At 38.5% G+C, this 65,221-nt stretch overlaps 4 protein-coding genes and 1 long non-coding RNA gene across 5 annotated transcripts; 4 read left to right on the top strand and 1 right to left on the bottom strand.

Annotated features, from left to right (window-relative positions):
• The first annotated feature begins 11,210 nt into the window (after window positions 1-11,210).
• LOC146467176 (uncharacterized) lies at window positions 11,211-13,151 on the top strand. Its single transcript, XM_085126137.1, has one exon. The coding sequence runs from the start codon at window positions 11,414-11,416 to the stop codon at window positions 12,344-12,346; it is 933 nt and encodes a 310-aa protein (XP_084982263.1). The 5' UTR covers window positions 11,211-11,413; the 3' UTR covers window positions 12,347-13,151.
• A 2,909-nt stretch (window positions 13,152-16,060) lies between these two features.
• On the bottom strand, window positions 16,061-31,826 carry LOC146467174 (mitochondrial amidoxime reducing component 2-like). Its single transcript, XM_085125995.1, has 7 exons — window positions 31,545-31,826; window positions 23,352-23,525; window positions 22,648-22,810; window positions 20,133-20,276; window positions 19,336-19,403; window positions 18,029-18,100; window positions 16,061-17,267 (listed from the first exon to the last, which is right to left on the bottom strand). Exons 1-7 carry the CDS (start codon window positions 31,751-31,753, stop codon window positions 17,141-17,143), a joined length of 957 nt encoding a protein of 318 aa, XP_084982121.1. The 5' UTR covers window positions 31,754-31,826; the 3' UTR covers window positions 16,061-17,140.
• Window positions 24,579-28,020, top strand: LOC146467175 (uncharacterized). The gene is made up of 2 exons (XR_014867808.1): window positions 24,579-24,907; window positions 25,822-28,020. It is a non-coding gene; the product is annotated as an uncharacterized LOC146467175 (long non-coding RNA).
• Window positions 31,827-40,026: 8,200 nt separating the features above from the next.
• On the top strand, window positions 40,027-51,957 carry LOC146467173 (mitochondrial amidoxime reducing component 2-like). Its single transcript, XM_085126123.1, has 7 exons — window positions 40,027-40,309; window positions 43,244-43,429; window positions 44,239-44,401; window positions 49,366-49,506; window positions 50,585-50,652; window positions 50,809-50,880; window positions 51,506-51,957. The coding sequence occupies exons 1-7, from the start codon at window positions 40,083-40,085 to the stop codon at window positions 51,624-51,626; spliced, it is 978 nt and encodes a 325-aa protein (XP_084982249.1). The 5' UTR covers window positions 40,027-40,082; the 3' UTR covers window positions 51,627-51,957.
• A 4,253-nt stretch (window positions 51,958-56,210) lies between these two features.
• LOC146467172 (mitochondrial amidoxime reducing component 2-like) lies at window positions 56,211-63,953 on the top strand. The gene is made up of 7 exons (XM_085126124.1): window positions 56,211-56,562; window positions 57,636-57,818; window positions 58,671-58,833; window positions 59,010-59,150; window positions 60,005-60,072; window positions 60,439-60,510; window positions 63,674-63,953. Exons 1-7 carry the CDS (start codon window positions 56,336-56,338, stop codon window positions 63,792-63,794), a joined length of 975 nt encoding a protein of 324 aa, XP_084982250.1. The 5' UTR covers window positions 56,211-56,335; the 3' UTR covers window positions 63,795-63,953.
• Window positions 63,954-65,221: the final 1,268 nt, after the last annotated feature.

Raw genomic sequence — 65,221 nt, 5'->3', positions numbered from 1 at the left:
CGTCTTTGCACACCATGTATATTCCTTGTAGCATGGATGATGGCGAGAGGAAATACAATGCTTACATTTCCCTCATTATGGCAAGTAACATCATCCTCATTCTTTTATCTCCAGTTGCAGTGGTAGGAAATGCATTGATTTTGGCAGCGATTTGGAAAAAGACATTTGAGAGGACTTCGTTTCATATTCTTCTTAGTGGATTGGCGTTCAGTGATTTCTGCATTGGACTTGTCGCCCAACCTTTAATTGGGGTGATTTCTTTGCTGGTGATTCTGAATCCTAGTTTATTCGTCACCCAAACAGCGCTTTTTAAAACCATTTGGGGCATTAGGTTACTCAGTTGCATTTACCTGTCGGCCGTCACCTTGTTAATCATATCGCTGATGTCTGTTGAAAGATGGCTGCTCATGACTCAACGGTCCTTGATGACATCGCGTCGCCGATGCTTCATGTTTACCGCAGTGTTGCTCATCCCAATTCCACTTGTGGTTTGCAACGCAATGTACAAACGTGAGGGGAATATTGGTTCTGCAGCGTTAATTTTGGTTTGTTACTTGATCACTGCTCTTGCCTATTTTAGAGTATTTCGAATCATTCGTCAGCACCAGCAACAAGTTCAAGGAAACCAATCCTGTCAAAACTTTGGCCAGCCAGCAATAAACTTGGCTAAGTACAAGAGATCTGTTGTGTCAATCTTGTACATTCTTGCTATATTTTCTCTTTCTTTCTTGCCGATGATTGTTTCGCTCACGGTGCTTTTTTACAAGGGGGTGAGCGGAGAAACAGCGGCAGCCTATTATTTGTCTTTGCTGCTTTTATATCTTTCTTATTCAATTAACCCGTTTCTTTATCTTTGGAGAATGAATGACGTTCGTAATGGGGTAAAACAGTTATTCTGTACGAATGGCTAAAGAGGAACATTTCAAAGTATCTTGTTAGTGTGTTATCCTCATCTGAATCTTCATCATCGTCACCGTCATCATCATCATCATCATCATCATCATCATCATCATCATCATCATCCTAAACCATTAGAACCTTCTCTTGTTCATCTTCAATTATCACCGTCGTTACGAAGCTGAACCGCAGGTCAATTTTATGATGAGTTGTGAAAACGTTAGTCATCAGATTATGATGCTGATATCAAGGACGCAAGATCTAACGAAAATCGCTTAACATTAACAGTTGATAGCACTTTTGATTCCTTATGGTCTGTTTAATTTGGTCGGGTTATTTCGATTATATCAAGCGAAATAGTATCCCAAGGGGATCACCTGTGTGAGTGGTAACTTTTTCTTGTTAATGTATTACGGTTGGAATTCACCAAACGAAAACAAAACGACCGTGGATTGCTTCCCAAAAAGAATTTAACAGCAAATGAATAGAATTTAAGTCCTTTCGTCATACCAGAACACCGGGTGGGTTTCTTTGAAATGTATGTATCGAATGTGATCAAAATTCGTATTCTCCTCACTGTTGTTCAGATGTTTCGTATGCTATTTGATGGGAGAATTAGTTAAATGATCAGGACATTTTATATTAAGTGACCAGTTCCCTTTTTTTTTAGCTGAATATTTGATCACGTGATATTTTGATGCTGGTCATTGTTGAGGCTTATAGGGTACGTTTCAAACCAAAATAATACGGCCAAATTTTCTTCGTGCTACTTGTCGCGTAACAAATGTTGCGTTGCAACATGGTTACTTGAGGGAGTAGTAAGGAAACCTTGCCATGAAAACAATGGTGCTGCAATTTATGTTGGAAGGGCCGCGACCCTGCACAATCTTTTCTTTTAACGTTCACACCACAGTTGAATATCTTAACAAAAACGTTTCGATTGGTCAGTTGCTCCAATACATTCCAAATTCGGCAAACAAAAATATATAACAAAGAAGTTTGTCAGGTTTCATAACCAGTGCCTTTTTAACTATGGTTGCAAGTTTTGATTGTTTATTGCCCATCTTATTACCTCCGGGCCTAAGAAACTTTCATGTTTTAAAAAGTAGAAACAGGGTCTTCTTTCTGGTACATGAAAATGTGTCGCGCGCGTAGGTGGTTTTAGGAGCAACAACCAATCGCAACTCGTAACGCAACATTTGAGAAGCGACAAAATGCAAGAAAATGGTATCATAATATCGATTGAGTAACGACCGACATACCAACCGGTGTATCGGTCGATATGTCGAACGATGTATCCATTACGATACTTGGCCTTAAAGTGTTGCGGCGATTGTACTATGCTGAAACTTGCCTTTGTTCTCAAAATAATGAAACTTTAGAGATGTTTGGATCTTAAAGGTTAAGGGATAGCCAGCATTCTTTACAGGGGCTGCTAATTGTAAAAATAGGAAATCTGCTAACCAGTTTGCCAGATTCGTTCAGCACAAGGGTGGAAAACAGGTTTCGTCGGGGGAAACTTTGTCTGAATAAATGAACTCAGATATCTAGGATAACTTTCTGTGCAGGCGATGCTTTGAGTTACTGATCACATTATTTAAATAATGTGAGCTTATAGGAAAAGAAACGTACGGTTGTAGATATTATCAATATATTTAAAATCAAAGGCTCCTGAGAGCCAATTCGTGAACGCAGAAGTGAATTATGGTAACCGTAAAGCGGTACTCGCATCAAACTACACGCTCAAACAAATGATTCGTGGACGCCATGTGGGAATAAAATGTGACCTGAAAGGTAACATTGCTCGCGTAGACTCGAAAAATAAATCATTCTTAATTAACAAGAAAGCCATAAAGGCTTACGCTGTAACAGATTGCAAGTCGTGTGTATTCCAGGAGTTCAATAAACCTATGTGCAGTCAGAAAATACACAACGAACGAGTCATGGAAACAGCACTCCTTTGGTTCAGAATAGTTAGAATTTCTAATTAATGAATGAAATACATTAGTTCCAAACTAAAGATTTCCCCCAAAAACAAACCTGAAGATAAAACTTTCGATGAAATTTGATCCTCGCGTAACATGGGCGAATTTTCTCAGCTTGCGCCTGTGTTTGTTTACACAAGATAAGGCAGTTGTCACGTTTCACCAACAAAAATAGAATAAAACATTTCGATAAAAAATTTGACCTTCGCGTAACATCCGCTAGTTGCGAGGACCTGTGTTTGTTTACACAAGATTACGCCGAGTTGTCATGTCTCATCAATAAAAATAGAAAAACACACAAAAAGCTTTCCTAAATAAAAATAAAATTGTTCAGATAGGTGTTTTTACAGGCCTAAGGAGCCCTCCCCTCCCCTCCTTTGTCTTCCTCTCCAAACCAAAGTTTAGCTTTTGTCAACCCAACTTGGTGGGCATGAGCCCAAAAGTAGGATCTCGCGGACCTTTCATTTTTTTGTCTTGCAAAATAAATCCTTTCCATTTCTTGCATACACTTCGGTGGCTTGTTGATCTTTTTCACTAATTGATTGTTATCGTGCAACCACCGAAATTAAAATTTATTTGTCCATTGATCCTTATGGAAATTACATTTGGGATTAAACGGAAACGGAATGAGAAGTGATGGCCATTCAACGGTGAGGTATTATCAATGCTACCATAACTATTGAAGTTGTCACCAATAATGAAACTTTAGAGGGTTAAGAAATTCGAATATTGACTACACTAGGTGAAGAGTTTTTACGGTTAAAGGCTCGATTCTCTGCGCTTCAACTTTTTCAAGCCGCGCATTGTTGAGACGTCATACAGTGCCTTTAAAATCAATAATTTCGTTAGATTGTATTTGCACCAGAAAACCGGACGAGGATTTCTATTAAAAATACAATTAAGACTACGCAGTAGATTAAACGATCAATAATTAATGTATACTAAATTCTAATAAAACAAACACATCACTTGCATGAATCTAACGCCCCTGTGTGAAGTTTGAACTTACGTGGTTCTGAATCTGTTGATGAGGTGTAAAGCGAGGACCATTGGGTTGAACGCTGAAGGGTGTTATCTCGCCGTTGTTTGATTTTTTCCAAGAGGAAAAATTAAAGAGGAAAGTTAACTTGTACTTTAACTTCAGGGAAAGGATTCCTTAGTGAATATTAGAGTAGTTTCAGGCTGAGGGTTGATCTCATTTTGTTGTTGAAATTGTTGTTTAAACCAGCGAAATCATGTCTGACAGCACAACTTGTTCGTCTTTGCACACCTTGTATATTCCTTGTAGCATGGATGATGGCGAGAGGAAATACAATGCTTACATTTCCCTCATTATTTCAAGTAACATCATCCTCGTTCTTTTATCTCCCGTTGCAGTGGTAGGAAATGCATTGATTTTGGCAGCGATTTGGAAAAAGACATTTGAGAGGACTTCTTTTCATATTCTACTAAGTGGATTGGCGTTAAGTGATTTCTGCACCGGACTTGTCGCCCAACCCTTACATGGCGTGATTTGTTTGCTGGTAATTCTGAATCCTAGTTTATTCATCACTCGAACAGTGCAAGTCACATGGACCATTGCATTCTTCAGTGGCGTTTACTTTGTGACCGTCACGTTGTTCATCATAACGCTGATGTCCGTTGAAAGATGGCTGCTCATGACTCAACGATCCTTGATGACATCGCGTCGCCGATGCTTCATGTTTACCGCATTGTTGTTCATCCCAATTCCACTTGTGGTTTGCACCTTAATGTACAACAGACGTGAGGTTGATATTACTTTTGCAGCGTTAATTTTGGTTTGTTACATGATCACTTTTGTTGCCTATTTTAGAGTATTTCGAATCATTCGTCAGCACCAGCAACAAGTTCACGGAAGCCAATCCTCTCAAAACTTTGGCCAGCCAGCAATAGACTTGGCTAAGTACAAGAGATCTGTTGTGTCAATCTTGTACATTCTTGCTATATTTTCTCTTTCTTTCTTGCCAATGATTGTTTCGCTCACGTTGCTTTTTTCCAAAGAGGTGAACGCAGAAATAGCTGCCGCCTATCATTTGTCTTTGCTGCTTTTATTTCTAGCTTCTTCAATTAACCCGTGTCTTTATCTTTGGAGAATGAATGACGTTCGTAATAGGGTAAAACACTTATTCTGTACGAATGGCTAAATAAGAAAATTTCAAAGTATCTTTCTCGACCGATCGTCAAATTTACCAGTCTTTACAATGTCATTTGTATTTCATTTTCACACCCTTCCATAATCCTTAATATAAGTTTGTCCGGTTCAAGTTATTACTTTTCAGTTAGTGTTGTAATTAGTTACAATTTTAGTTATTAGTAATATATTTTTCTTCTTTTCCTGCCTCGATTAGCTAGTTACATGCGGGTGGAAGAATTTTTGTACAAAATTATCTAGTGTGTTGTAATAAAGTTTTGTTGTTGTTTGTTTTTAGTGTATTTTTCTTCTTCTCATCATCATCATTATCATCATCATCATCATCATCATCATCATCATCACCATCCCAAACCATAAGAACCTGTCTTTTTCCCCTGCCCAATTATCACCATCGTTACCAATTTGAGCTGAAGTTCAATTTTAGGATGAAGTGAAAACGTTAGTGATAAGATTACGATGCTGATGTTCTGGACACAAAAATGTCTCAATAAACCGCTTAACAGTAACAGTTGATATCGTCACTCTTTAGTCCTTCATGGTAAGTCTTTTTAGGTCGGGCTATTGCGATTTTATCTAACAGTATAATATCCTGACCAACTGTTGTACGGTTAACTGTTTTTCGTTAATATATGAAGCTTGAAACTTACGAAACGAAAACAAAAGGAACATGGATTGTTCCCCAACAGTAAATTAAGAGGACATTTCTAGAATTTATTATATGTAAGTCATACCAGAACACTGGGTGCGTTTCTCTTTTATTTCTGCGATGAGATGGATGAGTTGAATGCTGTCAAAGTGCACATTTTGCTCGCTGTTCTCAAGATGTTTCTAATCGTACCAGATGGAGAGAGTTAGTTAAAATTTCAACTGAACTGAACTGACATTTTATAAAGGGTGATCATGGCCTGTATTCACATGGCCTAAATATTTGATCAAGTGATTTTGTGAGGAAGAAGTAAATGCTGGTTATTGTTGAGCCTTTAAGGGTACGTTAAATAATTGTTTCTTGAGAGTTTTTTGTTGATTTTTATCGTCGACAAACTGAAATGAAAATGTAAATCCTTTTGTCCTTGGGATAAAACGAAAACTCAATGAAAAATGACGGCAATTCAAATGCAGGGTGTCATTGCTTTCCCCTTTTTCTTTTTTTCAAGATTTTATAATTAAAATGTTTAGAAAGTTGAATTATGTAGGTGGGTTGAGAGCTTTCGCTGGCAAAGGCTTAATTTTCTGTGTTTTAAGCCGCGCGTCATTCAGACTTCATTACTTACTTGCACGCGTTCTCTTTCAAAAGCAATAACCCTCTTTCAGATTGTATTTGCATTAAAAAGCAAACCGGATGAAAATTTCAATTAAAATTGCAATTGACACGCACAGTTGGTGAAGCAATCTTTATTTAATATGTACTATATTCTAAGAAAAGAAAAGAACTCTATTCTTCATTTTGACACTCCTGTGTGAAGTCACTGCTAAGTTTTCAGCAATGTGATTCTAATTGTGTTGTTTATACCTCAAGGCCGATGACCATTTCGTTGAAGGCTGCGTTTCTCAATTTCTCCTAAACGCAACGTTAAGAAAACTTACACTTTGGCTTCGGGCAACGGATTAAAGTTTTGTACTATTATCAGTATTATCAAACTTATTAAGATTGATTGCTACGTGTGGGTTAAATTCACCGTGTGATTTCCGAGGTCTTCCATCATCAGAGGGAAGCCATGTTTAACATCACAACTTGTTCCACTTCAGACAATTGCAGCATGGACAACGGCGAAAGGAAATACAATTCTTCTTCCCTCTCAAGTATAAACTTGATCATCTTCGTCTTGGCTCCAGTTGCAGTGGTGGCAAATGCATTGATTTTGGCAGCGATTTGGAAGAAGACATTTGAGAGAACTTCGTTTCATATTCTGCTAGGTGGATTGGCGTTCACGGACTTGTGTAGCGGACTCGTCGCCCAACCTTTAGTTGCTTTGCCTTACGTCCTGCTCGTTGTCAATCCTAGTGCGTATGTCAACCAAAAAGTGATTTTTCAAATCATGTCGACCATTGGATTCCTCAGTGGCGTTTACTTTGGGGCCGTCACAATGTTCATTATAACACTTATGTCCGTTGAACGATGGCTGCTCATGACTCAACGATCCTTGATGTCATCGCGCTGCCGATGCTTCATGTTTATCGTGATGTGGCTCATACCAATTCCACTGGTGGTTTTCACCGCAATGGACTTCATGATACCGGAATGGAAGGGGCACGAGGTAAAACTGACTATTGCAACGTCAATGCTGATTTGTTACTTGATCACGTCCGTTGCCTACTTTATGGTATTTCGAATCATTCGTCACCACCAGCAACAAGTTCAAGGAAACCAGTCCTCTCAAAACTTTGGCCAGCCAGCAATAAACTTGGCTAAGTACAAGAGATCTGTGGTGTCAATCTTGTACATTCTTGCTTTATTTTCTCTTTCTTTTTTGCCAATGACTGTTTCGCTCACGGTGCATGCTTTCAAAGGGACGAGCTTCAAATCACAGGTGGCATATTACGTGTCTCTCTTGCTTATATTTTTATCATCTTCTCTTAATCCGTGCCTTTATCTCTGGAGAATGAATGACGTTCGTGTTGGGGTAAAGAAGTTATTTTGTACGAATGACTGAATACGAAATTCAAAGATCTTTGACTACCATAATCGTCATCATTCTCATCTTTGAGAGACTACTCTTGCAGGCCCTCAACTGTTTGTCTCTACCAACCTGAGCAGGGTGCAGTATAAACCTTAGTCATCAAACTACGTACGGTGCTGTGTTCAGTGAACTCTTGATGTTGAAGAACCAAAAGGCAATTAAATTTTCACGTGACAGTTGATATCACTGTACAGTCCATTTTGGTAAGTCTAATTTGGTTGGGTTACTGCGATTATATCAAGTAACATAGAATGGCTTACCGTTTTGCCAATATGTCAAGCTTAAAACTAACCAAAACGAGAACTAAAGCAATGCCAATCGCTTCTGAACAAGTAAATTCCAACAAGTAACAATAATTATAGAATTTAAGCGGCGTAATTTAATCCCAATACCAGACCTAGAACGCTGGTGGCGCATCTGCCTTATTTCCACGATTGAGCGAATATGGTTTAATATCTTCCATAATATTAAACAGAGTTGGACACATGTTCTGTTCCTTGTAGGCACACAATGGTGCTATAGATGGGTACACAATGTTTGAGAAAGTGTCTCCCCCTATTAAGCGCCGCTTTGGAATAAGTGCCAATGACAGTGGTTGTACAATAGTCCATAGGCATTGCCTATACTTTAGGACTCGTCCCTTAGTTCGTCCAAATGACTCTATAAAGTTCATCAAACGATCTGACAAAACAAAGAACCGTATTAGAGAAAAATTGGTGTCCTTTGGTATATAAACTTATAACAATCGGCGATAAATTAGTTTCGAATGTAAAATGCTAAAACTGTTGTCATAAGTTGTAATATACTTTTTATAACACTTTGACTTTGACTTGTTAGGGCCAAAAGTTTGTTCCTCGACATCGCCTTCATGAATCTTTGTAAACTTTAATTCGGTCCATAACGTTGTTCTAAAGCCAGAAATCCAGCGTTAGGCCTTTTAACGAAGTGTTTTAATAAAGTTTCTCGTTTTGAGTGTATGTCACTGAACAGGAAGTAATTTTGACTTCTGTTGCAACCCAAATATCTGAAACATGACATCGTGCTGCCAGTGGTGAGATGCTGTTTGAGCAAAAAAATACGATACAAAGCCGATTGAAAACAGCTCATCGCACATAAAAGTAATTTGATTACAACAGAAAAACGAAGCTGAAAATTACTGCTCGAATGTAAATAAGATTCTATTTCATGGGAGTAAAAAAAATTAATTCACGTTTGAAAGAACCAAAGGTTCTTGTCATGAGAATAGAAAATTACTTTGTTTGAAAACCTACGTTTTGATATAACAAATTCTATTAAAAGAATTAACAAAATTGAAAGCTGTTCATCCCAGAACAAACAAACGAACTTTGTTATTACAGGAAAACATACACCTGAAAGACAAGGTTGGATGTTCGTTCGAATAATGTAAATTAGCTTCTATTTCACGGGAGTAAAATATTAATTATGTTTAAAAATGTGCTTTCGATTACATCAGTAGTATTTAATGCTGTTGTCATCCCGGATGTGGTATCTATATAATAACGGGCCAACGAAAATGAGATTCTAGAGAAGTTGTGACTCACTGCAGAGCATAATGAACTGTATTATTACAGAAAAACATGGGATCTCTGAAGAAAAAGCTTTCCGACTGAGAATAGGGTTCGATGTTATGGGAATAAAAAATTAATTACGTCTAAAAATATATCTTACAATACAGAATATGAATATTCTTAAATCTTAAATACACAATATTGAAAGCTGTCATCCCAGCACATATACGAACCAGCTTTAAACATAAAACAAAAAACATAAAGCTGAATGTCAAACAATGTAAATATACTTGTATTTCGAATGTAAATATACTTCGAATGTACATATTTCGAATGTAAATATACTTCTATTTCATGTGAGTAAAAAGTTCTGTGAAGGTTAGGTACGAGCTTTATTATTACAGAAAAACATAGCATCTCTGAAATAAAAGCCGTTCTGGTGTGAATAGCGTTCTATGCCCTTTGAGTAAAAAATTAATTAAAGACTCCTTAATATTGGAACTTTAAAACTTATTATTATTATTATTATTATTATTATTATTATTATTATTAAAAAAATTATCTTAAAGGAAAACACATTATCATAAGCCATTACTTCCAGAGCACAGTCACAGACGAATTTTATTGTTAATTACAGAAAACATAAATCTGACAGAGCGGCTACTCCGATGCAAATAAGGTTTTAAAAAAAATACCACGAAGAGGAACTTTTAAAACTATATATAACATTTGGGTTTTAAGGTTGTAAATATAATGCCACATTTTAAGCTGCCAGTTTAATCCCCCTTCGTGGTAAAAGTCTGGGCGGACTACTTAAATTTAGGAGAAAACATTTACACTTGCTGAATCACTGTGCAATCGTGGTTACGTTGATGTCTTTTTATGAGAAGCCCTGCAAATTTCATTGCAATATTAGTTGCGTTTGAAAACGTATGTTGCGATAAAAAAATTATCTTAAAGAAAAACACATTATCAAAAGCTATTACTTCCAGAGCACAGTCACAGACGAATTTTATTGTTAATGACAGAAAGCATAAATCTGACAGAGCAGCTGCTACAATGCAAATAAAGTTTTATTTCACGGGAGTAAAAATTAATTATAAAAGACAAACGTTTGAAAATACATTTTGCAATAACAAATGTTCTCTTCAAAGAATTGACAGTATGTAATACCATCCTTCCTAATGCAGTGTTAAAAACGGAATAATAAAACTAGAGGTGCAAGAACCGAGGAAGGGACTACCGGCAGAGCACGCATTAGCTTTATTATTACAACCGGAAAACATGGGATCTCTGAAATGAAAGTGGCTTCAATCTATATAGGGCTCTTTGTCACAACACCGAAACTAAATTGTGTCTGAAAATGTATCTTTAAAAACAAAACCAAAATTATCTTAAAAGTTTGACAAGACAGATGGCGAAAATACGAAATAACTGTAAAACTACTCAAGCAGGTTAAACAATCTCTTTTCGTGTGGTAGCGTTTTTATCACTTTTGCAACGGTGTGTAAATATCGTGTTAATGCGGTATTTACAATCTTTGACATATACCCAAATCTCGTTCAAACATGAAGTTTGGTTTTGAGCAAATATGACCAAATTTGATCAAATATGGTATTTTCTTCACATTTGCTACCGTTTTGCTACTTTTTTAAATCCGTTTTTTAGTGCAGCGTAACTAGTTCAAAGAACGCATTAGCTTTAATGTATTATTACATCCGGAACAGAGGATCTCTAAAATGAAAGCCGTTTGAATCTTAATAGGGTCCTTTGTCATAAGACCAAAAACATAATCATGTCTAAAAATGTATGAAATGTATCTTGCAAAACCAAAAAAAAAAAAAAAATAAATAAATAAATAAATAAACAAATGTCAAGACTGATGATGTAAACACGACTGAAATAACTATAAAACTGCCTAGCGGGTGAAACAACTGGCATACGCAAAACAAAAAATAAATGCTAATTTTTGATCAGCAGATGTTTCTCTCTGAAGTCACGTGTGAGAACATTTAAGTGAAATTTGTGAACAGCTTTACCTTGCACGAGAAGAAAATTCACTTCGAAGCGTCATTTTACTAGCTAACTCTTCAGATTGTGTTTAATCTCAGTTCTCTGATTATTCAATAACGTTTGTTAAAAAGCAAGGCAATGATAAACGACACAGTTTGTGTCCCTACAAATGTCTGTAGCCCTTGTAGCACGGAAAGTGACAAGAAGGAATATGATGCAAATATTAACGCCATCTTTGCAAGTTACATCGTCGTCCTCATTTTGTCCCCCGTTGCAGTGGCTGGAAATTCACTGATTTTGGCAGCCATTTGGAAAAAGAGGACTCCGTTTCATCGTCTTCTGAGTGGATTGGCGTTTGCTGACTTGTGTACTGGGCTTATAACCCAACCTTGTCTTGCTGCCTCGTTTTTAATGTGCTTTACCAATCCCGGAATATCCCTCGCTCAACCAATACTTGTTATGGCCACATCGATAATTGGAACTGCCAGTATGGTATACTTTGGAGCCGTCACCTTGTTCACCATAACACTGATGTCTGTTGAACGATGGTTGTACATGACTCGGCGATCCCTAGTCACATCGCGTCGTGGATTTCTCGTGGCTCGGGCCATCTTATTCCTTATCCCAATTCCCATGGCAGTTATTAGTGCATTGAACATAATAACTGGGGCAAGCGGAACGCCGCTTAACATTGTAATCGTGACATTTATTTTTTTCTGTTACTTGACCACTTTTGTTACTTCTTTTAAAGTATTTCGAATTATTCGTCAGCACCAGCAACGAGTTCGCACAAGTCAATCCTCTCAACACTTTGGCCAACCGGCAATTAACATAGCGAAGTACAAGAAATCTGTCTTGTCAATCTTATACGTTTTAGCTTTATTTTCTTTCTGCTTCTTGCCTCTAATTGCTTCCGTTGTGGCATATGCTCTTTTAGGCAATCTTCGAAAAGTGGAAGCTGCGTTTAGAGTGTCTTTGGTGCCTCTATTTTTATCCTCTTCTCTTAACCCAGTCCTCTATCTTTGGAGACTGGATAGCATACGAAATGGAGTGAAACAGTTGCTCCGCTAAACATTATTGACGATTAGATTTTGTGTATCATGAGTGGGAAGGAAGACACCATGATCTTCTCAGTCGTTCTCGTCGTCTTCGTGGTCGTCATCAGCGTCATGGTGATTGCTATACTGAATCTGGAACTGTGACCAGTAACAACAAACCTCGTCTTTAGGATTTGACGATCTACTGAAATCAATCGTTTAAATTTCGTCATTTTGCCAAATTTCGTCAAATTTGATACTTTTGTGGTACCGTTCTATTTAGCTCACTCGCTGTAATTCGACTTTTGGCGAAATTTCGTCATTGTAAATGTGCCACGTTCGTCATACGGAAACACTCGTCCTCTTGTTTAATATATTGTTTGATTCACCAGAAAAATGAATTTTCTTTGGGATGAGAAACAAAACTTCTAACATTCAGTGATAAATTTAAGTGTCAATTAGTAAATAATGAAATCTCAGTAGGAAACATCCGTAATTGAAATACATTTAAAAAGAGATTGACATTGGCCTACGAAAACATTAGGGCCAACGTTTATTGATCGAAAAGTTTGGAAAATCTTGATTAAACTTTGTCTTTGATGCTTTTGAGAAGGACTTTCTTTGAAGTTTCAGTCTTACAACATGCTTTAGAAGCTGACAAAGTAAGCACGCCACGCAAGCACGCCGCGTGTAGGGTTAAAAACTGTTTAAGGCAGTTGGTATGTTTTAGGTAGTGTACTGCCATGCTACCTTATCAGCCTGATACACTTAGCTACACTTATAGTTTGATCCAAGCAGGATGCCATTCAAAATTGTGATAATCCTTTGAAAATAATCTATTGTTTTATTTATCAAGATAGCACCCCGCACCTTATGCGGGCAATTAAAAAATTAATTGTTCTGCATCCACGTTGTTTGCATTTCACGAATAACTACTTTATTCACCGACGGCTAACTAACGAAAGTGGTGTAACTGAAGTTTAACCATTAACAAGTATAGTTGAACACGTAGGTTTGACCGCATGCAATATTCTAGAAAACTTTTTAGTGTTTGCACTCTGAAGGGAATATGCCGATTTCACTGTCACAGTTCGAATCAATTTATTGTTTTCCACTGTGATAACAAACGTAGCAATCATCACCAAAGTAGTGAATGTTTATCTTCAGTTTTATTATACTCGCAGTTTCTTGACTTTATTTTTTTATTATGGCGTTCATCGGAAATCATTTTATTATACCTTTGTTTAAACAGTGACATAAAATAATAGCCTTTGAGAGCACGCACCTTGGGCACAAATGGCGATCTGATATTGCAGGCAAACATAATGAAAGCATTGAACAATCGCACTTCTAGCATTAACAACAGCATATCTGAGAGACAATGCGCTGTTTCCTTGACTGAGAAAATTTAGTTTCGGAGAAAAATAACTGCTTACAATTAAACGAGATGGAAAGTTTCATAAGAAAAATAATTAAAACTACACATCAGGTGAAATGATCAATATTTAATTTATTTATATTACATATTTTAAGAAAGCAAAGAGATAAGGTTTTCAATCAAACACAAAGTCTGAATTTGTAGAAGATTCAGGCAAACCGTCGGGAACCAGCTTTCCATCGCGGTTGCCGCGCTGTTCGTTATTCGATTTTGATTTTTCATCAGTGAAACTTTGGAAAATACTTTGGCTTCAGACAAAGCAATAACGTAGAGTGTTTCACAATCTGAGGAAGGCTGATCTTTTGTCTTTCAAATCACTGTGATTATTTTAAGACTCAAAAGCCTATTTTTTAACAAAGCGAGGCCATGCTTAACAACACTACGTCCCCCTCTTCTGATAATCTTTCCATCCCTTGGCGTTGCACATCGACTGATGGAGAAAAGGATTACAAATTTTTCTTTTATTTCAACTATTCAATTTATATCATCATCGTTATTTTGTCCCCATTGACGGTGGTAGGCAATGCATTCATCTTGGCGGCAATTTGGAGCAGAACGTTTCAGAGAACACAGTTTCATTTTCTTCTAAGTGGCTTGGCGTTCACCGATCTGTGCACTGGACTCATTCTACAACCCTTTTTAGGTGCATACGGTTTGCTGCACTTGGTTAACCCTATAATTTTTTTCAGGCGACCCGTTCTTGTCATGATTATATCCATAATTGGAACAGTTAGTACGGGATATTTTGTCATTTTGTCGCTTATAATTATGGCTGTCATGTCTGTAGAACGATGGCTGTACATGTCTCGTCGATCGCTGGTGACAAGCCGTCGTGGACGAATCATTTTTGCCGTGTTGTTATTCATCCCAATTGCTCCAGCTGTTTTAAAAACATGGAACAAAATAGATTCAACAAGTCAAGATAAGGTGAACATTTCAATCGCATCAATAATGCTGTTTTGTTACTTCACAACCTCTGCTGCTTATTTTAACGTGTTTCGGATCATTCGTCAACATCAGCAACAAGTTCAAGAAAATCAAACGTCTCAAAACTTTGGCCAGCCAGCAATAAACTTAGCAAAGTACAAGAAATCGGTAGTGTCAATCTTGTATATTCTTGCTTTATTTTCGTTCTGTTTCTTGCCAATGATCGTGTCCCTTGTGATAAGTGCTCATGTAGGTGATAGTCAAGAAATGGAGGCAGCATTTAGTGTGTCCTTTGTGCTTCTAATTCTGTCTTCCTTACTCAACCCCGTTCTTTATCTTTGGAGGATGAATGACATACGTAATCGAGTGAAGCAGTTACTATGTTCAAGTGTGTAGAGATTTAAGAATAAGTCTGGCTGTGTCTAGGTGTATAATAACAGCTCTCGATTGATTGGATCTAATCAAATGGCGCACACGGATTCAACCAATTGTAATTCAGCAGTTCTTTACGTCCAGAAACGTACGCTAATGAGAGGCATGAACGTTGATAGACATCACAAGGTGTTCCCCACCCTAAATTCTTACTAAAACACAAATAATTCTGTCAAACATGAAGTGATTTGAAAATGAACAGAAGGTCTGTCTTATATAAAGTACCCAAATTCAGGGTTAGGTGCATTTCTGGATACAATTGTACAACGATCTGTCCTTTTAGCATTCAAGACTCTACTGTGCATGCGCTTATTGGGCGTCACCACAAGGTGAATCGCAGATGACGTACATCCAGCATCTCCTTGAGGCAGTGCATTATTTATTCGTTACAGATATCAATCCCCTGACCTTACGTATACTACTCTAACCAATGGTATTGAATATACCCACCTTGTTCCCAGGGTCTCTCTTTTTCAGGTCCCTGAGAGACCCTAGGAATGAGGTTGGATATACCTCTGGGGATCGACGAATCCAGGACCACGTTACTTATTGTGTTGAAATCTATTAACAATATCTTTCGCCTGAATATTTAAGAAACTTTTTCGCGGTCGCAAACAATACAAAGAACCTTATGGGTATTAATAAGCTGAAGTTGCCAAAAGTCATGATCACTACAACTCGTTTCGGCTTGAGGTCTGTAAGATACTTGGTAGCTGTTACGTACGTGGAACGATATTCCTGTCACGTTGCGACCTTTTAGAAACTTATCGTCTTTCGCTAATTAAGATTTTAAATTGTATAACTAAAGATTATCTCCATTTTACGGTTACTGGATGTAATTTCCATTTTATTTCTCGGCATATTAACCAACGTTGTATTTCTAGAGGGTAAGCAAGCCTAATCAACCAAAGGGTACAAAAAGTTATCAATCAAATGTGACTACCCGTGATCTACTTTTATTTCTTTTTATTTATTTCACCACACACGTTACAAAAACAAAATACAAGCGGAAGAAAAAACATTACAGAAATTTGGTGAGGAAGTCTTGCGAGAAATTATAGAGCTTATAGAATAAGGCTTGTTCATTGCAGTGCTGTTACATAGAGACTGTGAGACGGTTGACAGAATTGCAGTTGAAACAATCATAAAATTGATCAACAGGCATTTTAAAAATATATTACAGTCGACTCCCGGTAACTCGAACCCTCGCTATCTCGAACCTTGCGTTAACTCGAAACAATTTTCTTTTCCTTTCAGGTCATTTTCTATACAGTCATTTCGACTAACGTTGTCGGTTCAAAGCATGAAGCTAAAAGACAAGACCGAAAGTTTACGTGGGATTTTTATGAATAAATTCATCAAAATCAGTCATGCCTGGAGAAAACAATAGGTTGTAATTAGCAGCACAATGACCTGCACGTGCAGGGATGATTTTGATGAAATTATTCATAAAAAATAATCCAACAAAACATTGCGGTCTTGCCTTTTAGCTTGATTTTAATCCGACAACGTTAATTGAAATAGCTGTATACATTTTATACTCGATAACTCGAACTCCCGATAACTCGAACCTTTTTCAATTTCCCTTGAAGGTTCGAGTTATCGGGAGTCAACTGTAATTCTGATGCTAATAATTCTAATTCAATACTTTTTGAAATTGTGTAACTATAACCAACACATTCACCACCATTAGCTACATTATAAAAGCGTATTAATTGTTTACAATTAATATCGCCACTGACTCTGGTCTGTTACCGAAGTATTAGCGACTGTTCAAAAAACATTATTAAGCTTCCTGATTAAAATTAGCATTATTAGTATAGCAATGACAGAATAAATATGCATAACAGACTTTAATTCAAGTAAATGACGGTATGGTGTATTGAGTTAATATAGTCACAAAGATGTGTTTAGCGGCTTTGATTGTTATGGTGGCTGTGAAATCTAGTCAGCGTTAACTCTTGGCATTCAAAGAAGTAAAGAACAGCTATGTTAGACAATTCCATCCCTGGGTCCTTTTCCTTCACAGTACTACTGTTCCACCATTACACTATCCCCTACCCTTAGAACCCCCACCCCATCCCTGACGGGAACCACATAAACTCCAAAGAGAGGGGATTTGCCATGTTTTGGGGCTCTGTTATCTGTCAGCCTCATTCTGAAAATAAAACAAACATCAAAACTATTTAGCTTCCTTTAAAATATAACGATGCTAGGCCACAAAGGGAACATTTGTGAGGTTTAACTGGATGTTCCGAGCAAGGTTGTAGTGTTAACGAAAGTTTGGTTTATCAACAGAGTTGATAACTACAGGTAAATTGGCCACTGTAAAGAGATTCGAGTGCCAATTTACCTTTAGTTGTCGACTCTGTTGATAAACCAAACATTCGTTTCTACTCCCTACCAACGCACCACCACAGTTTCTTAAGAAACTAACGAATAGGCGCTTTATTTGAAGGAATTAACTAAACGTAACAGAGAAATTTCATTTTCATTTTCATTTCATTTCATTCAAAAGCCCAAACACATTCTCTTGGGGGCGTTAGAGCGGTTTTGGATTGATTGTCGTAAAACCAAAGTAATTACTCTGACCAATCACAACAGACCTAGACAGCCCAATGAACCAATCAGAATTCGAAGCAAATCATGTAACCGGTGCCAAGCGCAGGAAAACTCGTGCGACCCACAATTCCATTGGTTTGAATTAGGCTTCCTATTGGTTGAGAAAATGGCGCGAACTTTGCCAACCAATCAGCACAGCGAAGTAAAGCAAACGCGAAACTTCTTTCCACACTCAAATGAAAACCGCTGCTGTGAGAAATAAAATTGATGGAATACAGAACTTAACTGATTTGTGTTATATAAGAGAGGCAATAAATCTGTGGATCGTTCTTCATAAAACTTTACATATGAAGTTACCTTTTCAAAGTATCCAAGGGTTCATTCCCTTTCTTTTCTCCAGTCTCAGGGTTGACTGTTGTCATAGTACACCTTGCAGAACAAAAAGTACTTAATGAGTTAATGTCATGGTTGTCTTTCCTATTATGCTGGAAAAATGTGCTCAAACCATATCAACTTGCTTCTGAGCAGCGAAGGCGATAATACCTCAAACGTAGTCAGTCCAAAAAAGAAAAACCCGATTTAAGTTTTTTTCCAATTCTATCTGAGAGACGAAGGAAGACCTTGCCCAAATATTTCAAGTACCAAGAGAACAGGAAAATATGTTCGGTATAAAGGTGGTTCGTTATATCGGGTTCTGGTACATACACTTAACAATTATCCTGTGAAATCGCAGGGAATATCGCCTAATACTTTGCCGACGAGGCCGTAGACCGAGTTGGCTAAAATAAGGAGGATGTCCCCAAGATTGAGCGGGATAATTGTTTTATTATTCAACACATTGAAAACAAAGCACAGTTTTATTGCAGAAAAGCTGGAGGCGATCTTTATTTTGCCATTTTTCTCCTCGTCACACGAAATTACGTATATTGCAGGATATAAGTTGACTACTGTAATTTTTTTTGTCTTGTCCCGCCTCGACTAGCTTTGTGGCTATTTGCGGGACAAGCCCTTTATAAAATCTGTATCTGTAAATAAATTGTTGTTGTTGTTGTTGTTGACTACGGGCGACGAATACTCCCAGTGCAGCATGACCATAGTTGGGCAGTGTTACAATGTGTTGAATAATAATGTATGATGTCGACTGGGCTAAAGAATATCGTTCGTTATGTTCGGGTCTTCGCTATATAGGAGTCCTCTGTCGCACTTTTTGCAGAGCTCCTAAACTGTAGAGGGGTTATTTTTAAGTTTTTGAATCTGAGTAAAATCCCGAAGCATGCCCATTCTTTTAAGCCTGGTTTTCGATTGCGACGCAAGCACAAACGCAAACATCAGAGCTTTATGTCAAATGAAAACGAACGCGACGCAAGCACAAGCAGAAGCGCAAGAAAAGGAAAAATTTTGATCATTGTGCTTATGCTTGCGTCGAGGCCGTTTTCACGGGCTTTAACGAAAGCTTCTTAGCAGTCCTTTAACATGGATCTGTTTCTTAAATTTAAAACCTTTTCTACAGAAGATGCCATGAAATCTTTTGTGATGGTTTTAAATGAGTTTTGTGTACTGATTTACGCAATAAGGTCAGTCCTAATTATTAATAGTGACTTTCACAGTCAATACTAACTTTAACATTGCATATTACAAAATAATGATCAGCTTAGAATCCTTACCTTTCACAAATCGTTAGAAATCGAAATTCCATCTGCCCTATTTTTATTCTCTTGGATTCCCATCCGTACTGTTAACATGAAAATTGAAACGTACAGCCATGAGAAAAACGTTGAGATTGGTTACCAATTCTATTTATTTCTTTGAACGGCTGCCAATAAGACGCGACCTTCCCACATGAAAAGAGTCGGATAAAGTTGCATTTTGGTAGAAATTAATTTGAATTCTTATTTCAACACTGATTCATCCCCTATAACCCCTTGCGTTATTTTACTCCATGAAAGAAACCAGTGTTTTCATTCTTATAAACAAAATGAAGACTTAATGTGGGCACGTTTTGCATTTGCCTCAACCAGTGTTTTCCAGCATTGCAGATGACATGCACATAAGGGAACTCCCTGCTGTACAAGTTCTTCAAAGATAGAACGGTAAGCTCGGCGTGAAATAAATGTGATGGTATATTTCAAGCCTGGTGAATGAATGAGAATGATGTATTATGCTAGAGAGTGACAAAGGCATACTCGGAAAAAAGAAATCCGAGTGCTCCTATCAGGAGTCGAACCTAAGACCTTCCGATTACTAGTTTGGATGCTCTACCACTGAGCTACAGGAGACTCGTAGGAGCTAAGGCCATTAAAAGGTGCTTGAGAAGGTTATGCAGTGGTAGTTTGTAGATTCTCACCCTGCTTAGCAGCCCTTGGAGGATAGCAGTTTCACGATCGCATTAGTTCAGACATACCAACTATGGTTCAAAACATTAAACATTGAACTCAGTTACTACAAAAAATGAACAACTGACCTCTTCAAATGCCTTAAGGCCGCCAGTAATCACAATATTTGGGCGGAATCTTTTCATTGTGACCAGTGACTGCAGTTCTTTATTCACTGCTGCTAACGATGCCTCATTAACAATAAAGTAGGGACCAACATCACCAAATGACACCTTAAAAAGGCAATTAGAAACGGAAGTAAGATCGAGTTAATAATTCAATGAATAGCTTGTTTAAGTTTTGTTGCAAAGAGCGGTTTTCAATCGAGTTTGCTTTGGTTTTAGTTTACTGCCCACTCTGATTGGTTAGCAAATCTTGGCGCCAATTTCTCAACCAATGACAAGCAAACCCAATCATGACTTGCTCCGAGCATTTTCTTCGGGTTCTGATTAGTTCACTGCGGTATTTGCACCTGTTGTGATTGGACAGGGTACTCCGACTTTGGTTTTGCGTTTTCAACACTCGACTGAAAATCATTGTGTGCTTTTACATGGAAAAAATTGCCTGCAGCATGTTGCACAGTTTGTAATAGTTTTAGATTATTTAATAATTTTTGTGATCGGTAAATTCGAGATTTCTTTTAGAGCTAAAAAGTCTAGAAAGGTCAGTCGAATTCACAGCCAAAAACACTATGGTGCAACCAGTGAATCAGCTAAGTAGCCATCTACTTTGCCCGTCTACTGACAAAACGCGATTGATTTTCACCCTCGAGATCAGTAACTTTAGCTCAGATTTTCGAAACACCAGTTATATCAGCAATGTCCTTTTCAAGGCTTCTCTCAACGAGGAAGTTATACCAGGCTGAGAACGGGCAATTAAAATCACCCCAAGGTACAAAACTGAGTAGCGAGATTTGGGATTGAAGATGTGGTCGGGATACGCTATTTAACTAATTTTAAATCTCAGATTCAGGTTTTGTTTTGTTTTGTAGCCGGCCATGCAGATCGGACAAACTACAAACGCCTTTAAAGGGAACCTCTTCTCTGACAACAAAATTTGACGTTACATTGTTGGAAACGTCTAAATTCTAAATTTTAGTTTAAAAAGTAGAAATAACATTCAAGTGTGCTAAAAATTTGACATGATTATCGTCTATTTTCGCTTATAAATTTCCCGCGCGCCGCCATTTTGGATTTTGTGACATCATACAATTGCTGCTATTGTCAGTGAGCTGTAGTTCTTTTGTGTGAAACAGTTGAACAACCTTATTACGTCATGGAATCCAAAATGGCGGCGCGCGGGAAATTTAAAAGCGAAAATGAGCGATTATCAAATTCTGTTTTGCCCGACACAGAGATATTATTACCATGTTTTCCAACAAAATGTATAATAGATGGTTTTCACCTCACACATCGTCACGCAAGTGAAAAAATAAAATCCTCAACCATTCAATAGATAAAGTCAAGAAATTGATATGTTGTAGAAGAGTGATATATAAACAACGTGTGAAAGCCACAGGGGTGTGCGATATCTCCTAATCGAGTTATTCGAGAAAATGTACCACGAAAAATTACAGAGTTTAGTATGGGACGCCATGTTGGTGCCCCGTCTGATGGGCACCAACATGGCGGCCGGAAACCAGCAAAAACATCTGGAGTTTACCTTGGCTATTCCAAAGCCTTTCTTCTCTCTGCTGAACTTTCACCAATTGACATTAACGCTTCTATTACATGTTAGCTGATCAGACCTAAAAAAATACGAGGCGAATCGATGTTTTCATGTACGTGACATGTTTAGGGCAGTAATCCTTCTGTCACGCACGGCGCAAAAATCTAAAATTCAAACTGCTCTATTTTCAAAACAAAGAATGCTATCCTGCTGAAACCAAGCAAGCCGATGGAAATTTCGATTTTCTAATATGTGATGAAGATAAAAACCCAAAATTGTGTTTAGTTATGAATTTCAGTTTTTTATGACGTCATGTGAAAACCAAGAATAAGATTGTAATTTCAACAATTTAATATATGGCGTTTTTTTCCACATTGAAACTTCATTATCTCTGAAAGCATGGTTACTCCAAATTTTCTTTTTGGATACCAAGAGCACTTGCTAAGTTCTGCTTTCTCTGCATATTTTTAAGCCGCGCAAAAATATCCCTGTATTAGTAGGCACCACCCATAGGAAACCCGAGTATCTCCAGATGGGCAGAACGTATGCGCAGTAACAAAAGTACGTAACGTCCTTAAACGCATCCGTTTTTTTTGAAAACACAAACGTTTTTTATTTCAGTTTGAAAATATTTTTCTGTCCACACGTAGCATTTTTGAATCGTACTTGCATTGCCTGTCCATAACTATCCTTTTTCGTTAAAATTTTTTTCCTGTTTTTGCCTGCCTTCCACTTGTATCCGAAGAAAAAGGTCACCAAAAACAGAACTTTTGACGTCATCGTTTTCGAAACGTTTCCAAACGAGAACACGAAAAAATGGCGTTTAAAACTTTCCACTGTGGAGAGCGTACAAACAACTTGATCACGTGACTCAATAAAGGCGCCAATGACACAGGGCACCCAGACGCAACATACATGTAAACTTTCTTCACCTACCTTGTCATCTGGGCGAGCACAATCAGCGCCATCTTTACTTTCAATTACCAGCCTTGGCTTTGAGAGCTTGTACAGTCTGAAGCCTGGTTTATTCAAATAGTTTGCGAACCACTCCGAGGCTTCATCTCCAACATACTGGCCTTCACCGTATGTTCCAAAGATCCTGTTAAAAAGGAAACTCATTTGGTAGGTCTGAAACATTGTCGGATTGAAGGGAGTAATTGAAGGGGAGATTATAGAGCAGTTTTCGATTGAGTGTCGTAAGGCCAAATCAAAAGTAATAGGCCATTTCCGAGTTGCTTTGAACCTCAATACGAAGTGCAGAGCTTTTCTTGTGAAGATTAGCTTTGTTTGAATATGAATGAAAACTATTTTTCATAATAAAAACTATGCAAGAAGCCTCACTTTTAAAATGAGGTTGAAAGCAAGTCAAAATCGCTCATCACTCCGGTCAATCACAACTAATGTAAACAACGCAATGAACCAATCAGAATTCGAGCAAACGCACGTAATCAGCGTCAAGCGCGGGAGAACGCGTGCAAGCAGGACATCAATTGCTTTTGGTTTGGTATCCCATTGGTTGAGAAAATGGCACGAACTTTGCGAATTAATCATGAAACGTTGTAAAGTAAAACCAAAGTAAACTTGATACTCATTCAAAAACCGCTCAAAACAAACAAACTTGTGATTTACTGTCAGCTCACTTAATCCTCTTGAATTCTGTTCCACCTGGTTGTTTGTCCATTTTTAATGTTGTCATCCCAGGGGCATCAAGGCAAAGATATCTGTCATCCTCAAAGTGTGGAGTCACCAGAGCTAGCTTTGGGTAAATCCGCATATGGACAAAGGCATCTTTTTCATCCAAAATAACCCAGCGCCTAAAAGAAACAAACGTCATGTGTGTATAGTTCAGTCAAAGTTTTGATACATCTAAGACTTTTTATGAGTATTTGACCATGTCAGTAGTTTCCACGCCCAAAAAATTGCTATTTGACTTTAGGCTACGAGAAGTCCGTAAGTAAAGCGCGCGAAAGACGTGAGCGCGAGCGAAAATTGTGTCCCTTCGCGGGAGGCAATTTTCGCGCGCGCGTGCGCGTTCGATCACTTTTTATACAATTGTTAGTGTAAAACTCGCGTCGTGATTGGTGGAGCGGAGTTTGTGATTAGAGTAAAGACACACGATTGACGTCATCGAGTGGTGTGACCAGCGCACGTGATCAGAGTCTAGAGTTCAGCCAGAGTGACTGGTCAACAAAGTTTTGCAAACTGTTTCCGGAGTAGTGGACAAACATAGGCAAATTTACGCAAGAAAGAAAAACTGTCCGATGAAAAATTGGACAAAGACCGTTGAGACTGACCTCAACCAGGTTAAAAAAAACTAGAACTTTGTTGTGACGTCAAAAGGAAAGAAACATTTGCCCAAATTTGTTGCCGATAGAAATCCGGCAATGGCGAGTAATCGATCACAAATCACAGTGAAGCGACTGGCATGCTGTAATATTTTGGAGTCAGAAATTCCTACTGGAGAAAGGGTTAGTTTTGAAAATATTGTTACTGAAAATATTTTGGATAATACTTATTTAGGGGATCACAGTTGCGTATGTATAGCCTGAAAGTTTCCTGGAGAGTTTATGACGCAGCTCCGGTCAACGCGATTCTCGCTCACGAAATATGTTGAAATGTCTCGGTTATTGTATAAAACAAATAGATTCCATTTTCCCGTGGTTCTGTACTCTGACAACGCGCAGAGGACGTCAAAACGTGGTAAGAACATCAGTCACGCTACTCGCCTCGGCTCGTAGCGTACTTCTTTGTTCTCACCACGTTTTGACGTCATCGATATCTGTGCGTTATCAGAGTAATCTCGTACCCCGATCTCAGTCGTCGGCTCGGGAATGTCGAAATGTGAGATCTGGTAAAGTTCGATATAACGCCATTTCTGGTTGGTTACCAGAATTAGGCAATGCCTTATTCTAATCTGCTCTGTGATTGGCTCTTTCCTTCTGTGTTTGGTTTTCGCTCAGTTCGGGGAAGAAACAAAACACGGAAAAGTTTTCGCTCCGATTAAGATTGTCATGCGACGTTTTAATACATACATGCCCTTTGTGTGGGGAGAGAACAGTGAGAAATTGTTTATTCGGAAGACAACAGCGACTTTAACCGAAAAGAGTTTGCAGTAAGGTTCAAACGGCCTTGCCAAATTACACAAGTTTCCAACACGATGGATATAAGCTTGCTTACTTTTGGGGATAAAATGGAGGTAGGTCATATATTTTTTTTTTGGTATTTCTTGACAAAAAATGATTTTTTTAAAAATGATTATTTATTTAGTAAACGCAAATTAATTTCCCCAAAATACTTTACCTTGAGTTCCTGAACACGCGCGCCGCATTTGCTAGCATATTTTCAGTTTTTGTCTTCTGCTAAAAGACTATTTGCCTTCTATAAATTGAACTGGACTTTGAGTAAGAGACTTCATAATATAATATTAGTCCTTTCAGACCAGTGTGCTTATTCCTTCAAGATCCATACAACATCTCTCATAGGACTTTGGAGAAATTGATAGAGTGTCCACACAATATTATTATCCATCTGCTGGTGAGATCAATATCTCTCCCACCCCTCAGCTAAGAGAAATGAAAAATGTCCGACTTATGACCGCCAAAATAATAGTAATGAAACCCGTACTACAACAGAGAACACCTTGTCTGAACCGATTAGGGCTCTTTATGTAAGTGTAGTTAGTTTAATTTTATCCCCTCTCTCCCACCTACTGAGTTAAAAAAAATTTGGATCCAAAATATAGAACTAGCCTTCCTCTAAAATAAAAATGGGGACATTGGTTTACATGTCTGCACCACCTACTGTTTTGCAGGTCTATGCTTGTGATAGGCTTTAGAAAAGAAGTAGTTTTAAAAGGAGGACATGCCTCTTTGGATTTGACATCACTTATAGTTTTTAGAATCTTTTTGCCATTGTTCTTTTCTTTAAGATAGGGGAATTTCTCCATTGTTTTATCATTAGTATGGAGTCCTTGAAGTACTAAACACATTTCATTTACTACTTCCATTGTTAATCCTTAGCACATTCTCTGATACAAATAGTTATCACTGGCCTCAGTTTCTCCTTTATTTCTTGTTAACTCTGCCTTAATTTCTTCCACCTGATTTCTAGGGAGAAGCAAGTTCCTAAAGTTCCTATCAGTGATGTGAATATCTTCAAGGGCTAAAACAGCTGGACACAGCTCAACACATAATTAAGAGCAATGACAGTCATTTCGGACAACAGATATCACAACAGCTGCATTTCTCACACAAAAGCCAAAACCAAAGTGGTTATAAGCAAAAATTTTCCCCTGCACAGATTTCTGGGGTATTTACACTAATCTGTCATGATGGGTTGCATTTCTTCAATATTTGCACCAATATGATTGTTGTTAAAGTAAAGTTTTGATGTAGCAGGCTTCCCATCTCTTCCACTTTCTTGGAAAAAACTTTCCATGGTTTGCGGAAGACCAAAATGAATAAATTATTATCCTTCCAACACAATGAGAATCAAACCCCATTCCCAAAGATTGTGGCAAATAATATTCATTGTCAGTCTGTAGAGAATGAGACTGAGCCAAAAGTGCATTTTGAGGAATTTGGGGAGTAAGGTAGAACTGGTGATCCCCAAGCTTTCCACCCAAAAAGGCACCCCCAAATCCACACAGTACTAATGATGAGTAAATAATAGGCTGACAGGCTTAATTTTTGACATTGGTGGTGATAAGTTCATCTGCTATGGGCGAAAATATGTAATCAAACTGGTCAACATTACTTTGTGTTAAGATAGGAGGGCCTTTGTAGTACTCCATAAATCTTTCATATTCAAACTTTGTATGATTGTAGTTTGGTTGTTTTTCTGTTGCTGTTGTTGTCATGACAACAATCTTCGCTGTAGGGAATACTGAGGAAAGTGTTCCTCGTTTGCTGTACTCTGAAGTTGTGCCCCCTGAACAAAGATGCAATTAATTAAGAAAAAACTGTAGTCATTCACTGGGATGTTGTTATTCTTTCCATTAGAATAAGACAATATAATTACCAGAAAATGGATAATGAGAAGGCTGAATAAAAAGGGATTCTCAAGTAACTAAGCCCTTTTTGACGCATGGGGTGGTGGAAGGACGAAGCATAAAAGAAGCTGCGATAATCACCAACAATATGGCTCTGTATTTATTAGCTTTTAACCTTTAAGCCTCGGTGTCAACATACAGTTTCTCCTTACTGGTCTCTACATGTCCATTTTTCATAGTAGCATTATAGGGAAGTTGTTGAAATATCAAGAAATTTCACCACTGGTGATCTCATGACCTCTCCTTGATTGTGTATTGATAAATATTAGGAGAAATTTTGATACTGATCACTACTGGGGCTTAAAGGTTCAAGGTTCACTGTTCTGATATTTTTTGTGTACTTGTGTGAAAAGTCCTTGAACATAATTTTGTGTTGCTGGTCTTAATATCAAGAAAAGTTAGGACCTGACATGGGTGCAAATATCAATACAAGAAAATTTTTTTTGCTCAAGGAATTGGCATCAACAAGGAATTTTCATCCAAGACAGACACTGTTTTCAAAGTTTCTTTTCCCCACCACTTCTCTGCAGTGGGTTTGTGTCTGACAGTTTGATTAAATGTTGTTTCCTGGCTATGGAAGGCCATGGTTAAGGAATACTTAGGAATTCATGGTTACTGAAGATCAGCTTACTGTGAAAGCTGTTGTTTTGCTGCAGAAATGGGTGACAGTTCATTAGAACACACAGACATGCACAGGAAAACAAATAGTGGAAATATTTTTTATTTCTTTTCTATTTATCTGCCATTTGCTATTTTTATGAGCCCAAAAGACCTTCACACCTTCCCTATTATTATTGTTATTATTTTTTTTTTTTGCTGAAATCAAGGATCCCATCAGAGGTGAGTGCCCAAGCACCAAGATAGCTGCTTTGGACATAAAGAACCTTGTATTATTCTTAGTGTATCATCCTCTATGCATGTACAAATAATGCAATGCTCAGTACAACAATGATTATTTAAGCAGCTCATTGTGCCTTGCAAATCAAATGCAGATAATGACCTTTGTTCTTCATATCAAGAGTCAAATATTATTGGACTTGTGTATTATGTGGTTCTAATTTTCGAGTCTGTGGACTCCTATGTGTAAAATTATAACCTTTATTAACTTGTCATCAAAGAAGCAGTCGAGGGGGCATGTCCCCTAAACTTAACATAAATTTCAGGTGAAAACTTTTCAAGTGTTATGTGATAAAGGTGAATCAAGAACCACTGAAATGGAAAGCTCATCACTACCAAATAAAACTCTAATGGGAAACTCATAGGGACTTGCTCCGTTTGCTCACATGTTGCAAGTAACCAAACATTCTTCAGATCTCAAATCCAGATGTGGTACCTCCATTTCCCAAAAGAAATTCAAACTTCCATTTTTGAGAAAAAAAAAAAACCCTTTAAAACAGCAAGGTTGTACTCGGTATTTTAATGTTGGACATAATTGGGCGCCTACTATTTACACGGACAGGTCTTTCTGGTTTGCTGGTATATAACCAAGACAGCAGCATGGTGTTAGGGCTAGGATGGTTCATGGTTCATTTATTTCACACTATTTACACAACATTAACATAGAAAGAAAAGTATTACAACAAATGATTACAAGATAAAAATAAATACAGTACAAATTATAAAATGTGTGTGGTGGTCAAAGTAGCAAAGGCTTTCTAGCTGACCACCACCTACTTTTAAGTAAACAAAGAAATGACACTGAGCTTTATTGAGATATTAGAAAATGCAGGAAATGTTTGTAGAGCCTAGGATGTACGAGAGAATTACATTTGTGTAAATTAAGGTATGTTCGAGATATACTGAACCGAGCAAGAAATCTAAACAGGACAAGCTTAAGAAGAAGAACAAAACAATAAATAAATAAAAACAAAAAAAAGCAAAAAAACAACATACAAACAAACAAACAACAACAACAACAAACAAAAAGAAAGGAAAAGGACAACACATCAGCAGCAACAGCAGCGACAACAAAGATCAAAATATAAGCAGACAATTATTATTATTATTATTATTATTATTTTTAACTCTATTATTATTATTAGATAGTTACATACTATTATATTTGATCATTAATAATAAACAGAACATATATTATTTGATTGACAAGAGATCAGGTGGGCCTTATAAAGTTTCTTAAACCTGTTAAAAGTTCTTGTTTTTTTCAATGCCGTGGGGACAGTTTCCCATATGACAGAAGCAGAGTACTTAAAAGTAAATTTGCCTATGTTAGTTCTAACTTATGGTCGGTGGAAATTAAGCTTGGCAGAATTTCTGGTGTTATAGGAGTGGACAGTTGTTGTAGGTAGGAGGAGGCCCTGTTTAGCTGGTTCATATAAAATTATATTATTACAGTGACCTTGAGTTGTGTCCTTTGGCCTGTAAAAGAAACCTGCCGCATTTACACAATCCATTTGGTTTGGAAATTTAAACCATTAACTTATGGAAGAAGGAGAATTTGTGTGACCAAATCAGCTGAAAGACTACAAAGAGAAGAAATAATTTTTACGTATCACTGGTAGACCACAATTTCTGAAACTTTGCAAATGAAAATATGACATGAACCATTTGACTTTCCAATGCGAAATTTAACACCAAGATGCCAATCAGTAACTCTATTGTGCCTCATCTACAACAACGACCACAAAATTTTTCTGATAAAGCTTCGACAACAAAAACTCTCTGCACTGTCTGTTGCTACCTTTACCTTGGGGTGCACAAAAATGATGTGACATTTCCCTGCCTGTAAATTACAGTATCTTCAATACAGTTACCATCAAAGGCGAAAACTGGTACAGCTTACTCCGGTTGACTTAAGTGTTTTTAATTGATCGTCGATAAGCACGTTGATCTTGAGTGGAGAAAGCACAATTACGATGGATTTGTTCTTGGAACAGTTTTCATTACAAAGATGGTCTAGATGGTCACAAAGGGTAGGAACTAATCTTAGTAAAAAAGTGATTTACCGCGCTTGTTGATTGCAATCTCTCCTGTTGCCTTTTTCGTTTTGGTTTAAGTTTCAAGTTTTGTTGTCCTCTCGACCCAAGAACGTTTCGAAGAGCACCCTCGAAAGCGAAAACCTCACCAGGAATGATCACAGTTACGAGCAGCACGGTGGACAAAGGATGATGGGCAGGCCCGTATTCCGGGCCTCAAATCGAACTTTACCAGATCTCCCCTCCGCCTGACCGTGGGAGATCTGGGTACGAGATTATTATCAGAGTACAGACGCACGGCAAAATGGAAGCTATACTATACTATCCCCGAGGTCCCTTCCCCACTAATGCTATTTCAAAAGTGTCCGTTTTCAGTTCAACGAAAACGAAGCGAAATATTTCCTTCCACATAAGCGTTTTCGTATCGTTTTCACCTATACACCCTAAAACGTTCGAAAACGATGAAAACTGCGCAAACAAGACTATCCGCCATCTTGGATAGATGCTCTGATTTGGACTGGAACCGATGGCACGTGACCCTTTTTACGTCACCGCGTCTCCATTTTCTCCTGTCCACACTAGTACTAGAAACGAAGCGTTTTCAAAACCATGCGTTTTCAAAAGTCTCCACTTTTGAAACCGTCGTCGAAAGTCTCCGTTTTTCATCGGCGTTTTCGGGCGTTTTAGCGTGGACGATAAGCAAAGCCGTATGCGTTTTTAAACGAAACGAATTAGTGTGGATTGGGCCGAAGAAAAATAAGGAACTTTTTCTTTTAAATATTAACGGTATTGCAATTTAGGTGGTAGTCAGAGTAAAATTGCGTGACATTCAGTATGAGTGTATTTCCGTATACATGTATATGCTAATGACCGACCAATTTTAAGCTACAAAGGGTCAATTTAAAATGCAGACTGAGACCAAAACCCATCGTCATTTCGCCGAGTACGCGAACGTTTCCTCGAATAACCAGTAAAATGATTAAAAAGTTGGTAAAAAGTCGCTGAAATAGATTAAAATGTTCTCATAATAACGTCCGGATTTCGTTAGTTTATCTTCGAGTGAGACCGCGAGTTCTGTCAGCTCTGCTTCTGGTAAATATTGCACTTTCAAAACAAGATAATAGTTCATGATGTTTTGAAGTACATGTATTTCGCTTCAAAGAAAAGGGTTAAGTATTTTATATTTGATAAAACAACTGAGGCGGAAAATCCCGATATTTTCGTGCTAACATAGGGTAAATATGCGCAACATGACCCGTGAGGCCAGAGGCCAAAATGTGTACTCGTCTTGATACGCAAGAGATCGGTCTCCCATAGTTTCCCTTCGGTTTTTCATTTGCTTTTTTTGGTTCCTGAAGATACTGCGATGGATTTAGAAGTGACTGACTGTTAATTCTGAGCTGCTTGAGTTTTTACATGATAAGATAAGTTATTGCCCGTAAACAGATATCTGTGGTGACAGCAATTTGACTTCAATTTATTAACTTCTTGTTGCAAACATTAATTCACGTTGTCGAGATTTTCTACCCCGTATTTTTGTCCTAATAAATACTCAACCTATTTCTGGGAGGCAAAATAAGACAAAAGAAGAGAAGTTACCCCATTAAGCGAAATGTCAGTTACGTTTTTGGCCTCGATTTGCATTTTGTACCCAATCAATATATGTAGGCTGCATTTTTAATGAACCTTGTCTGCATATCAGTTCTGCAGTCTACAGATCATGACAGATCGAATTGTGATGAGAATTTTTGCCATGTCTTTGACAAAAACTCTCTGGCGATAGCTAGCACCACTTCCCTTCCAATCTAAGCTACCCTTTTCAAAATATTACAGTTTTTCTCAAATCTCACCGGTCGAACTCCATTCCTTCCTTGTAGCATTTTATTTCGTCCACGGGTATTCCTTTACACGACTTTACCGGGTAGGTAAACAGCTCAGTTACGCGTCCCACCTCGTTGTAAGTTACTTCTCTTTCTCTCCTGCTCCACCACAATGCAGCTATACCGGCCAGGGTGAGAACAGGCAAACCAATTAAGAGATACTTGGAGTAAGACGCCATGCTAAGTCACACTTTGACCCGTTCGTGCAATTCCTATGACCACATGAAAGCGAGGGCTATCAAAGGATGCTTTCAGGCAAGCGTTTCATGGGTAAACGAGGGGAGGAAACATTGCGTGACGAGCCAAAGGAGCGTTTGCAAGGGAGGCTATTTCATGCGAGACTCTTGGAATATATTGAAATGGTGATCCTTGTTTTGTAGATTAACCTTTATAGCAAAGCTAAACTAACAAAAGAAAATGTCACTCTGTATTTTCCTCAGTCCCCGACAGAGTGACAGCTTCTCTTCCATCCGAGATATTCCTTCAATTTAGAGGGTGGTAAAATCGATTTTCAGAAAGATCTTTTCGATGTGGGATTTTGTGTAGTTGCTTTTCTTATCATTACAATGACCTGGACAAATTTTACCTAGAAATACTATTTGTACGTCTTTGCTCGCTTGTTATGTTCAGTACAAACAATCCCACTTTTAAATTGCTGCTATATAACGCCAAAATCTCCGGGCAATTTCTCGTTTGTCGGGTGCCATTGCCACCATATTGAATTCTCGATTAGATAATCGCTGTTCAAAGTGCTCCTGTTTTAATTCGAGCAACACCGAGAATTCACGATCCCATGTACTGCCACGGGAAAGTTAAATATAGCATCGTAAAAAAACGGGGAAGCAACGCGAATATTTATCAAATATGAAACTCACCTCCTGATCGTGCTGTAGTAGATTCGCGCTCGATTGCCAAGTACAGAGCCTATTCACTTGGACATCAAGACAATGAAACACTGATTAGTCAGATCACCACGTCAAATTATGCATGGTCATCCAGATAGCTTTAAGGTGTGTTACATCATCAACAACCCGTATTAAAACTGGGCTAAATTGGACTTTGGTTTATAACAAAGCGATCATAAGGAATTTCAAAAAGGCTGAAAAGTGATTTTTAAAAGTGAATAATTTAAAGGTGATCTGATGCGCGTGTTGCAAACTCTTTTCACCACTGAAAAATAATTGAAAACAAATGGACTGCTGATGGAGTGACTAATATTTCGACATGTTTTTGCTTCGAGTTCGACTGGCTGTCACGAATTGTAGAGAACGTTATCTGGGAAATTTTTATGCATTTAGACGTTAAAATGGTCTAAAGTAAACCGTTTGGGAGTTAAATAGCCTTGATAATTGAGGAAAGAGTACTTTTGGACCATTTATATACTTGCTAGTAAGTTCGCTTGCCACGCTTCAATGATTCCGACATAAGCTGCAAATCAGTTCATAGGTAATTGCGCGCTGTGGCAGTGTTCTTGGTACCCGCCTTCCACGTAAAAAGAACCTTAAAGCTTACATTTTCCGTGTCTGTAAACCACCAGGGACTCATACCCTCCCTACCTACATCAGTCTCATCCTTCTGCCTCTCAAAAAAAACAACAACACCAACAACAACAACAACAACAACAACAACAACGACAAAAAGAAAAAGACAAGGACGCCTGTTCGCAGGTTACATCTGTTCGCAAAGACATTACCCGCCTCAGAATTTTGGAACTGTGGAGAAATAAGAATGGCTAGCGCTTTCTTTGAGTTAGCGAAACAAAGGTCACCTCAAATTTTCGTAACGCTGGAAAACTCAACTCCCCTTGTTTTCTGAGGGGCTATACGTCGTAAAAGTGCGAACAAAGGCCGGGCTAACTAAGCAAGCATTTTCGGAAAGCCAACAGCCGACTTCGTAAATTCGGGAAATAAGATTCCTTTAGTTTAACGGCTTTAACTCCCACGAGTCTCCTGTAGCTCAGTGGTAGAGCATCCGAACTAGTAATCGGAAGGTCTTATGTTCGACTCCTGATAGGAGCACTCGGATTTCTTTTTTCCGAGTATGCCTTTGTCACTTTCCAGAATAATCATCACTCTCATTCACTCACTAGGCTTGAAATATACCATTACATTTATTTTAAGATTCCTTTCCTTAAAAATTTCGGCGATTTAAATTTTCAGCTGAGGAATCAGAACAAATCAAACTGTGTTAAGCATACATAAATTTGCCAAAAAAATGATGTGGGAGTGGATGAAAGAACATTTTCACTACATATTTTGTTTTCATGTTCTCGTTGGGTGGCCCAGAACTGGATTGCCGGATACAGGGCCAATATGAGCTAGCAATAACCGTCTTTATTAGTTTTACATATGCAAAGCAAAATAAACACGCCTTATGATCTATTAAACTGTTTCAGTGCCACAAAATCGACATGAGTTTCATCTTTTCCAAAACACCTATTATAAACTGAAACAACTTAACATTCTCACTCTTTTGCAACTCCCCTTAACGCCATCAACTCCTCGTCCCTATCTCAATTCCGTGCAAAGCACCTTTGACGTCTCTGTAGTCGGTCATGATAGAAGGAAATTTTAATACCGCTGTGATGCAAATATGTAAATAGAAGACGTGAATTTGATTATAGATGTTGTTTGGCTTTACAGCGGAGTTGCCTATTTGCCTGACTTTAGCAAGATATCAGCTAACAACAAACGTAGTGGTTAGTCAGTACCGAAAATGAAAAGGAAACTAAACTGGCCTCACCTAGAAGATGTAAGTACTACAATATCAACATAATTTTTTTATTGTGCGAAAATCCTACCGGAATTACAAACCAAAATCTGTAAATGGTTTGAACTAGGAGTCAGGCCATAAATGCAAAACCAAGAGTCAACTGTAGCCTATCTGTCCGCCCCGCCAATCTACACTTGTTAGGTTCATAGAAATAATTGGGCGCGTCAGTACAGTATACTTTGTTGCCATGACGTTACAAATTATGACACTTATGTCTGTGGAATGATGGCTGTTCAGGTCCAGACGATTCCTGATGACAAAACGCCGTGGATATACAGTCAACTCTCTCATAGCGACCACTTCTCGTAAGCGACCACCTCCCGTAAGCGACCACTTCGTAAACAACCGTTTTGTTTCTCAGTTAAATACTGTTACAAGAGCTCTCTCGTAAGCGACCACCACTCAAATTTCTAAGGGACCGCGACCACTTTTTAGGCCAGATATTTGACATATTCTTTTGTTTTCTGTTTCCGGTAAGCGACCACCCAACATATTCGCGTATGATCTGAGTAAATAATCACTCAGAAGCAACAAAAGTTCAATTTTTAATGACGCTGCCCCGGACAACTGACAGTTTACAGACAGAGAAGATTACTATAATTAGATCTGTAGGTAAATGGGAATTGTTACAGTGATCTGTTCCAAAATGTTACACAAAGTTTCGTCAGAAGAATGAATAGATGTGAAAAAATCAAATAAATTAGTTTCTATTTGCCTAATTTAGCTGCTAGGATAATATTTTAAGGTAATTAATTTATCAGTTTAGCATTAGGCTTATTTTATTGATCTTTCCCGTAAGCGACCACCTCCCGTAAGCGACCACTTTGTCGTGCACAAAGGGTGGTCGCTTACGAGAGAGTTGACTGTATCACTTTTACTGTGTTATTGTTCATCCCAATTTCCCCGAGTGTTTTCAAAGCACGGAGCATCGAAGATGGAAGAAGTGAAGACAGTATCAACACTGCACTTGCAGCATGTATGCTGTTTTGCTTCCTTATCACTTCTGTTGCCTATTATAAAGTATTCCGCATCATTCGTCAGCACCAGCAACAAGTTCAAGGAAACCAATCCTCTCAAAACTTTGGCCAGCCAACAATAAACTTAGCAAAGTACAAGAAATCAGTAGTGTCAATCTTGTATATTCTTGCAGTATTTTCGTTCTGTTTCTTGCCAATGACTGTGGCCCTTGGGATGATGAGTGTTAAAGAAAGTGATTTTCAAGAAATGGAAGCGGTATTTAGTGTGACCCTTGTTCTTGTATTTCTGTCTTCTTCACTCAACCCTGTCCTTTATCTTTGGAGATTGAATGATATTCGTATTGGAGTGAAGCATTTATTATGTTGGAACACGTAAGTTCGCGGCAGAATACGTCTGGTTGTATCAAGGGGTATCGCACTTAACGAAAGCCGCGTCCCCGGGACGGGGCATGACCAGAGGAACCCTCACATGCAGGAAGACGTTCGATCTGATGATTCTCCAAAACTGATACCCTTTATTTCGTAATACCATCACTATCATTAGAAAATGGTATTTATGTAATTTAATGTTGTCTTTATGTTACTTTTGTGATGTATTGTAATTTCTTTATTTCGTAAACTTTTGAAATAGTGCATTAATACAAAGATCTAAAAATCGAAATCGAAATGGAAATGGAGTGCGAGTAATACTATTCAAAAGTGTTCCTTCTGAGATTCTTCTTTTGGCAACTTAGGCCCCGTTCAGACTAGGTGCCGGTTCCCGGTTCCCGGGCACGGGCACGGGCACGGGCACTAGTCTGAATAGAGCTTTTTGTCGGTGCCCGAGCAAAAATTCGGGGCACCGTGCCCGGGCACGGGCACTACCTCCAAAGGTAGTACTCGCGCACCGTTCCTGTGCACGGGCACTGGTCTGAACAGGATTTTGTCAGTTCCTACGTTTTTTCCTCACGCCTCCTTACGATACAGCAAACAAAATAGCGGGCGCTTAATTGACGAAGGAGAACACAATTGCTCCTTGGGCACCAAGGAGTCTGAACAAAGTTCTTTTTAGTGCCCGAGCACAGAGCTCTGGCACGGGCACCTAGTCTGAACAGGGCCTTACTCGAAACGGTTCATTACCAATTTTTCCTTTCCCTTTTTAGATCCCAAATAAATGAACAAATGAACATTTTACAGCCTAACACTGTGTGACAAGAAAAGAAAAGAAAAGCATGTTGTCCTGAGCAGGAATCGAATCCACCATCGAGGCAACCACGCTGGCAACGCGGCCACTTTTCGAACTGAGTAAAATCATCCGCAGGCCATTCTACGTTTCTTTTCGAGCTACACGTGTGTTTCATGGTTTCTTAATCCCTAGTCTAAACGGTATTAGATACTGCTACCGATGTTATTTAGATTCCGCATCAGTAGTATAGACGGGTACAATAACCTGAAAACTACGAAAACTACAAGACGTTGGCGCCTCAACTAGTGTGCTACAATGGTTTAACAGCTATCTCACAAATAGATATCAAGTTGTACGAATTCACTCCACTGTTTCCAATCCAATACCGATTGAATATGGAGTACCTCAGGGCAGCATCCTGGGCCCCTTATTATTTAGTATATACGTTAATGATCTACCAGAAGCTCCACGGAATTGCTCTACTGAATGCTACGTAGACGATACAAAATTGTTTGTTTCTTTTCATTCACAAGACACCCAACGGATTGTTGAGGAGATGAACGAAAACCTCCTCGGGGTGCGCAACTGGTGCTTCAGAAATCGGCTATTACTAAATCCAGACAAGACGAAATTAATTGTTTTCGGGAGCCGACAGATGACTTCGAAGCTCCATGAGTTTCGTTTGTCTTTGTTGGGAAAGGACATCTTCCCTGTACAATCAGCCAAAGATCTCGGCGTGATTTTGGATTCGAACTTAACATTTGATGATCATATTAAGACCACAGTATCGGAATGTATCGCACGCCTTGCGCAAATTAATCGTGTCAAACACTGTCTTGACAGAACGTCGTTGTTAACCGTGATAAACGCCTTAGTTTTCAGTAAGTTGTACTACTGCCCGAACGTCTGGGCAAATACCACAGAGAAAAATATACGGAAATTGCAGGCTGTGCAGAACTTCGCTTGTCGAATCGTTAGTGGCGCGAGAAAGTACGATCATGTGACTCCCCACTTGAAAAATTTGTCTTGGTTACCCGTTAAGGACGAACTATACCACCGCCAAGCTACCATGGCTTTTAAATGCATTTCCGGACACGCCCCCGAATATCTGACGTCCCAATTCATTACCCGCGAGCAAGTTACCAAGCGTACAACTAGGAGTGGCCAAAAGCTTAATGTACCTCTTTTTAAAACAGCCTCAGGTCAAAGAACATTTTATTACAGAACTGTTGGACTTTGGAACAATTTAGACCCCCTTTTTAAATCAAGCCGTTCTGTTCAAGTTTTTAAACGTACCTTAAAGAATAAGCTTTTAGACAATTTTGTAAATACTTCCTGAACTTCATTTATTTTTAGTATTTTTCTCGATTAGTAAGTTTAGATAATGTTGTAATTGTTTTTTAAATTTGATTAATTTTAATTGTGTAGTTATTAGTAACTTAAGTATTTAAATAATTGTTCCTGAAAAGCCCCATTGGGGAGGTAACAATAAAGTATGTATGTATGTATGTATGTATGTATGTATGTATGTATGTATGTATGTATGTATGTATGTATGTATGTAACCTGTCTTTGTGGTCACGTGGAGTCTGCATGCACGGCACTTCCCGCCATCAGCTGGAACCCATGCCTCCTTTCGGGAAGCAGCAAGGTGTCACAAAAAGGGTACTTACAAGGTTTCCCGGCTAGTGTTTGTTACATTACTGATGTATGTATAATTGACTTTTACTTCAAACAATTAACCGCGAAAACAATTGGCTCAGTTCTACACTACACTAAATATGTTGCCAGGTTTCCGAGCTTTGATTTTTGTGTATTTCAAAATTATTGTTTTTAAAACCACCAAATTAACATATGGAGTCGAAAATGGAAGGACAGGCAGTAGACTTGCACCTTTTAAAAGCTCTGTTTTCACTGGACTCTGATAACCTGCGACTGCATTGTCTTTTAGGGATGGGAGCATTGTTCTGTTGTCCTCTCAACCAACCATGTAAGACGTTGCAAACGGTACAGATCGCCCTAAGACAGGGCAGTAGAAGTGAGGCAAGTATTGCGATTGCCGAAGACGCTCGCGTCTAAGGGGTTCGGGGGCATGCTCACAGTTTGAAATCTTGGTAATTTAAGGGGAGATATTTCGGCATTTCTTGACTCGACCGATTATTCGTTATTTTACTAATTTATCATTTTTTTCATCTTCGGGTTAGCTTTAATACGGTTTAATAAAAGACTCTTTTATTACTGTTTTTGCTGTAAAATATTCTCATAGAAAAGCCGACAGGCGTTATTCCAGTAAACAACGTATTTGTTTCTGTTATTCTGTTTTTTTTTTGTTAATTATCCACTGTGAGTTAATTTATCTTTCCTTAAAGAGCGTCATTTAACAGCAAGAGCCGCTCATTAACCCACAAGTAGCCTTATAGCTGTAACCTGTTAGTTTTCAGACACTGACATAGTTGTATATTACCGTTTTGTCATTCCTTTCCTTCCTAACGTATTTCATGATTTCCTTGCCTTTTCGCCTGTGTTGCCTTTAAAGAAGCTCAAAAAAGTTTTTCATTATTTTAGTCCTCCCAAAAACCTTTCCTTATTCTTGTATCTTTGATATCATAGGTGAGTCTGCATTCTTACTTAGAGTCGTTCCGTTTCTTTTTGTCATTCTGGTCCGCCAAGATTAGCTTTGCTAACTGCGGCGCCAAGAAATTGTACATGTAATTAAAGCTAATTGAAGTTGAAGTTGAGGCTTTTTACTGGACTTAATTTTAGTCGGTACTTTTCTGGCTAGTTAAAAAGCACCTGCATTGACAAACTTGAGAGTCTTTTTAGAACTTTTGAGGTTTCTCTCTCCATCTTCAAAGTAAAAGTTTGTACCAGTAGCTCTAGTAACTGCAAATTTTAGTACTTCTCCACTAACATTTTTTAAAATTTCAGTTTAGCTCAAGTGTAACTGATGGTAGCCTTTTTATCAGTTACGAGTCAGTATTATTTACACTCGCCCCAAAGGCCGTTGTGATACTTGCACTAAGTATTACACTTCCTTCCTGCTCCCTGCCGTTGCTATAGCAATTGTGAACGCCAGTTGGCTGGAATTATTTTTCAACTAACAAAATATATTTTTTAATTTCGGCCATAAAACTTAGACGAGGCAAGTGCCTCGACTTGCCTGAAGAAGCTTGTTATGATCTGCTCAGACTGTTGAAGCATCAGTTGATATCTAACCGACACATTCCTTTTCAAGGCTTCTCTCAGTCGAGCAACTAAAATAGAGTTTCCCCGGGCGGTTGTAACATTAATTCACTACTGAGTTTGTGTGTAGAAGACCATCCCTTTAATTCGACTGGGGAGGCACCTGCACCGTATTATACTAGGTTTGGGTACACGTCAATAGTGTTTCATTTGAAGATGTGTGTAGCTTGTCTCTTTTTTCGTCTCTCTCATAATATGAGCGGCAGCCATTTTGAATAATTTATGCTCGGTCGTCTATTGCGAGGAATGGGAGCAAGTTGTACTCGAAGTGGATAACGCGATAGCGTGACACAGATCCTTTTACCTCGAGCACGGGTAAAATCTCTGGTGCTGGTATTTCTGTATGCATTCATGGGAGCCTCTCATTCCAGATTCTGGACAATTTGTCTCCCCGCTTCGTTGCATTTTATTGCATTTGCTTATCTTTGGCGGAAACAGAGAAATCAGAAAAAACTAGAGCATCTTGTTTTTGAGAAAATAGGTCACGTAACTGGGATTTTTATTTATCCGGTGAAATCTTGCAAAGGAATTTCTTTGGAATCATCAAACTGCTGCATTGAAGGATTGGAATTAGACAGGTTTGTCTCCGACAAATATTATTTTGTTATTGTAATGTTAATTAATAACGGCAATGTTTATTTTGCTTTTAGATTATTACTTTTAATTAAGCTTATAGATTAGCTGATATGAGTCGATGTTAGACCGGTTCGTAATTCATCGATGCATCAACCGCAGACGAATTTGTTTGCCTGCAAATGAATGCTTTCAACTAATGAAAGAAAAAGGCGCGCAGGAGCTGAGCTGCGCGCTGGCATATTCAAACATACAGTCGTCGAATCTCCCTGCTTATTACTCGGAATGCCCACAGGGCAGGCCGTGTCTAGGTTTGGGTCGAATATCTTCTTCGTCGTAGCCACAAATCTGCACATTAATTTATGCATTAAAATATACCTCCCCTAGTAGGGATGTATTGTTCTGATTGTCTTCGACAGAAGCGGCCCCATCAAAATCTACTATTTAGGCATATATCACGAGAGAGGGGACCCACTCATCCCTTCCTGTGTGACGTCAAATCATCATTTGATTTATTCATTAAACCTACATTAAATTCTGCCCTCTCCCAGAAAGGATCTATTGTTCTGATTGTCTTCAACAAAAACGGCCCAATCAAAATTCATTATCGGCGCGTATATTACGACTGAGGGGACCCACTCATCTCTACCTGTGTGACGTCAAAGCAAATCATCATTTAGAAGGTTGTTTTCGTTCAATGGCGGCCACATGTGTGAATTTAAGACTCTGATCTGCCGTTTTCAGAAAGAATACAAACCTTTTTCAAGCGGTAAATCGAAATAATATTAACTTCTAAGTAGTAATCGACAGTTTAAACGGTGGAAATTGGGAGAGTTCACAGCAAAGAAACTACGCTTTTACAAACAGATCGAATAATTTACGCAAAGGAAACCAGACCAGTTCAAGCAGGGATCATGACGTTATCACAGAGTTATTTCCGGTATGATTCCCAGTCACACAACGATAAAATATCACGAAGTCTCTCTGAATACAACCAATCAATTATTTCAATTGCGAAGGGAGGATAGTTTTTAAAAATCTGTGAAGCATACAATGGGGAATAAATGGGGCTGTATTCCTTGTAAATGCCATTAGGGGGGCATCTTGTTGCTCGAGGAATGCCAACCGCCCTCCACCCTGAGCCCCACCCCACCCTGAGCTCAGTGATTGCGTCTTTGGCAATTTTTTAATACCCTGTTCAAGATGTGATTATGATAATCTACCATGCACAGCATGTGGGATGCATCAGAAATAACAAACATATTTTGTTAAGCAAATTCTCTGTAAGTAGTAGTATGTTAAAATTGCTGAGGTTTAGTTATTTTAGGATTATTTCCGTAATTGACCTATGAGAGTAAAACCATAATCATTCCTAAATTATGCTTGTCAAATGTTAGTATTGTATAACATAACACAAGCCAAGTTATTCCAAGTTATGCAAGCTCTCTTAGTCTTGTACTTGTAATCAGGAGAGTGGGATAAAACAAAGTTCAAGTCAAGAGAGTTACCAATGTTGCAGTATCCAAGATTCCAACAGCTGCGCATATTTAGGAAGCTTCCGTCACACCCTGTTGGAACTAGAAAATGCCTCAAATATAGATGCCTGCCTAGTGTTCTAGATCAAGGGTCCCAAGATTACAGCTGCATTGGACAGCACATACCTGTATCAATCTTGTGATGGAGTCCCCCCCCCCCCTGGGGCTTATGACACCCCTTGTGTAAGCAACAGATGGTGAGGGGGTTGGGGGTAGAGGAGAAATTGTCATTAAAGTAAAACTATTTATAAAACTGCTTCCCTTCATTATTTTATTTTTGCTGAATCAATTAGATTAGACTAGTGTAATACGCTTAGTAGCAATATTTTCACATAGACCCATACATTACCATGTATACATTTTGCAGAGGTATCGCGATTGCAAAGAAGGGAATTGTGTTATGGCTCTGCCAGTCTCTCAAGCCTCCCTCCTCCCCTCTTCCCTGTGGGCATTTGTTGGGATAAATGTGGAGTTCCAGAAAAAATCCATACCCACCCCATGGAAGGTCATTGGAAATTCCTAGGGGGAAGGGGGTCTTAGAGGCCAAAATTTTAGAAGCAAAGTATGAAGGTAAACTGGAATTTCCTGGGGGGAGGGGGGTACAAAACAAAAAAATTTCCATGGGGGGAGTATGGATATTTTCTGGAACTGCACAATGTCATTTTCTGTTTGGACACTTGCAAATGGTCCTGAATTCTCCAATCAGTTAAGTTTATTTATTTTAACCAACACATTCTCCTATGGTGCTACAGTTAGCCTTGCAGTCATTATAAATACATGTGCATCTAAGTTCCCTTGAAATCATGAAACCTGTCCAGTTTCCTACTATTGGACTCAAGACAGTTGTGATAAATCAACAAGCATTTATGAAAATAGGACGTCACAAAAGAATTTTAAAGATAATTAAAGCTTTGAGTCAAAAAAGACAAAATATTCTTCAAAAACTCATTATAATTCATAAGCCTGTTGACCTATCAAATGGTTGATAAAACATCACGTGCAGTGGTTTTATATCCGATAAAACCTCCTCCTTGTTAGTATGCAGTGTTTAATGTTTTTCTTGTATGCTAATTTCCAACGTTCACAAAAGCATCATTGTTATGAACTCTCTTAACACACGCTTTTCCAGGAGTGTTTTTGAAGCTGTTCAAAAACTCGCAGCACATGTTCTATCAGGTCAAACACTGTTGCTCGTGTTTTAAACATTACTTGAAGTCTAGAATCATGTCTAGCTGGTTATCCACTTTGGGAAAGGGTACAATTTAGCAATACAATTACTACTTTAATGCGGCTCTTCAGTTTATTAAGCTATAGTAAACTGATAGTTATAGGGGTTGTTGCACTGTGGTCTTGTGGACCTATATAGCTGTATCTTTGTTGTGTACATTTTATTGTTTCCCTTAGACGCTGGGTTGTGGTGGACAAAGATACCAAGTATATTAAAAGTTATGACAAGCCAGTGTTTGCTCAAGTTACTCCACACTTTGAGGATGATGGAAAGACACTTTGTCTTGATGCTCCAGGAATGGATACTTTGAGAGTAAATGTGCACCTGCAGGACAAGGAAGAAAATTATATTCAAGACCTCAAGTATGATTACTTATCAGTATAAGTCAATGATCTAATAAGTCAGTATTCCAAGTGGGCCACCATGGGTGGATGCTCCATCATAATGAGTATCTTGTTCATGTTTGTGTCTCTGCAACTTTACACAATCATCATAATCATCATCATCATCATCATCATCATCATCATCATCACCACCACCATCGTCATCATCATTATCATCATCATCACCATCACCATCATCATCATCATCATCATCATCATCATCAAATTTTGAAATGGTAAAATAGCATAGCAGATTGAAATACATAACATCAGTTAATATGTAATAGAAATTAATTGCAATACTTATTACATAATGTGTTACTTTGCAACTACAGTTTCCTCCAACCATTCCTTATTGTTTATAAGCCAAGGTTATACAGTCTGGCTTGATAATAGAACCCATTCTTATTCCACAGCCAGGTTAATGGCAGATAACCTCTAGGCCCCAGTAAAAAAAAATGCACTGTCGTGGAATGGAATACTTCTCCCTTCTAGACTAAAGACTAGCCACTGGATAAATTTGTCTCCTATAAGTTACTAGGGCAGGTCTAGAATTTTTTTTTGCATTAATGAACATCGAGAGGGATTCAGCCGAGATCATACAAGATACATTCTTGCAGGCTTCTCTTTACATTATATATTAATCCACCCTTTTTTTCTGGATGCCCTTCCATTTTATGCAATTCTGATCATAATTTGATTTCATTGTACAAATTAACTAAATAAATGCAAATTTCTGTACATCTTCACAGACTTATATTTAATAAACGTGTTGTGATTTCTGATAGGGTCCTCAGGATTTCATCCAAAAGTCGATATGTAGGAGATGAAGCAGCAACTTGGTTTTCAACTTTGCTAAACAGTCCAGGATGCAGAATGTACCAAATCTATGAACCTCGTTATAGCATGCAAGACACAAAATGGGGAGATATAGCTTTACCAGGTGACAAGGTACCCCGTACAAAAATTTCGGACCTGACAGAGGCGGAATCCGGCCTGACTTCGGCGGGAATACCGTTGATAGAACCAAATATCAGCAAAACAAGAACCGGGCAAAAAAAATGTCTGGCTCCAAGCTAATAAGCCAGACAAATGTTACGCTCGTGTCTGGGTCACGGCAGCCGCACAAGACACTTACAGGAACAGAACAAGAGCCATTAAACCTCAAATTACTTTTCCAAATTTAATAACTTTAATAAGTAGCTAGGCACGGGCCTGATAAGAGCCTGACACGAGATTGGAAAGAGCCAGACAAGGTACGTTTGGTTTCTTTTCAATGAAATTGATCGCAAAGACAATGTTAAGACTAGTTGTTACAGTGTCAAGGAATATCAATAAAGCACTGACAGCGTTGTTTATAAACACACCTGCATATGGTATTACGGTCATCACGCTGCTCGACTTGGAAATCCCAAACTTGACCCCATTCATGCAGGACGCTGAAAAAAAAGCCGAGTTCCTTCTTGACAAATGTTTTGAAAATCAGGGCATTCCGCCAGCTGAATCCGCAAAGAAGTCGTTTCGCTGGATTCCAAGATCAACGTACGTCACACACTGCATGTACGGCGATGGGTTGTTTTGATTCCTAGCACGCGGTTTTATCAGTCAAATGCCATAAGAGACATCGACATGTTGCAGATAAGTATCTCATTGTTTAAATTCATTTTTGATTGGTTAGCTTCGAGATCACTTGACGGTTACAGTTACTAATTTTTGGCGCTTGGAGTGTTAATCGTATTTTCAATGTGCGCACGCGAAACAGTGCAATTGCAGTTACCGTCTTTCTTTTAGGCTTGTTAAGTTAGCAGTGATCGCTTCTTCCTCGCTCAGTGTTTTTAAGATCTGTTCAAGGATTTAACAAAGTTTTAGACTGTCGCTGTTCGCATGCCTTTTTTTTGATTCAGACAAAAGTGTATAAAGCATTTTACATGAATGTAAATTGCGAGGATCTGAAAGCAAGCGAGATATATGTCGAATACATCTGCAGCCTGAGGAAAATGGAAGCAAGAAGAGGTTCTTAGCAACCATCCCAAAGGTTTAGGGGAGAGGTAAGCTACATGATCTTGTTATATAATAAATGTCAGTCCTTTAGACTCGGGTTTTTTTCTTTTCTTTTTATCTATTTGATATTTTGAGTGTACCGAACTGTTCCAATGGCTAAATTCCATGTTGGGTAAATTTCAGCTGCCAAAACGAGGAGAGGTCGAGGTAAAATTTAGAAAGCTTTATCAATTACGATTTACATTAATTGAAATCGTCCGTCTTTTATCCGACGAAAAATTCAGTAGTGCTTTGAAATGTTATAAAGTATGACCGGCCGGGTGACCTCGGACCATCTGAGAATCAGGCTCTATGCCCTGCAAAATAATTAGACTGAACTCACACCAAAACACACAAAAGGCGAGTTTGCATTTTACTCATGTTTTTGGAACTGAATAAACTTGATTTAATATTCGCAAACCACAACATTCTCTGCCTCTCCCCCAAGATCGCTCTTCGAAAGGTCCGGCTCACGCAACGCGTGCGAGAGATAATACTCTTCGCCGGGACGATCGGGCTTTGCACTAATTGCACACAAACGCTTGCAATTTAACTCGCGGCGCTGTCATTTCAGTTTATATTGATAGCATAGCTTTTTTGTTATCTGAATGGATATTTAGAACAACTGCAGCATCACAGACTTTTGCACTTGTTATTTTGCAGATTACTTGGCTTCTCATCGCATCGAAAATGTCAAGGAGCAGCTAACTTCCATTGACGCCAACCAGATCATTTACGCACAAAACTGAAGCGGCGTGCAGCTAAGTGATCTATCTCCTGTCTATTCAGCATACATATTTATTAAGGAACATTTGCTTTGTCGTATTTATTCTTTCGAGGATAAGTTGAGCAAATTATAAGTACATTAATAAGGGCCTCTTCATATGATCCCGGTTGACCGGGCTAGCCCGCTTACCGAGATCTCGCCTCATTCCTATTTCTTTTGTAAAAAATTCGATGTGTTCATATGAGAAGGCGGGCCAGCCCGGTTACCGAGATCTCGGTTTCAGCGACCGAGATCTCGGGAGTCCGGGACGAAAATTTTCTCATATGAACACGGTATCCCGGTTACCGGGATGAAGTCTATAACCAAACATTCGCGTCTTAGAACGGATATATTTGATTATTACGGCTCATTTCTGAGATGTTCTAGTTCAAAATAATTTCTTTTCGTAGTAGAGATAAAGATATAATACTTTTGAGGTTTGTAGAACCGATAAAAATGAAAAATTCTTGCCGGCCTTGTTCGGTAAATGTCACGCTCGATCGACCGCGTCACCATTTTTCATCTCGGTAACCGAGATGAAATTTCCTATATGAACGGACTGCAAAATTCATCCCGCTTACCGAGCCATCTCGGTAACCGGGATCATATGAAGAGGCCCTAAGTTTCCTTCAATTAGTGCAATGAATGTGTATATTTTTTAATTAGTTTGACACATGCAAGAAAATAAGAAATTATCGCCGCAAATTTGTTAATTTCTTTGAGATTGTGTACGTAGATTTAACACTGTATGGATATAGTAAAAACTTATTTTTATTGTATCAATTTTATTCCATGAATCTATCAATAAAACATTTAATCGTTATTTCCATGTGTTTATATGCGTTGTACGGCCGTATTCAGGTTGGAGTAAGGCCGGATATATTTTTGCCGATTACATCACAGATTATTTACGTTATCCGGCTAATGTCAGGCTCGTGTCATGCTCGTTTTCTGGTTGTTTACGATTTTTCGTGCCCTGCTCGTGTCTCGCTAATTCCCGCTCTTTTTAGGTTAGATGTCTTGTTCCAGTTAGGTTCTTTACCGCTGTGTCCCGTTCTGCTCGTGTTCGGTCAATGTTATACCCGTGTCAGGTTGAAATGTCTGGCCGAATTCATGCTCCCGTTTGGTCAGACATTTTCGTACGGGACAGTATATCCAGACTACTAATGGTGTGTGTGTGTGTGTGTGTGTGATTGGGGAGGGGAGGATGGGAGCGACCACTCTCGTAAGCGACCCGCTTTAGTTACAAACCACCATTCTGAAACCCCGTTTGAACTGTCACTTAAACTCTGTAATCAAAAGCTCTCGTAAGTGACAGCTCCCATAGTGACCACGACCACTTTTGGGAATTACCAACTGGTCTCTAATCCTGGAGTATCCAATCAATGGAATCGATGATCGATGACAATCGATATCAATCGATACCAATCGATATCAATTAATTGATTGATATTGATAATCGATGACCAATCGATGGCGAAGATTCGTGTGGTTATCGATTGGTATCGATTATCAATACCAATCGATAGATAAATTGGTATCGATTGGTTGCAGATTGACGGAACCGGAATCGACGCATAAAAGACACAACTTTGTACGCAGTAATTGTAAACACATTTGGGGCCCACAGTTTTAGCTGAAACTGTTGGCCCCAAAATTATGTCAAGCACAAAATATGTAACGCCTTGCACACCTTTTCGCCTGTTTCCTACATGTAAATCCACTAGCGTAGGTGCGCTTTTACGCAATGTAAAATTTATTTTAGTCTTTTAATATATACAGGTCACTTATGTTGTATTGTAAAGCTCCCTGACGAAGTGTGCGTTAGTCACACGAAACGCGTAGGAGAAAATCAATTGTTTTACAACTGTAAGAGTTCGCAGACGTGCTGCTCACTAGTTTTATTTAAAAAAAAAAAAAAAAATTCGTCCCCTGGGCTTCCTAAAAATGGCAGATGATCGGACAGGTAGCGTGCATGACGTCTGTTCGAGGTTGCTGAGCCAATCGATAGCAATTGATCAACGGTTTTTGTGTGGTTATCGATTGGTCATCGATTGGCCGATACCAATCGATACCAATTAACTAATTTTATCGATTGATATCGATTGATCGATTGAATTTCCGTTCATCGGTTTTCATCGATTGGATACTCCGGGCTTTAATTCCTTTGTTTTTAAGCTCTTGTAAGTGACCACTCAAAGATTGTGATATATTTTGTACTCTGGCAACCCTTCAATAACTTTGTGATGACATTTACAGTAATGTAGTACTGCCTAATAAGTTCGTAGACAAAGATCTTGAATCTAAAATTCAAGATGATTTACGGCCGTATCAAGAGTGTTACCCTATAAGACCGAGGTAGAAAGCTATGCTAAAATCTCTGGTAAGTGACCAGCTTCTATTGTTTCAGCTGCTGGTTGTTTACGAGAGTACATTTTTGTAAGCAACCAGCTCTAGTTACAACCACTTTTCCAATTCCAGAGGCAGCTGCTTACGAGAGCTTTAACTGTATAATATTTTCCTTCAACTTAAGGTCTTAGATAATGTTTCTTTAACTTATTTCCTGAAATTCTTTAAGCATGCCCCTCCTTAAATTTTTCTCCTCCTTCTTCATCACACCATCATCATTGTCTTCTCCTTAATTTTTCTTCTTCTTTGACTTCTTCTTCCCCTTCTTCTTGGAGAGCTATTAAAGTGGAAGTGCCTTCTTAATAAACATTGAAAAATTGGATTGTGTGAAGCCATGGAGAGATAACGAAAGGAAGATAACACCCCATAAAGGAAAATTGCTCTTCTTTATTAATTCACATGGTGCAAGAATGTCCATGGTTTCAATTAATATTATTTTGCTGGATGGGTCCAATGGGTGGACTGATGCCCTCAAGTCTACAAGTCTACTGATGATCAGCAGGAGAGGCCATTGCCAATATAATAATAATAATAATTAAGTATTATATGCAGAGTGTAATTTTATCTGGGAGATTAATTGCATGAGTGTCCTGTTTCACAGATAGTCAGGAGTGCTAACCACAATGCATTAAAGTGGGCAGATACCTCCCTTTGTTACAGTACTAACTTAAATGATCTTGCTATAATGTTTTCTGTTCAGACCGGATATGCAGCAGTTTCATCTTACCATATTGCGACAGAGGCATCCTTAGTGGCACTGAATAAAGAATTACAATCTCCTGTCAGCATGGACCGATTCCGTCCCAACATAGTTATTGGTGGCACTGAACCCTTTGATGAGGTTAAGTGTCATTTGTGTAGTATTTATTGTTAAGTGAAGGGCTACAGACATTATGTTCTTCTTATCGATCTAATAGAAGAAAGAATCTTGCAGTAATTTCATACACAACTTGCATTGAGCCTAGTTGTGAAAAGAATTCCTGCAGAATAAAATTCAGGCTTGCAGAATGTTATGCATGCCACATTTTTGTTGGGTCACAAGAAGTTATGCTGTATTTTCAAAATATTCCAGTTGATGTATTATTGAACACTGCCATGGTGCCTAAAATGGTCCCTGGCAAGGGGATTTGGGGGGTGGGGAGGGGGCAGGGGTACTCAACAAAGTTTTATGATGTGCAGTTCCAGAAAAAAATCCATACCAGCTCCATGGAAGGTCATTGGAAATTCCCAGGGGGAGGGGGGTCTTAAAAGTCAAAATTTTAGAAGCAAAATATGAAGCTAAACTGGAATTTCCTGGGGGGATGGGGGTGCAAAACAAAAAACCTTCCATGGGGGGAGTATGGATATTTTCTAGAACTGCACAAAAACAATTTATTATGGGGAGCTTTTAAAGGCTCCTCCCTGAAGTCCAAACCCTCATTACCCATTTATGTATCATTACTGACAGATAGTAATATATTGGTACCCTTTTCACATACCCACAGTAGAAACACTGCAATTCTTTTCATTGCCAACCATTTATAGTGTAGGAAAAAATGGGTAGAATGAATGTTGTGTCTCTAGCAAATGAGACAATTGGAGATTGTCCTTTCATATCAGAGAATAATTATTGTCTTTGCTGTTTTTTTTTGTTTTTTTTTTTGCAGTGTTTAATTTGTTACAGTGCTCATTAATAAATAAAAACCAGAAAATATCCCATGGAAGGTTTTTTGTTTTGCACCCCCTTCCTCCTGAGAAACTCCAGTTTAGCTTCATACTTTGCTTCTACAATTTCCGCCTTTAAGACCCCCTCCCCCTAGGAATTTCCAATGACCTTCCATGGAGTGGGCTTGGATTTTTTGCCGAACTGCACAATAATTATATGTACATAAAGTGCTGAAACTTGTATGTGATTTGTTGTCATTACTGTATTATTATAGGATCATTGGTTCCATAGAACATTGAAGATAGCAGATGTGAAGTTCAGAAAACTAAAAGACTGCGGAAGGTAAAGCTGATCATTGTTTAATATAGCCCTTGAGCTGATTAATGCATTAATGTTAACTGGTTTATTGTCAAATTTTGCAGTAAATTTCATCTTCAGTCCTTTGTCATTGGAATTTTTTCTCAAAAGTTGATAATTTGTTTATTTCCTGAATTTAAGATGTGTTCAAACTACAGTAGACCCAGAGAGGGGTAAAAAGGATGGATTTGAACCGTTGTCAACTTTAAGAAGGTATGCACTTGTCAAGTGACTGAACAAAGAGTTACTTAGACAATGTATATAATCTAGCGTAACAATTAATGACAAAAGAGAGACTTTAAAGTAGCCTATGTGTAGTCTCAATCCAGTGGCCCTTTGATCTTTCACAACCAAATTTCTGAAATCAAAGTCTGCAGATGCACTATAACCACAGCACAATAAATTATTGTGCTTTCAAACAAGCCCAAACCTGGTGTGACCTGGTCTTTTATTAGGTGGAAATGAAGGTACCCTGTTTATGGGTAAAAATAAACTAAATAATTTGGATCACAACATGAGATTCTGGTATTATTTATGGACTCTTGTCAAAATTTCTGGAGATCGCTACACTGTGTCCAGGGCTGCCCTCCATACTTAAAGAATTCAAGTGGGGCACAATTTAACGGTTTGACTGGTCATTTCATTGTGTCACTTTTGTGCTTTAATTGCCATTTTGTCATTTCCTGTTAACAATAGAGAACATTGTACCTGCCCAAGCATCCATAATGTAACAGTTAAGGATGATTGGAGGTTAACCACTGTTTTTTCAATAATTATATTAAAAAGCCTTAAAATGCAAAATCGTTTGCCTGTCCTTTTTTATTCCTTTTGTACCTAGGACTAGACTGTTTCAGGACAGAGATCCAAGGCATGGCTATGCACCTCATTTTGGGATTCAGAGTGCACCAGACTGTGAGGGAACTATCAAGATTGGGGATCCTGTGTTCATCTCCAGTTAATCAACAAACAGCTATCAAAATATAAATACCCATGTGATTTTAATTAATGACTGTCTCAGCTGGTCTGTTTTATAAAATTGTCAGGAGGTCTGTTGTCAACTGCAGGTCATCTGACAACTCAGACTTCAAGTCATCTTAGTGATAATACATGCCGTGATATATATAGTATTTAGATTTTTTTTTTTTACATTAAGATATACATTAAGGGACATTGTGTTTAACATGTTCATGTTAATGAGGATAATGTGGCAACATTTTATCAAGGGGCATTATATACTTTATATTCATTGTAAATATTTTCACTATCATATTAAAAGCAAACAAGAATTCACTTTATGTATTTCATATTTATTTATTTTCTAATATGTGAGCCTGTATCTGAAAATCTTGTTCTGGCACAAGTGTAGGCCTCAATTTCTACTGCTTACTTGGGTCCCGTGTTCCACTTTCCGGGGATGGGTAGGGGGGAGGATCGGCGGTGAGCATAGGCTCTTTTCAAGAACAGCAGCTGGTAATTGGGCCTAGCACAAGTGTAGAAAATGCTGGAAAATGAAGATTATTTTGGTCTGATTTTGTCCATTGCTCTGTGCAGCCTCTAGTGGGCTTTAGGGCAGGACTGGGGGAATAAGTCTACAACCCTCTTTAATTTAGGCTCAATTTACTGTATGCCATTCGTCGACAAATTAAACTACTTCAACCAATAGCTATAGCACAAATACCCCTGGGTAGGACTCCTATATAAACGTGACAGGGGTGATCGTCGGAAATTCTGAAAAGAACCCCTAAAAGGTACCAGAATTCTGTTTTGTGGGCATGGTCTGAACAAATTTTACCCCAGAGAGGTACCAAATCAGTTGACTGACATTTACTTCTTCTTATTTTTTCGGATCAATACGCTAAAAGGTGCCACCATATCTCTGACGGAAGTCATTTTTTTTATTTAGCAGCCTACGGGGTACCAAACCACGAATTCTAACCCCTAAAAGGTAAGACGATCACCCCCGTCACTTTTACATGGGAGTCCCCCACCCCTCTGGACAAATACAGGTCTCGTACGTATCTCAAAGATACGACACATTTCATAAGTATAAGTAATAAATAAATGAAAGTACTAAGGTGCCTAGAAACGCTTTTCTAGTCTCAATGGATGTCACTAGCCTTTACCCCAATAGCCTGGAACAGGGTCCTACTGTGGGGCATAGGAAGAAGAGAACGGAGAGAGAAGTGAGGAGAGCTTAGGAAGCCGAAAGTGGTCTGAGGGTCCATTTCTTTCTCGCCCCAGGCCGAACTAGATTTTTCTCTTTGCGAGCCTGTTGACAGGCTATCCCACATTGAGGAGGAAGGAATCACTACAGCCTGTGATGCATACGAACGCTATTATAACGAAAGTCCTCCTATAGCTTCACACACTTTTTTTAGAGAAATGCTCAGCCTTACCCTTAAGAACTCTTTTCAGAGGAGAGGGGCACTCTGACGGAATCGCAGAGGTCATTGGTTCGAATCCCGTTTAAGCCTGAATTTTTTCAGGCTTTCTTTTCGCAACTGCTTAAGTTGCGTAGTAACTGCGAGGATCTTTCTTCCATTTGATCTTTCCAATTTACTGGAAAAGACTATCTCCAAACACACGGAACCGGTGTGCGTAGAAAATGGCAATAGCTTTTGCCAATATCGACATCTGTTCAGTGGCATCAATAGAAAAAGAGAGTTAAGTACGAAGTACGGCAGAGCAATAACAAACCACTAACTTGTATATTGACGATGTATTTTCTTTGTGCGATGTAAACAAAGAAGAAATAGAGCATTCCATTTGGCAGGCAAATTCTGTCCACCCTACTATACCGTTGAAGGTTTACAAATTGTTAGGAACAACATTCTTGGACATAATACTGAGTCTATGGGAGAGAGATTCGAGAAAGAATCGATTCTTGACGTGCACACACATTACAAACCTACTGTTCACCTACTGTCAAAACATTTCAGTACAAAAATTAAAAAAGTTGACACCCAGCGGGTGTTAAAAGAGGCTTTCTGTGAAAGGAGAAGCTTCTAAGCTAAGGACAAACTCTTCTAGAGTTACGTTTGGGGAGAACATGAAAACCTCAGAACACGGCTTATCTTGAGAGGTTATCTGATAAACGTAGTCTTGTGGACGGAATCTTCTCATGATCAGAAGTCAGGTGCCTACTTTTGTTACTGCGCATACGTTCTGCGCATCTCGAGATACTCGAGTTTCCTATGGCGGGTGGTGCCTACTAATACAGGGATATTTTTTGTGCGGTTTGAAACTATGTAGCCTGCGAACACAGACGTTTCTCCGGTTGTCGCTTCTCTCCACCTTTTCGGCGGAGAGAAGCGACAGCCGAAAATACGTCTCCGTTCGCAGGCTAAAAACTATGCGGAGAAAATAGGACTTAGCAAGTGCTTTTTGAGAATGATGATTATTCTAGAAAGTGACGCAGGCATACTCGGAAAAAGAAATCCGAGTGTTCCTATCAGGAGTCGAACCTAAGACCTTCCGATTACTAGTTCGGATGCTCTACCACTGAGTTACAGGAGACTCGTGGGAGCTAAGGCCATTAAACTAGGTTCATGGGACAAACATCCTGCATACTGCTAGGATTTGAATGCTGAATGTGTGGTGCTTTTTGTATCCAAAAAGAAAATTGCGGATAACCATGCACTTTTCAGAGATAATAAAGCTTCAATTTAGAAAAAAAAAAACGCCCTACATTGCTTTGTATTTTACCAGTTTTTTAGAATAATTGTTGATTAATTATCTCTAAAAAATGCGTGGTTACCCCCAGTTTTTTTCTTTTTTTTTTTTGATTTCAATAGCCCTTTCGAGCCCTTGCTAAGATCTGCTTTCATCGCATAGTCATAAACCACACAAAAATACTTCTTTATTAGTAGGCACCGTCCTTAATGATGAATCAGAGAATTAACTGTGCGATGTACTTTAAAATGCTAAAGTGAACTTATGAGTTTCCCACAGTGAGCGTTGGCCTTAGTAAGGAAATGGGAGATCGCACGAGGCAACGAAAATCGACGAAAATCGAACAGAAGCCCTCCGGATTTGATCGTCCGTTGCTCTACCGACTGAGCTAGCCGAGGCTAGACGGGAGCATCCATGATTTTGGCAGAGTTTCTAGACCATAGAATCGCAATGGCAGCGAAGTCTAACCAATGGCGGGAATAGTGTTATCTAAGTTAACTTGAAAGTCATTGACACGTGTAACAAACTCGTCGCTAGTTTTTTTTCCTGAAGAACAAATTGACTCCAGGTCTCGTTCCACTCGTAACTGACTGTGAGGCTAGAGAAACAACAAAAATGTCGTGCCACAGGGTGTAATGAGGTCCTAATGACAAAAATATACGGATGGAATATTCTTATACGTTATCGGTAATCTTTGCATTTCAATTTTTGCCAGGAATTTCTTTGGCTACTCTTTCATTCAGTGAGCCCTTAAATGTGAAATTTTGTTACCTTTCGCATGCTATACGAGGGAACCCCGGGGAGGGTACTATGTGGAAATTGGTGGATGCACTTTGCTGTCTGTGCTTTCGAGCGCACTTCTTGTTACGTAAAAAAAAGACACCGCCCCCAACCCCCCCCCCCCCTTCGCCCCCGCTTCAAATCACTAAAACTTGGCCGTTTTGAGTCACAAGGACGACAGAACGCAGCAAGACTGCTACTGCTGCTGGGATCAATACATGATCAACGATGCCCTGTGGCTTATCTGGGTTTAGAGTATCTTAGAAAAAACACAGTTCTGATCGGGAGTTCCGAAACCAGATCTAGCAATGTTCTATGTATCGTGCGTGAGATCTGTTATAGATTATGCAGCACCTGTCTTTTCCAACGGTCTCCCCCAGTACTTAAAGAACGAGCTGGTACGGCTCGAGAAAAGAGCAATATCAATAACAACATCAGGAAAGTGCAACTCGGCAATAGAGGTGGGGGTAACACCCATTTTGGATCATCATTACGGTCTATGCAGCAAGCTTTTTGATAACATTGTTAGTGATCCAAACCATAAATTGAAAGCCCTCCTTCCACCAGGTTATGACAACTCACGCTATAACCTAAGACGACAGCGTCATTATAATATACCGAAGCTTTTTACAAACAGAACAGGAAACACTTTTATATATGCGATGTCAAGGCTGTAGTTTTATCCCACATACTTTATAAGTTAGCATATTTTAATATAAATACTTTATATAGAATTTTTAACACTGTAATTAGTTTTTTATTTATTATCAAGGATTCATTTGTAATTTATTAAAGTATCATAAAACATTTGTAAATAATTGCGCAATTCAGCCTTTGGCTGCGATGCAGTTTTTAATAAACTCTCTATCTTCCTCATCGTCTTCATCTTCTAGCCCCAAGAGGACCCTCACGCCAATTATGAAAAACAAACAAACAAAACAAAAAAAGGAACATAAAAACAAGGTATCATAAATTACTGACAAGAACTACCGCCAAGTACTGCCAGGGGTATCAAGTTCGTACAGCGGCGGAAGCCATAATACCATTTTGAATAGTTTAGCCTCGGTCGTCTATTTCGAGGAATGGGACGAGTTGTGAGGTGTGAAGGAGCGCACGTTTTTAAAATGTTTGAAGAGTCACGCGAAAGTGTGGACAAAAAGCCTTTTTTCCTCGCGCACGGGTAAAATCTCTGGTGCTAGTATTTCTGTATGTATTCATGGGAGCCTCTCATTCCAGATTGTGGACAATTTGTCTCCCCCTTTCGCTGCATTTTATTGCATTTGCTTATCTTTGGCGGAAACAGAGAAATCAGAAAAAACTAGAGCATCTTGTTTTTGAGAAAATAGGTCACGTAACTGGGATTTTTATTTATCCAGTGAAATCCTGCAAGGGAATTTCTTTGGAATCATCAAACTGCTGCATTCAAGGATTGGAACTAGACAGGTTTGTTCCTGACAAGATTTCCTGTGCGGAAATCTTGCCGCAATGTTTTCACTTAGCCCCATACATTTACCATTAATAGGTTGATTGCACGCCACGTCATATGGCGGCCATGTTGGTGGTTAGGAACAATAAGACTTTTTTCCTCTGGGAGTTAACTTCCATTTTTATGCAAACTATGTGAGCAAATGTTCATTTGTTTTGGCACCAACATGGCGGCAATGGCAACCAACCTATTGTGCATGCATACATTTTGCAACTCAAACATTCCATATCAGTCAGTTTCAAGTGTGACCACCCTTCCCCCTTCCTCCCCATGGGTATTTGTTGGAAAATTGTCATTTACTGTTTGGACACATGCAAAAGATTGCATAATGCTCCAACCAAACTAAAAACATATATAAATTCTTACCAGGGAAATTGTGATTGATGAATGAATTAAACTACCGTCAACATCAGAAACATAACAAAATATTTTAAAATACCTTTTAAAATTAATGTATGGAGCTGTGTGGAAATCTTGCCGCAATGTAATTAATAATACTGAATATCACTCCTGATATGAATATGTCAAATTCGTTGAACATCACTATTTTTTTATTATTAAAAATTGGATCATTGTATAATGCTATTCCAGGGATTTGATTGGCTCACCAGCCATGGTATATGGGCTTATTTATTATCTTGCCCAAGAAACCACAGCCATTAAGTTGTCATCTGGTTGTTGTTTTTTCTTTTGTGGTTGTTGGAGAGCTCTACGTGCCTTAATTGTTGGCTATCTATCATCTCATATCCAACGCTTGTTTGCAGAAATAATAATTATTGTTAAAAATAAATTTGCACTGTCTTGTCCTTATATACAAAAATGATTGTCATCAATGCAGTTGATGAAAGAAGACTGATTAAGAGTATGCATGGTGTTATTGATTGGGAAAGGGTGGAATAAGCATTAATACACAATACTTCATCTTGGCTTCTTCAGTTCAATAAGCTGTATATTAGTTAACTGATGTTACATGTTCCTTGTGGACCTATATGTAGCTGTATCTTTTGCTGTACATTTTTTTTTTCTTAAGATGCTGGATTGTGGTGGACAAAGATTTTGAATATATTAGATGTTCTGACAAGCCGGTGTTTTCTCAAGTTACTCCACACTTTGAGGATGATGGAAAGACACTTTGTCTTGATGCTCCAGGCATGGATACTTTACGAGTGAATGTGCACCTGGACAAGGAAGAAAATTATATTGAAGACCTCAAGTATGCGATTACTTTACAGGTTGATTATCTAGCCAGTGTTCCAACTGGGTTGCTTCCGTGGGTGGATGCTCCACCATGATGACCGTGTCCAACATTGTTCATGTTTCTTTTGGCACCTTTTCATTCATCACCAGCACCACTACCAATGTTGCTGCTGCCATCATCATCATCATCTGTCATCCATCATCCGTCGTCATCATCATCATCATCATCATTTATCAACCTTTTAGTTCCAAATTTTAAAAATCATTCATTGTTAGCTGATAGAAATACATAACATTTAAGTTCATTTAAAGACTGTGTAATAATATTATTCAAAATAGAAATTAATTGCATACATATTAAATAATATGTGTTACATTGCAACTGCAGTTTCCTCCAACCATTCTCATTGCTTTCAAGCTAACGTCAGCAGTCCGACTTAATAATAGAATCCCGCATTAGAATTATCCCACTGCATATAATCTTTAGAAGGCCCCAGTTGTTCAGAAAGTGCACTCAGTCTGGTAAACTTAATTATCCAGTGAAGTCTGACTTTCCTGTGGATAAAAAGTGAAAGGAATACTTCTACCTCCTAGACTAAAGACTAACCACTGGATGAATTTGTCTGTTCTAAGCAACTAGGGCAGGTATATATAAAGCTTTTCTTTCATTAAATGATTTAAGAGAAGGGAAGTTCGAGATCATACAACATCCATTAATTTCTTGTAGGCTTCTCTTACGTAACCACCTTTTTTTCTGGGTGTCCTTCCATTTTATGCAAATTATAATTATTGCTCTCATTGTGAAAACTAACGCAAATTTCCATACATTTTCACAGACGTATTAACTTCTTGTCATATTTTCTGATAGGGTCCTCAGGATTTCATCCAAAAGTCGATATGTAGGAGATGAAGCAGCAGCTTGGTTTTCAACTTTGCTTAACAGTACAGGATGCAGAATGTACCAAATCTATGAACCTCGTTATAGCATGCAAGACGCAAAGTGGGGAGATATAGCTTTACCAGGTGACAAGGTACAGTATAATATCCAGACTAATAATGGTGTGTGTGTGTGTGTGACTCGGGGAGGATGGACGCCTTGATTAATGGAAAAAAGGTTATATATGTGATTGCACAGTTAAAGGCGTTCGCCAAGTACCACTGTACGTGAAGGAAGAGAGTGCTAACTGTAATAGTTTTTTTTTTCCAGACCGGATATGCAGCAGTTTCATCTTACCATATTGCGACAGAGGCATCCTTAGTAGCACTGAATAAAGAATTACAATCTCCTGTCAGCATGGACCGATTCCGTCCCAACATTGTTATTGGCGGCACTGAACCCTTTGATGAGGTTTGTGTCATAATTTAATATTTTGTGTAGTACTGATTTTTTTAAAGTGATTTAAGGGCAGCAGGCAGAAATAAATGTTCTTTTGTTTTACATTCCACATTTTCCTTTTATGTTGCAACAATTTATGTTTTTTTTTTTAATATTTCCAAGTAATAGGTGTTGTTATTATTATATAATGTCCTACTATTTCTTTTCATCCATGTTGTAATTCATTGTTTTGTCAAAGGATGACCAGTTCTATATGTGCTAAATGCATGTATATACTTTCTAGTTTATAATTAGTCATTGATGAAAAAGGTTTTTGTTCCACTGCACAATTATTAACTGAGATTAAACTTAAATGTAAATTAACAGTTTATAACTTCAGGAAAAATACTTCAACTTAATTTTTTTCCTCAGTCATCAGGCCATTTGATGACAACATTATTGGTGAGGTTATAGCAACTCTTTGAAACCAGATTACTGTGAACCAAAATTTTAGTTGCCATGGTGCCTAAAATGGTCTCAGTAAGGGGGGGGGGGGGAGGGGGGGTGGGGTACTCAACAAAGGCAGTCCTCCTTGGGATTGAAACTAATTTACCCTTTTGTATACCATTTTTGAAGGAGAAGGTATTTATATTAACCCTTTCATATAATTTCCATAGAACCCGGTACATGTACTCCTTTTGCATACCTATAACAGCAGGCAAGCTTCCTCTCTTTAGTGGGTCTTTTTCAGATGCAAATTAACTTCCTAATTCCAGTGAATATCACTTTTAAATATAGTAATTAATATGTTATTCTGTCAGCATTAAAAAAGGCTGTTATGTACATAAAGTGTTCAATCTGATTTGCCATTATTACTGTATTATTAGGATCATTGGTTGCATAGAATATTGAAGATAGCAGATGTGAAGTTCAGAAAACTAAAAGACTGCGGAAGGTAAAGCTGATCAATGTTAAATTTATATAACCTTCAATCACCATTTAATTTATTGGTTTATTGTGCAGTTCCAGAAAACATCCATACTCCCCCCACGGAAGGTTTTTCTTTTGCACCCCCATCCCCACAGGAAATTTCATTTTAGCTTCATACTTTGCTTCTTAAACTTTGACTTTTAAGACTCCCCCTCCCCCTAGGAATTTCTGATGACCTTCCAATTGAGTTGCATGGTTATAATTTTTTTCTAGAACTGCGCATTGTCAAGTTTTGCACATTAAATTATTTTACCTTCAGTGACATTTGTAAATTGGGCTGCGGGCTTATTTTTCCTCAAAAGTTAATTGATTTGTTTATTACCTGAATTAGGTGTGTTCAAACCACAGTAGATCGAGAGAGGGGCAAGAAAGATGGACTTGAACCATTGTCAACTTTAAGAAGGTAACACACACATCAACTGAACAGTTTTTGAAAGCATTATTTAAGTGTCCAATTAGGAAAGTGGTAGTTAATTATAACCTACATGTATCACAGTGTCCCTGCATTAGATTTTGTTGAATCCCACAATAAATGAATTGCGGCTGTAATAAGCCACAACACGATATTCTGCTGTTATTTATGTACTCCTGCCAAAATTTCTGATGATGACCACACTGTGCCCCAGCTGCCCTCCATACCAATTGAAGTCAAATAGTGGATTATTGCCCCAGGGGGTGGGGGGGGGGGGTCTCATATGAAAGGGGCAGGGATACTTGTCGGAAATTTTGAATTAAATTTTGAATTTTGACCCCTCAAAGAGACCATTTTTACCCTTTAAGCCCCGAGGGAAATGCCAAATTTTTCTAAATCGGTAACTATAAACCAGGAGCCCACTTGTGATGTACCATTTGAAAGGTATTTTCTGGGGTATGCTATAAATCACACCAAAAGAAATGGAGGAGGTCACAGACTGAATTGACAAGTGCCCAAAATGAAAAAAAAAAAGGCGTTTAAAATTTTCCTGTTCCTTGTACCGATTGGGTATCAGTCCCTAAACTATAGCTTAATTTGCAGCTCTCAGTGCATTGGTTGTTGTCAGATATTAACTTGGCCTAAAAAGTACAAAGATAAAATTAGCTCCAAAAGTTGCAGGGGTGGTAAATCAAGTCTTGTATAGGACGGGGGCATGATATTATGCCTTCCATGTGCAGATCTTTCCAAGATCTTTTAGTTGTGCAAATTTCATGCAAATTGACTGAATATTGAGCATGTAATTGCATCTTGTGCCATATGGCACTATCGGGGCTTAAAGGGTTAAAGCACAGACAAATATATGTTTTTATATTTCTTCGCATGCAATCCTAAACGAGATCTTCATGGCTGAATATAATGGCATTTTGCCCAGAGCACCCTAAGTGAAGTTTACACCCCTAAGCGAGACGACGAGCATCCCCGCCCCTTTCATATGAGAGTCCCCCCCTCCCAGGGATTATTGCGTTTGACGTAAAGGGAACGCACTCCTAACTGCTGTGTTTGGAGTTGAGAGCAAGACAATCAACGAACGAATGAATGGATCTTTGGACGCGTATCTGGCATCCCCCGCAGATTTTGCAGGTGCAAATGACATCATCACCAACATGGCAAAGGAGAGAGAGCCTGGGATTGAGATCATCGAGCGCAATCCCTAATCTTTGATTGTTACAAGTTTAATGTTTGACTTGTCATTTCGTGGTCACTTTTTTTACTTTGCTTTGCCCCTTTGTCGTTTGAAGATGTCATTTCCTGTTACAGCAGTGTACGCTGTGACAACAGTTAAGGAGAATACTTACTAATACAAAGAAAGTTAGATTTGATTGTATAAGAAGCTGTTTTCTTCGAATGCCTCGCCTTGTTAGCCAAAAAACACTACGAACGTCCCCTTTTTCAGTTGATGAATCTAAAAAGAAAATTGGGGTAACCACACATTTTTCAGAGATCGGTAAATAAATTATAAAAAACTTAAAATTTAAAAATGCAGGGCTCCAGGGCTCCAAGGCGACAATTTCAGGGCCCTAGGGCTCCACATCATCTGCTTTAGGGCTCCGGGCTCCACTCTGGTCTACAATCTTGATATGTAAAAATTATTCTATTTTTAACACTTAATCAAATACGCAAATAAAAAAGTCAGCAATTTCGATCAATTTTTTAAACCCAAGCAACCAGTTATATTATCTCGTATTATTTATAAGTGGATTAAATATTAAACTTGTTTAAATGGGGTTGACAGACTTGCACGACTCCCGCTGTGTGCCTATTGTGTTAATAAAAGCCTTTATAGACTTTATAGTTTTGCTTTAACAAGCATGTCTTTAAGCAACTTCCCTTTTCTATAAGACATCAAGGGAGGTTCCTTGTATATCGATCTCTCTTAGTAGCGGTGGTTTTGTATTAAATGCCATTTGTCCATTAGAATATTTCTCAAACATGGCAGTGATGGTTGAAATTGTGTGACGTAGGGTACAATTTTCTTGTGCGCTTTCTGTTTTTGTGTAAGAGCGTTCTTTCTTTCTGCGAAGTTAACTTCGGAGAGGATTTTGTTCACCAGGTTACTAGGATAACCTCTCTATGCTAGGCATGTTTTAAAGTTTTTAATGTTTTCCTCAAACACTACTTTAGAAGAGTTTGTCCTCAGAAGCCTAAGGGCTTCTCCTTTAACGGAACCTTTTTTGACGCCTGCTGGGTGGCAACTGTTGTAGTTTGTGTACTGAAATGTTTCAGTAGGTTTGTAATGTGTGTGCACGTCGAGAATCGATTCTTTGGTGAATCTCTCTCCCTTATAGACTGTTGTATCCAAGAATGTTGTTTCTAATTGTGAGACTTCAGCGGTAAACTTTATGGTAGGGTGGTACGAATTTGCTTGCTCAATGAAATGTTTTATTTCTTCTTTGTTTGTATCCCACAAGCAAAATACATAGTCAATGAAACTTTTCCACGTTAGTGGTTTGTTAACGCTCTGCCTTAAGATCTCCTTTTCTTCTTTTCTCTTTTAATCTTCATCAATTATTATTTGTATCTTCAAAATGATCTGTCAAGTTTTTTTTTAATTTGTTGTAACTGATACCTGCGAGCAAACTGCTAAAGGAACGTCCGGTTACTATAAAGTTGTTTTTATCGCGCCCACTACAATTATAACAAAGTTTTCATTAAATCCCTAAATAAGTTGTCGCATATCATTGTAAACTGAGATAACCGCGTATACTTGTATTATGTACTGGCCTCTCTTCGGATTCTGTTTCTTTAGGCCCATTGACACGCATAAATTAACAAACGCAAAAAGGCAGTAATCAAGAATCAATGCAATCTGGGAACTCGAATGATCAAACTTGAAAATGCTGGGCTCCGGGCTCCACGCAAAATGTCTTTGGGGTCTGGGCTCCACAGTCAAAAAAGGATCAGGGCTCCAGTTAGTAAAATGATAGGGCTCTGGGCTCCACAGCAGAAATTTCAGGGCTCCAGGGCTCCAGGGACCCCCCCTTTGGGACCCTGATTGGTATTTTTCTCCTAGTTAAAGTGTTCTGTGAAAAAAAGGGTCGTGACCACCAATTTTCTAAGGTGTTTGTCTTCTTTTTTATCCTTTTGTAACTAGGTTTAGATTGTTTGAAGACAGAGACCCAAGGCATGGTTTTGCACCTTATTTTGGGATTCAGAGTGCACCAGACTGTGAAGGAACTATCAAGATTGGGGACCCTGTGTTCATCTCCGGCTAATCAAACAGCTATCAAAATATATATTTCCATTTAATTGATGTTTCGGCCGTGGGATAATAAGACAACATTAATCAAGGGGCATTATATTTAATGCTTCCATTTGTAACTTTTTTCAGAGTATAATAAATTTCTTGTTATTAAAAGCTAACCAAAAATTCACATGCATATATAATTTAAAGACAGAAGTTATAGAATCCCTGGGTCGCTCCCAGGGAATTTAATTGAGACGGCGTTATTGATAGCTCTGCCATCAGCAAAGACTCGAATCGATGCTGGCCAATATTAACTATCAATTCAGTTGCGATCAGTTAATACACGGAAGTCTCATAATTTAGAAGGCTGAAACAAATAAACTGTCTTATTAACAACTGCAATGTGTTAAGTCTGACTTTAAGCTTCTCTTTCGGTTGTTTGACTATAATTAGCGAAAAAATGCACAGGCTATTTCCTATAAGTATAAAATAACAGTATCACACTCGTCAGGTGACGGGCTCTATATCAAAAACACGCAGAAGAAAAGTAATTGCGATTGCAGCGATATTTTTTTCTGCCATTTCGCTTTGCCCGTTTTTGCAGTGTCTAGCAGTTTTCTTGTACTAAAGGAGAAGGTCGTTTAAAAACAATGATATTTGTAGTGTATTTTTATAAAGAACTATGGATTCTTGAGTATGGCTCTTTATCCTCGAAAATACAGGATTCTGTTTAAAGTCTACAGAACTTGAAATAGTTCTTATTGAGCAAAGCATGTCTGAATTTCATGTTCTACAGGAAACGCATCCAAGACACCGTTGATTGCAACAACGTTGTGACAATTTTTCTGAAGAGTCAAAAAGACCTGGATTCAATTCAATATTTGCCTAGTAAGTCGATTTCGAAGCTGTAACTTTGTTGTATGAATTTGTGAAATTAAAACTACAACTTGGCGAGTACGACACGCAAACTGTCGTAGAATTTTTGAAACATAATTTTCAATTATACGACAATCGTTGATACAGACGATAAAGGCCCTTTATACAAAATTAAGCAGCTGCTTACTGAAGCCACTGCTTAGATAAGCCAAGAGGATTCCTCAGTTTTGTAAGCATTCATTTGAAATGTAGGCTAAAAAATGAATTACAGCCTGGTTGCCAAGCAGTATCCATACCTGTAAAACAGACATGTAATGCTGTAGTCCAATGAAATGGGAACCTGTCTCTCTAGTCCCCACCGCTAGCGCTCCCCCCTCCATCAACCAGGGGTCAGATTCACGAAGCCCTCCTGAGTTAACATGTATCCTATATACTGTTTCTTAAGGACGGTTCCTACTTTTGTTACTGCGCATACGTTCTGTGCGTCTGGAGATACTTGGGTTTCCTATGGGTAGTACCTACTAATGCAGGGATATTTTTGCGCGGTTTAAAAATATGCGAAGAAAAAAGAACTTAATA

Source organism: Pavona decussata, unplaced genomic scaffold, assembly GCF_977016875.1.
Source record: "Pavona decussata unplaced genomic scaffold, jaPavDecu1.1 SCAFFOLD_137, whole genome shotgun sequence".
In the NCBI taxonomy this organism is placed as follows: domain Eukaryota; kingdom Metazoa; phylum Cnidaria; class Anthozoa; order Scleractinia; family Agariciidae; genus Pavona; species Pavona decussata.
This window is presented reverse-complemented; position numbering and strand designations above follow the sequence as displayed.

Excerpts from the sequence above, each read along its gene's own strand:
- LOC146467172 (XM_085126124.1), top strand. The coding sequence starts at position 56,336 with ATGGGAGCCTCTCATTCCAGATTGTGGACAATTTGTCTCCCCCTTTCG. Across the intron at positions 56,563-57,635 it reads CAAGGATTGGAACTAGACAG|ATGCTGGATTGTGGTGGACA; the intron begins GTTTGTTCCTGA and ends TTTTTTCTTAAG. Across the intron at positions 60,511-63,673 it reads CCATTGTCAACTTTAAGAAG|GTTTAGATTGTTTGAAGACA; the intron begins GTAACACACACA and ends TTTTGTAACTAG.
- LOC146467176 (XM_085126137.1), top strand. The coding sequence starts at position 11,414 with ATGATAAACGACACAGTTTGTGTCCCTACAAATGTCTGTAGCCCTTGT.
- LOC146467173 (XM_085126123.1), top strand. The coding sequence starts at position 40,083 with ATGGGAGCCTCTCATTCCAGATTCTGGACAATTTGTCTCCCCGCTTCG. Across the intron at positions 40,310-43,243 it reads GAAGGATTGGAATTAGACAG|ACGCTGGGTTGTGGTGGACA; the intron begins GTTTGTCTCCGA and ends TGTTTCCCTTAG. Across the intron at positions 43,430-44,238 it reads AATTATATTCAAGACCTCAA|GGTCCTCAGGATTTCATCCA; the intron begins GTATGATTACTT and ends GATTTCTGATAG.
- LOC146467174 (XM_085125995.1), bottom strand. The coding sequence starts at position 31,753 with ATGGCGTCTTACTCCAAGTATCTCTTAATTGGTTTGCCTGTTCTCACC. Across the intron at positions 23,526-31,544 it reads GAAGGAATGGAGTTCGACCG|GCGCTGGGTTATTTTGGATG; the intron begins GTGAGATTTGAG and ends TGTTTCTTTTAG. Across the intron at positions 20,277-22,647 it reads GTGCTCGCCCAGATGACAAG|GTGTCATTTGGTGATGTTGG; the intron begins GTAGGTGAAGAA and ends TGCCTTTTTAAG.